This window comes from Macrobrachium rosenbergii, chromosome 12, assembly GCF_040412425.1.
Source record: "Macrobrachium rosenbergii isolate ZJJX-2024 chromosome 12, ASM4041242v1, whole genome shotgun sequence".
Classification (NCBI taxonomy): Eukaryota; Metazoa; Arthropoda; class Malacostraca; order Decapoda; family Palaemonidae; genus Macrobrachium; species Macrobrachium rosenbergii.
This window is the reverse complement of record NC_089752.1, coordinates 95,958,275-96,030,363: the sequence shown is the minus strand read 5'-3', so window position 1 is coordinate 96,030,363 and position 72,089 is coordinate 95,958,275. Positions and strand designations below refer to the sequence as shown.

Below are 72,089 nucleotides of genomic sequence, written 5' to 3'. Positions count from 1 at the left end.
TGGCCAAGGCTCGCCTACTATATTAGTGGGTACCTTGTAGCAAGGATGATTCCAATTGCTGGCAAAGGCAATTATGTTACCCTTGCCCAGGGCACAGTACAGAAAATACAATAAAATAAACATCACCTAATACCATAGAAAGTTAAAACCATTGCCCAACCAAGAAGGACTGAAGGGCACTCAGGTACACTGTACCCCCAGGATCCCTTTAATCTCAATAACCTCAAATAAAGGAGAAGGAGGGAATGCTTCATGCACTTCTTCCCCCAACACCATGCCAGCCACCGAAAATGGACCCAGAGTACTGCAATTATCGTAAACTGTTTCAATTTCCTTCAAATAATGCGCTGCAAAGACTGACTTACATTTCCAGAAAGTCGCTTGCAATGTAGAAGAGAGGCAATAATGCTTGAACGTCAACGAAGTGGCTACAGCTCTAATTTCATGAGCCTTCACTTTACACAATGGAAAAACCTCATCTTCAATCGAAGAATGTGGTTCCGAAATGAGGTCTCTAAGGAAGAATGCCAGGCCATTCTTTGAAAGTGGTCGAGAAGGATTCTTAACAAAACACCATAAAGCATTTGAAGGACCACAGATTTGTTGTGAAGATAAAACCATAGAGCTCTCACAGGACTTGACAATACTCTCTCTTCCTCATTTGGGCCTACAATTTCAGACAAAGTTATTGCAAAGGAATGAGACCACGGTTTGGAAATGGACTCGTTCTTGGCTAGAAAATCCCAAAGAGACGGTGGGAGAAGCCCACTCTTTTGTCTGTTGCATGGACCTCACTGATTCGTTTTGCAGTCGCTAAAGCAACTAGAAAAAGGGTCTTTCTAGTTAGATCTCTTGGGGAAATGGAATGCATAGGCTCAAATCAGGCCCAGACAACCATTTAAGAACCATGTCCACCTCTTCTGTCTCATGGTGTCAAACAATCAAATTAGATCTGATAACTCCTGGATAGAGGAAAGGTCCACTCCCCTATGTCTGAAGACAGAGCTTAACAAGGCCCTATAACTATCAGTCTTAAGGTATAGCAGAAAGTCTGCCATTTCAGCTATAGATGCCCGAGAAGATGACACTGTGCTTTCTGCACCAGTCTCTAAAAATTGTCCACTTAGCCTGATATACTCTATCAGAGGAGGGTCACCTGCATTTGGCAATAGCTTGTGAAGCCAATCTTGACAACCCCTTCTTTCCAAGAAGTTTCCTGATAGTTTGTAGCCTGTCAGGGCCAGATCAGACAGCCCCTGATGAGAGAGCCAGAAGTGAGGTCGTTTTAGCAGATGAGGTTTTTAAGGTAGCAGCCTCAAAAAGTCTCCAAGGTGGTTGAGAAGGTCAAGGAACCATTCCTTTGTTGGCCAAAAAGGAGCAACTAGGATTACTGACAGGTTTTGATGAGTCTGGAATTTGCTGATCACCTGTCTTACCATACTGAAAGGGGGAAAACAAAAGGTGAATGTTTGACCAGTCCTGAAGCATGACATCGGTTGCCCATGCTAAAGGATCTGGGACTGGCAAGCAAAACGAGGAGATGATGGTTCCTGGAAGTCGCGAACAGGTCTATGAACAAAGTCCCCACAACTTCCATAGGTCCCAGTAAACCTGAGGATCCAGAGTCCATTTCATGCATAACCCTTGTTTCTGGCAGCTTAATTGTCCACCAGAACGTTGAGCTTCCCTTGAATGAAGTGCATAAGATGCTTGACCCAAAATTGTTCTGAACAAAGCAGAATATATCTTGCCGTCTCATAAAGGGAGAAAGAGTATGTTCCCCCTTGGTTTTTGATATATGACAGGGCAGTCGTACTGTCGGAAGTGCACTGTGACCATTTTGTTGCATACTTCCTTGAAAAATTGTAACCTCAGATGAACTTCCTTTAGTTCCTTGACATTTATATGTCAATCTCTTTGTTCTGGAGACCAGGTCCCTGAAATTTCCTTGCTCCCCAACCTAGGTTCAATGCATCTGAGAAGTAGTCTAGGTTGGGGTTCAACAGGAGGAATTTCCCTTGCCACAACCTTCCTTCTAAGCTCCAACACAGGTCCTCTTTATCTCGGGAGTCATTCGGAACACGAACAAGTCTGGATATTTTTTCCTGTTCCAGATGATTACGAAAAATTGGAGCGGTCTCATATGAAGCCTGCCCAGAAAGATGAACTGTCCTATGGATGATAATGTCCCAAGAAGGCTCATCCATTCATTGGTGGAGCATTGATCCAGAAAAAGAAATCTGCTTACTGTCTTGAGGCAAGACTCTCATTCTTTTCGGGAAGGGAGAAACCTGAAAACTCCAAGTCTATTATCATCCCCAAAGAATCCATTGTGACAGAATTAACTGGGACTTCTAGAAGTTGATCATCAATCCCAGCTACTGGGCTAGGAGAAGAGTCTTTTGAAGGTCCTCTGAACATTTTTCCTTCGACTGGGCCCAAGTAGCCAATCGCCCAAATAACTCTGGTAAACACTTGTGGTGCCGTCGACAACCCGAAACAGAGAGTGGAACTGGAACGCTTTGTTCCCAAACACGAACCTCAGAAACCTCCTTGATTCCCAATGTACTGGGATGTGGAAGTAAGTGTCCTGCATATCTATTGATGTCAGCTCAGTCCCCCAGCGAATGGATGACATGACCGTTCGATCTGTCTCCATCCTGAATTTTTGCCTTTTGTATGAAGACATTTAATGCGCTGACGTCCAGGACGGGCCTCCAGCCCCCTGAAGCTTTGGGCACCACAAAAAGACAACTGCAGAACCCCAAGGAGTTCATGTTCTCTACTAACTCCATTGCCCCCTTCTTGAGAGGGGACGACACTTCCTCTGAGAGGAACAAAGACTTCTTTGAGCCTTTGGAGTAAGCTGACAAGGGTATTGGATAGCTGACTAAAGGTGGCTTTTCTTTGAAGGGGATGGTATAACATTCCCTCAGTACATTGACAATCCAGGGGTGTCCCCCTCTCTCTCCAATTCTCCCAAAAGAGAGGGAGCCCGGATCCTATAGACATTCGGAAGAAATTCTCACTTGCAAGAGACAGAACAGGCTGAGGATCTCTTAATGGCTCTGGAGACGAAGCCTGCCAGAAGAGCGGGATCTAGAGAAAGATCTCTGTCTGCTGCCACGAAAAGGCAGAGTCTGCAGTGGGGAGACTGTCCTGGAGGTATGAGCAGGCATCTCTTTAGGCCGCCTAGAGGATTGGGCAAGAAGATCTTGCGTAATCTTCTTCTGAAGGTCTGAAGAGATCTCCAGAACTGTAGCCTGCGGGAACAGGTGGATGGATGGATGTATGATATTTAGGGCAAAAGCCCAGGCACTGGGGCCAAGAAGGCCATTCAACAGGTGATGAATATCCAGCGGGGAAAACAGAAGGGCCAACTTCTGTGAGGGAGCCACTCTCTTGGAGGTGTAGGAACACCAGAGTTCTTTCTTTTTAAGGACTACCATCATGTACAGGGAAGCTAACTCCTGGGAACCATCCCTGATCCCTTTATTGATACATGAGAGGACCCCCAGCCAATCAGAGGCACTATCTTCAGGAATAACAGTGCAGTCCTTAAGCTTACGGGCTAGACAGCCCACTGCCCCATCAAGAAAACTAAAAGCTTCAAATACCTTGAACAAGTTTTTGAAAAGATGTGAGAATTCCATCAAACTGTACATAATCTTTGCTGACACAAAGGCAGATCTATATGATGAATCTATCAGCCCGGAAAGTGGCCCCTGGGAGGAGGCAGAAACTCCCAGAGAAGGAGCTTCCCTGGTGGCATAAAAGAGCTGTCTCCTCTTAGACAATGTCACTGAAGGCTTTCTTAACAGAAGAAGAAAGCACTAACTTGGGCAATCTTGAAGAATCGGAAGGCTGTGACTCCATAAGAAAAGCAGTCGCGGGTAAAGACGGAGCTGCAGGCAAAAAGAAACTCAGGAAGATAGTAGAAGATACCTTAGCAGTGATGCATAAGCTGAAGGACGTGCGTTTCGATTAATAACCTCTCCTTCCTTGTCCGAGCATACGGGAGACAAAGCTTAGTCCGTAGGTTGAGGGGTCAATGGAGCCTTCTTTAACAGGCTCAAAATACTGTCGAGCTTGCTCTGAAACAAGTCTACCACAGAGGACACCTGCTTGCTGGAAAAGGGTAAAGCCTGAACTGCAGGAGACTGAGGCACAGAAGAATGTCCAACAGCTTGAGAAACACTAACAGCAGTAGGAGCCAAAGCAACGGCGGCGAATGGAGGAGAGAGGGCGCTCCGGCACCAATGGAAGTTCAGGTGCCAAAGGGAGCTTGGGTGCCAGTAGGAGCTTCGTCTTAGCTAGAGATACATGAATCACTGGGTGGACAGGCAAAGGCTGGCGCTCGGGCGCTCTATGACACTTGAGAGAAGGTGGGCGCTCTGACACCGCAGAACGAGATGGAGCCAGAGAGTATTGAGATGATTTCGGGCGCTCGGATCAAACCAGGTGTTTGGCAGTCAAGGGAGGTTCCAACACTGCAGGCGCTCATGAGCCAGAGTAGTCTCAGGTGCATGAGGATGCTTAGAAGATGACATTTTAGACTAAGAGAGCTTGGAAGCTGCACTCTTGACTCTCTACCAAAGGAGGAACAGAAGAAAAATGCTCTGGACTATCCCAATGACTGCAAAACAGAAGAGGACTGCGAACAGGCTCTGAATTTCTTGCACGGCACTGGAGGAGAAAACGCAACACATCACAGCACCCCTTTTCAAAGGGCTTGATTCATCTGCAAAATGCCATTGCCGCCTGGGAGAAGAATCATCAGAGCTAGATGAAAGACGATGCACATCCAAGGATATGCCTTTCCAGTGGCATTTGGCTGCAACTTGGGATTCAACAACAGGTCCAACCAAGGGGGCAACTACCCATGGGCAGACCCCACCGACCTCCCTTAGGCTACTGGTTTGACTCCTCCCAGGTTTGGGGGATTATGACATTGACCTTTGCCTAGGAGAATCAGCGGGATGGGTAACCACCTCCTCCACCAACATATCACTAACACTAGGTGCAATCAGGGCACTCCAATGACACTGCACTGGCACTACTGGGCACTCCAAATCACTCTTATTGTCCTTAAGAATAGATTCTAAAATCAATTCGAACTTTTATTAATCTTACACTCGAGGCTGGCAATGGAGTTGGGTTCAGAAGTGAGAGAGCTGGGTAAAGGAGCAAGCTGCACAGAAGGAGAACTGGGTATGGGATCAACAGCAATAATAGGAACGTCAGTCTCGACGTTAGCATTATCAATATCATGATCAACAGGAGATTCCCAACTACCTACAAACCTACTAATTCATCTAGCTGTCGCTTTCCACTTTTTATCTCCAGCAAGTTTATTTAAATGAGATCTTAAAGTCTTCCACTTCTTACTGCCCCAGCCTATACATTCACTACACCTTAAATCTACTGAACAAACTTGTCCCCTACTATCTGTGCGGACAGAATGGGAATCATAAGATTCCTTGGTCAAACACGTATAGCTGCAATACCTAAAGCTAGTTGAACTTGAGTCTGACATTTGGCAAACAAGTCAACTAAAGTCAATCGGTAAACAAGGTATTAGTTGAATTAATCAAAGTCACAGTAAAGGAAAAAACTGAGTCTATCTAAAAATGCCGAAAGGCTATCAAAGCGAGAATACTTCACCAAACAAGATGAGAAGTCAATAGGAAAGACGAATTCCAAAATCAGAGCTGCTGCTAAAAGCTGGTGTACAGCCAATAGCCAGCAGAAACAAACCGAATCGTTTTGCTAGTTGTTCCTCTCTTAGCCAAACAAAATAGCACAAACTGCGAATTTCAAGATTTTTAGCTGCCGAGCGAGTGAAACTAGTAGCAATGTAATTACTTGGTAAGTTACTTATATAAAAATGTTCCTCACTAAATGGTCAAGATCGGTTGAGAACATGATTTTCGCCGACGAGAAAGCTGCCTGCGAGACAAATCTGTCAGGCCAAAGAAGTCCCCCTGGGAGGAGGCAGTGACTCCTAAAGAAGGAGCTTCTCCGGTGGAGTACAAGAGGTACCTCCTACATGAAAGTCGAGAGGGAAGAGAACAGAAGACCGCCTTGCCTTGCTCCCTCTTCTCCGAGAGCCAAATTCCAATCTCACTTAAGGCTTTCCTTGAAGAGGAGGAGAGAACCATCTTGGGAAGCCTGGAACCCTCTTCAGGCTGGTTCCTCATCATGAAAGTAGATGCAGAGGAGCTGGGGTAGCTGGAGTGAAGAAATTTGGAAAGCTGACCAAAAGATATTTGAGAGCTGCATAAGCTGTGGGAGAAGGTTCCTGGTCAAGAAATTCATCACCCGACGAAATCGGGAGAGGAGACAAGTCCAAAGCCTTTGTTACTGCAGGCGCCTTCTGTAAAAGCCACAAAATGTCATCGAGCTGGCGCTGGATGAACACTAGCAAAGGATCCTACGCCATGGGTGCAGGAGAACATGAAGCAGACTGCTGAGGAGGTGGTGCCGGGGGCTTGGCAGCTGGCGCTGAATGAACTGGAGATGGCACCGGGCACTCAGAGACTGGTGCTGAGCACTTGGGAGAAGCAGATGGGCGCTCTACATACAATGGGCGCTTAGAAGATGATGACTGGCGCCTGCTGTGGCTAGACAGGCGCTCTGGCGAAAAGCGTTTTGGACTGTCCCAGTGGCTACCGTATGTGAAGGCTGTGGGCTACGCTCAGGTTCCCTGAACTGCTTACAGGGAAACAGAGAAGAGTGATCCACAGCAGATAAGCTCCTCTTTAAAGGTCGAGACCCACCAGGAAAGTGCCACCGGCGCCTCCTGTCCAGAATGGAATCCGAAGCACCAGAGGATAACTGATGCACATCCTTTACCTGGACGCCTTTCCAGCAGCTGTCTGCTGAAGCCTGGGACCAGACAACAGGCTCGACTGGGGGGGCACCTACCTGTAAGCAAACCCCACCAACCTCCCTTTGATTTCCAGTATGCCTCCTCCCAGGTTTAGGGGAGTCTGACAAGGACCTTCGTCTAGGAGCATCAGTGGGACAAGTAGACACCTCCTCCACTAGCACTTCACTGTCACTTTTCTTACTCACTTTGTCCATCAGGACTCACGGACGCCCCTAACTGGGCCATAGTATTCACAATTAGACAGAATTTCTGGTCAAATCTGGCTTCAAGACTGGCAATGGCGTTGGGGTCGGCATGGGAGCCAGGTAAAGGAGTAGGTGGTATAGTTGGAGAGCTGGTGATGGGAGAAAAGGCAGTCACAGGAGAAGATAAAACAGGCAATTGGCTACACCCAATTTCGGTGTACACTCCACACTAACTAAAGACCTAGCTTCAGTTCTAGCAGATGCCTTTCTTTTCCAGTGTCTCTCAAGCTTGTCTAAATGAGTCTTTAATGCCTTCCACTTGAGGTGCGTTCACACGATCGAACATATGTTCGACGGATATAATTGTTACCAACTAGCGGTGGAAAGCGAAAAGGCTTGCTGATGACGTCAGAAGCGAGCACCAAATGGTGTACCGGACACTGTCTGTGTTCCCAGCATCGAAACGTCACACACTGAATTAAATGCCTGAGTTACCAACGGACATCACCTTCAAACATTGTCCACCGGTCTATGCCCTGTGAGCAGATTCGAAACGGTGGTAAACACCCTCATCTGGTACCACTGCTTGTTGCCAGATCCGCTTCCATCGCTTTCACCGCTTATGACGCCATCCTGCTTCTCCTGTGATATGGTAACGATTTTGTCCGTCGAACATAGTTCGATCGTGTAAACGCACCTTTACTCTCACCCCAGTCCCTAAATTCGATACAAGTCAATTCAATCGTACATACTCACCCCCTACAATTGACACAGATAGTATGCGAAACGTAAGAGGCCTTCGTTAGTCTTGTCTTACAGCCTTTCCTGCAAAAAATCAAATACTAGATGCACTAGAGTCAGACAGTCAGTGAAATATCTTAATCAGTGAAATACAGGTCTTAAAAAACCCTAAATTAACTATAAATAACGTGAAGGCTACCAAAAGCAAGAATACTTCACCAATATGAAGAACAATACAGCCATACAGCGATAGAAATTCCAAAATAATACTGCTCATACAACTGAAGTTCGGTCATTAACCGCCAGAAACAAATTTAATTCCTCAGCTGTGTTGTACCTATTCCTCCCCAGAAGTGGGTGGGCTAGTCACCTACACTAAATCAACAGAAGTGCTACAGCAAATTTCAAAATTTAAGCTGCCACACGAGTTGAAACTATAGCTATGTAATTACCTGGTACGTTACTTATATGAAACTTAATTTTGCAAGTTATACACAGATACAGTGGAAAACTCCTATACAGCATGAAATTTGCTGCAGAGGCTACAGTGCCCTATGCCAGAGAACTTTCAAAGATATCTTGTCGTTACTGTGTCTGTATGGGAAGAACTGTTAAAGGAGTAGAGGATGTTGCCTCTTTACACTAAAGCCCTAGATAGGAGACTCTATCATATAACTGAGCATGAGAAGCAGACACAACTGATTATTATAAAAGATAAAAACAGAGGGTCCTCCAACACTAGGGCCCACACCAATAATGCAGGAAGGAACTGACATGCCAAAACTTACTATTTTATCTAATTAGAATAAAATGACACCTGATTCTGTAGGGGGTATGAGAACTTTCAAAGATATCTTGTCGTTACTGTGTCTGTATGGGAAGAACTGTTAAAGGAGTAGAGGATGTTGCCTCTTTACACTAAAGCCCTAGATAGGAGACTCTATCATATAACTGAGCATGAGAAGCAGACACAACTGATTATTATAAAAGATAAAAACAGAGGGTCCTCCAACACTAGGGCCCACACCAATAATGCAGGAAGGAACTGACATGCCAAAACTTACTATTTTATCTAATTAGAATAAAATGACACCTGATTCTGTAGGAGGTATGCCTGACCACTGCATATTTTTAACTGAATATTCAAGATGTATCTTGCTAACACGAATTTTTGTACGCATGCACATACCCTGCTTTATCCTCCTATCGGTTCATCAGGTACTGACGCAAGAAAGGCGGAAACAAGCACTTGAAGATTGAAGTCTAAAGATAAGTTAGATAAAGAGTGAGTATCCATTCATGTTCTCTTTCTTCCACCCTACTTTCCACCCTCTCCTAACAATTGTTTCAACATTTTCAGAGCTGAATGACTTTGTAGATACCAGTAGCTGACCTTTAGCCTAAATTTTATATTCCAATTTCAAACTGGAGGAGATCATCAGGGTATTGTGGGACAGGAGGATTAGTATGAAAGTTTTACAAAAGTGTAGTCATACCAGTGATGGTTTACAGAGCCAAGACACAGCCAGTAAAGAAGGCTCAAGACCGGAAAATTGATGTGGCAGAGATGAGGATGCTGAAATAGATGTGTAGAGTCACAAGGATTTATCAGAGGAACAATTAAGGTGGAGGAAGTATCAAACAGCCCTCAGAAAAGAAGACTATAATGGCTTGGTCATGTTATGCAAAGAGAACAAGATTATTTGTGTAAAAGGGTTATGAGCATGGAGGTGGAAGGCAAAGAATGGGAAGGCCAAAGTTCAGATGGAAGTCAGGATGAACTGGACAAAGGAAGGTGGAGAAGGCTGACAGGAAACAGCAACTCCATATAAAAATGAAATGGGTAATGCTGACGACAAAGATGGTGATTTGGTAAATTTCTACATTAAACCAAAATTGCACTCCAGAGTTGAAAATATAATTTTCCTGTCTTAATGTGCTCTGAATATTTCTAACCCTAACCTAACCTAGCTTAGTCTGGGCAAGTGGTTCTTACCTATGCCCCAGCTAATGACAGGGGTTACTATGTCTTTCACATTACATGATGTCACTTTGAAAACTTTCAATAAACCTTACCTAATTCACCATTAGAACTTCCAAAAGGATATATGAGAATGTTAGAATACATCATTGCATATGTATTATCTCCTACCCAAAAACTGTGGTTTCCAACAGCAGTCTCCATGTCCCCACAATATTCTAAAAGAGTTCCAGTATCTCTAAAAAAAGTCTAGCCTTCTAATTTGGTATAGAAATTAACTACAGAAATTTTGAAAACACACACTAAAATACTGGTAAATCATATTTTCAAATCCAGGACATGATTATGATTTACATTAAATTCTCACCAAACAACCAAATGTTTAATAAACCTTATCTTAAGCGGAATCAAAACTTGCAGAAGTAGGTAATCATACGATGTTAGAATACATCTTTGTCATATCAGTTCTTCTCACTGTGGCCCCCATAACTGTAAGATCCCAGGAGTTCTTGCATCTTTAAACCACTAATGTGTTACCAAAATGAATGACAATGTTCACTCTCTTAAAAAAAAAAATTTCAAATCAGCCAAATTACAAGAATTACACCTCTGACCCAAAGGAACCATGACCACGAACTGACACCAATTTGGTAATCCTAAGTAAGAGCTCTGTATAGAGATATCATTCATTAATAAAATTTTCTGACTGAACAATGCAGAAAATGATGTGCATAATGCGGCAATGGTGAGATAATTTGAGAAATTTACATTCTTTTGTTTGATTTTACACTCATCGCCATAGGGTTCGTATTAAACATGGCACCCCATGGAGCTTTCAGACACAAAAATATAAGCAAAAGGCTGCAAATTTCTCAAATTACCTCACTTGCACTGCATCATACAGCATAAACCCCCTTTCTATACTGTTCAGTTGAAAAATTTCTTTACTCAACAAAATCTCAGTGCCAAGCTCTTCCTTAGAATTACCACAAGTTTCTACTGTCACCATCTGAATAACTATATCCCTCTTGGTTAAATTTAAAACAAAGCCAAATAAACTTAAAACAAAGAACCATTGTAACTTAAAACAAAGAACAAAAGAAACTTGAAACAAAGAACCAATGACACTTAAAACAAGAATTGTAACCAAAAACAAAGAACCAATGAAACATAAAACAAAGAACCAATCAGGTTCCACAATGTTGAAAGACCACCATTTCCTCGTGAAAATGACAAAACATTCCAATTACACTAGCCTTCCTTACCCACAATTCACTGTTGAGATATGAACAAATCACGGTAACATTAAATCTCCAATGGATTTTTGTTGCCAATTATTTCATATGAAGCATGTTGCGGAGACCTACAAATATACAAAAAAACTCAAATATCAAATGCTAGTATTAAATTAAAATGGTAAAACTGAAGACCACTGCTGCACCCCTCTGGTTCAGTAATTACCAGTTTATGCGCAAAATGGTTCGCAGTGTTTAATACCAGCCCTTTGGGAGCGAATATAAAAAAAACAGGCTAAATAAAAGATGGTGAATACCATAACATAAACGAAAGACGAACATGCATACAAACAGCCTGTGAACAAAGGGCAGTAAATTTTTATGGTAGGGGACTGGTTGGAACCAGACCATGGTAGTAGTCTTCAGTTTTACCACTAGGCTAGCCTAAAATATAAAATTTTCAACCTCATTACATAAAGCAGTGTGCTCTGTCAGGTAAAGTTTGGGAAGTGGAGCCTTATGACTCACCTCTGTATTTTACCCTTTACTTTATGGCACCTTTAAGTCAGGTTAGGTGGTAAGTCCAGATAGGAACTGTTATTCTAGGTTAGGTTAGGATGCAATCCTGGTCTTTGTGCTCTAATTCAAAGAATTCTCGGTGGCATTAGGTAGGAGGGTGGTCCCCAGCACCCAAAATTAAGCAAGAATGTCCCTGCAACTGCCCTGCTACTCTACCATGTAAATACTTTTCTGACCGATTATTAATATTGCATGGACTTCCTTCCTTTCACTGGGTATGTAACTTGTTCAGTTCCTACCAGCTCTTTCCGCCATGTAGGCTACAGCGTCCATTTCCATTTTCGTCCTCCCCCACCCGAAAATTCGAGCCAAGAGCCCTGGGCTTCCTATGGTTAAGGGCATAAAAAACAGAACAACCATAAAAAGCAGGCCATTATCATTCGGGTATCTACCTAGGAAACACCGTAATTTCAATCCCCAAATTGTTAACAGGGTAATAGTGGCTACCTTTGACTAGCCTACCACAGGCTGACTGGCCAGTCAGTCAACCAGCACCGTAGACGAACCAGGATTCACAAGGGGCGACTACGTTATAGGCCCACCCTAAATTTCAGTGTCTGCCATAAAGGCAAGGCGCAGTTCGCCATGAAAACCGACAAAAGAAAGGCTCGGCCCATTTTCTTACCAGGAGCAGACGACAGAATTTGGACAGACTGCCGAGTCCAGACTAAAGACTGACTGACTGACTAAGGGTGCGGAGGACAGGAGGCTTCTGCTGCTGATTTTGCCGGTTTGTTTTTGTATACAACGACAGACAGGACGACTGTCAGTTGGTCCCGGATTCCACTGTAAACAGAAGCAACGCCCTCACAATTCCTCCATTAGATTTTCTTACCTAACGTGTGTCTATAAACTTCTAGTACAATTCAAAATTGACAATCATTTATGCGGAGGATGCGTCAAAACACAAATCCAGAGTCCACTTCAGCGCGTGGTGCCTCCCTATTGGCTGACGAGCACAGGTCACAGCTGCAAAGTGGATTTTCATTGGCTTATAAAAGTCTTAGCCATTTCAAGCTTGCTGATTGGCTAGCAGACGACAGCTGATTAGGAGATCCGTTTTCTTGACTAACATAGAAAACGAAAGTGTGCTACTCTGATGCTGAAACTACGTTGATTTTATTTATTCGTTGTCTTTCCATTTTGGTTTATAGCCAGTTATGCCCGATATATTCAGAGCAGCTAATGCAGATTATTAGTCGTGCAGCTTTCTCTCTATATGTGGTCATTTAAAATTCTTTGATATGATGTGATGAGGTGAGATAAATGTATTGAAAATGAATAGGATCTTTTTCTCCAAATTTTCTGCGGTGTTTGATGTAAATTTTAATTACAAAAATAGTAGAGTTCCCGGGTTAATACCAAGAACAGACGGGTAAATGCTCTGGCTATTTTGTTAAGTATACGTTGAAAGTTTTTCATAGACGTCTACCGAAGCTCCAAATTTGAAATTGTTTATTGCTTGTTGTAAAATAAAAACGGGTGTTCATCATAAAATACTAATGTTTGTTATAACTTACTTGGGGGAAAATAATCACAGTAAATTATTGAAGTAAATATACTTAATTTCTTTTATTGAAAAGAAACAATTACTCAGGAACAGTTGCTAAGCAATCTGGGTAAACAAAGAAGGCTGACGCAATTCTAAAAGCCGTTACGAGAGAATTCTATTGCTTTGGTCATGTGGTAGTCACTGAAAGGCCGCGTCGACGCGAGACACCAAAAAAACAGGATTGTTGGATCAATAAAATTTATTGACAATTACAGCTAAAACTGTTAAACGATCATATCTGGTGACAGCTTTGCATGTAACCGACAACGCTATACACCGTCAAAAGACAAGTGTTGATCATTTACACAAGTGACTAGTGAGTAACACATAATAGTCTAAGGTTCGGACGAACCAAACTGCAACACTCTTATGGCCTCTTAGGGACCCGTGTCATTAACGTACAAAATGTTTCCAGTGACATTATTTCCATGTCGCATACTGAAGCCTCGACGAACGAGAGAGTCACAGGGTAACACGGAGAAGAATCAAGAAGTTATATTCTTACTTAGTTTTATATTTTGCACATTTGATTATGATGTAAAGCTAGAGCGTTTGATCTCAGCGCACAGTCAAGCAAGCATAAATAAAATAATAATCATAAACAAAACAACCCAAATGACGAAAATACGACGCAGAATGAAGTAAAGGAAAGAGATGATAGTGTATTGCTAAAACAGCCAACAAGAATTCAGTCCGTCAGAAGAAAGAATGAGGCCTACTTGAGAACTGTAGATCAGAAGAAAAACATCGGCCCTTACCTGAAGAACAGAATTTTCTTAGAAACTTCTCTCATTGTGTCATCCACCCTGACGTTGTGACTTCTTGCTAAATTTTGTATGAAAAAAAAGTATACCTTAGTTTAACCAAACCACTGAGCTGATTAACAGCTCTTCTAGGGCTGGCCCGAAGGGTTAGACTTATTTTACGAGACTGCATAAAGTTTTTATTCAGGTAGAAGCAAGACAAGTCGCCAGTAGTTCTTTAAGCGATATAAGAGGTGTAAAAGACCACTAAACAACACAAAACAAGACGTAGATACTGTACTGTGCTAAGAATCCATAGTACAAGAATAAAACAAAATTGGCATTTCTATAAAAATCAAGAAAATCCACTAGTGTGGCTATAAACCATGAATTTACCCTAACATACTCTGCTGTGCTGACCATCAAGATGAGGGAATAAAGTGTTTCTCCCTAGAAATAAATGATAAAAGATTTTTTTTTTTTTTTAATAACAAACGGAGCGGATGGGTTCTCGGCGTTAACAGTTAAATACTTTTGAAATGGTGATTATTTTATTCACCACGGATGCTAAAAACCAAATTACCCTTTAAGATCATAATGCAGTACTCAAAAGTCTCGGGCTCTCAAGCTAAATAAATTGAACGTGTGTCAACATCGCTGAAAAATAGAAGACAAAATTCTGCTCAACCCGAGACCGTTAGTTCAAATTTACAAGTATTATGAGACTACAGTAGTCATGGCATGAGCAGCTGTGACGAAATCCGGGATTTAAAGAATTTCAAAATCATCTTAAGTATATAATATGCATCTACATATTATATTTCACTCAGGAATCCTCAAAAGTGCCTGAGAATCTCGGAGCCGCAATACCCCTTAAGACTAGGGACGGTTAGTCTCTGTTTTGCATGAGTTTACATAGAAATACACACTCATATAATATGTATGTATATATACATATATATATTTATATATGCATGATCAGCATAATTACTTATATCCTATTAAAATGTTGCAAAACGTCTCGGGCTTCATCTCAAGGATTTGCTAACCTTTCGTTCATTTGATACCATTTTCTTTTTTAATACAAAAATTATCATGTTTTATACTATTTTCTTCTTAAAAACAAAAGAGACCTTTTATCCCGACTTATGCAATTTCATAAGATGAAATCTTAAAGAAATAAATCATTCAGGAGACTTACCCTTTTAATTTCTAGTAGTGGCAAACAGAGTTTTACTAACACGACGTTCTGCTAACAGCTGAGAAACTGCTAATAAAAAAAAAAAGCAATCGTGACGTTTAGTTTTATCCTTTTAATGCATTGCTTCTGACAGTACCTCTCGTAACTAAAAATGTTAAAGCTGTTAATCCCAGGAACCTAGTGGTTCCATACTTTTTTTTTTTTTGTAAAATACAGAGGAAATAATCTTATTTACATGCCTCTTCCATTCCGGATGCTGGAAGCGTCACGGATACCGCTGCAGAAATGGAAGTTGTAGATAATGTACTTGATGTGATTATTAAGCATAAAGGCAACAATGAGAGAGACAGAGAGAGAGAGAGAGAGAATTATACAATGTGTGCTAACCGCAAGATAAGGATGTTATGACGCATGATTGTGAAAAATCTAATTCACATCACGTTGTAGTTCCCTTGGCTCTTCCTCTAAATATGACGTAGTTTTTCTGGTTTAAAACTTTTCTCTTGGCTCTTTAAGGTAAAAGCTTCCTAAAACTATATTACGCAAGAGAGAAGTCATAATTTTTAGAGAGCGAAAAGAAGAGAAAAAGAGCATTTTGCTTCTTCTTCTTACTGTTTTTTTCTATCATTCGTTGGATCATAACGCAGGATTTCCTGAAGCAGATTCATTGAACCTAGAAAAAGAGTTAAAAAAAAAGGGGGAGCGGGCGAAAGAGTGGGCCTAAGCTCCATGCAAATACGCAGATCCGTTTCTTAGCCGTCGGGGACTACAGAAAATAGAAGAGAATTCCCGAGTTTCGCTGTGGAGGGAACAGCTGATTACCGAATGGAGCAATCATTATTCCTTATATCAGAATTTAATGTATTTATTCTGTTTAACAAGTGAAAAGGCTTCCCTTTTTATAAAATTGGATGTTCAGTTTACAAATGATGCTTGACTTAAAGGTACTGCGATTACCGCAAGACAAATTTAAAAATACTGGTATGTAGAGTATGAATCGATAATGACAGAACTTTTAAGAGATGTCATTAACGAAGAGCAAAAATAAGTGCTTAACGATAAAAAGCCAGTCAATATATCTGATATAAATCCCCTACAAAGATCAACGATGCGAGTGCGATGGCAAAGCGCTCCTAATTCTCGATAAATTCGTAATACTGACAGATTGTAAGGAAGTACTTGTAGTTATGCCAAAGGCTGGTTTGCGTCATTAGATTTCCCATTCTGGACACGCTGTCCACCACAGCATTCGACAAAAAAAAAAGAAAAAAAAAAACTTATCGATCCACAGGGAAGTCAGCCATGTAATAAAAGATTCAATTGGGTAGTTCATATACGTCAGCCATTGAAAAGTACAGAGGAACTGGCTATAATAAGACTTCAAGAAAGCTGTGATTGTAAGTCTTCGTCACGAGCTGACAGTATAATGTTAGCTCCAGCAACATGAGCGTCACCTGTCGACTTAGAATGTTCATTTACAATGTCATATTCGCTTATGAAGCATTTGGCATGCACAGACACGGTCTGGCGTGACCAAACACCCGTAAACAAGTGGATGGATAGATATCATATAGGGTACATTTATACCTGGAGTTGCAACCTCTATACCACTACTACGTAGTTCGGTGGTCTTCCACCAGGCCGGCGCTGCAGACAGGGCTCCCACTTTTAGGGAATTTTCCCTAGATTTGGGACTTTTGAGGAGCTTCGGGAATAATTTGGGGATTTCTGAAAATCTATGGAATTTTCGACTATCAGCCACAATTATAAACTTTTTAAATTCCAAATAAAAACTCATGGTTATTATTATTATTATTATTATTATTATTATTATTATTATTATTATTATTTTATTATTATTTTGTCACTGATATCCGACTTGAATTTTTATGAATGGTACCACTACCAGTGGTGAGACGGTAGCACTGTCATGAATGATTGCAAGACTATTCAGTGCTGCAAATCGTATAAAAATTAGTACAGAAACAGTCTCAAACGAGAAAGCCTTGTAGCTCTACTTCATGCAAAAGAAGGACTAGCTACCACTGGAAAAAATGCCCACCAACTGAACTTGAGTGACTTTCCCGAATTATTGAAATTAGTTCGAAGTGTAAAGAACAACGCCACTTATACTGAAGCACATGAAATCATAAAAAGACATATGGATAATTAAGACAGAGATTAGTTTAATTCATACCGAAGTGGTTATTTTTTTTTTTTTTTTTTTTTAAGAAGTCCACTTTAAGTTGTTTATACCGGAGTGGTTATTATGTATATGATTGTTTGTGTGTTTTTTTTTCATGTTCAAACAGCATAACTTTCACTTAATTGGTAACTGTCAAGATACCAGACTCATTTCGTTTTCTTCACGTACGCAATTGCTCCAACACTGTGTAAGTATATTAAAAAAATCTACTTTTGCTTTTTTAAGTCCTTTTAAGAGTAAACATATTTGTGGATTAGAATTTAGTATATTTGTTGATTTTTATTAATGTTATTCATTGGATATTAACATAGAAAGTTATTTCGGGAATTTTGAACTTTTTTAGGGAATTTTGAACAGCTGTCTAGGGAAATACTGTTGAAGCTAGTGGGAGCCCTGGCTGCAGAGCCTTGCGATCATATTTAAAGGTCTGGTAACCCGCAAATTGAACGGGAGTTTAGTGCGATTGTTAATTTTTTTATCGTTATTGTTTAATGAGTAAGCGTTTAGCGAATGTTTATGTTTTAGTGAGTAAGTGTTTAGTGAATGTTTAGTGTGTAAGTATTCAGTGAACGTTTTGTTAAGTGGATGTTTTGTGAACGTAAGTGAATGTTTAGTGTGCAAGTATTCAGTGAATGTTTAGTGTGTAAGTATTCTGTGAATGTTTAGTGAGTGTTTAGTGAACGTCTTGTGAATGTTAGTGTTTAGTGATTGTTTAGTGTGTAAGTATTCAGTGAGTGTTTAGGTTTAGTGAATGTTTAGTGTGTAAGTGTTTAGTGAGTGTTTAGGGTTTAGTGAAGGTTTAGTGCATGTTAGTGTTTAGTGAATGTTTAGTGTGTAAGTATTCAGTGAATGTTTAGTGAGAGTTCAGGGTTTAGTGAATAGTGTGTGCTTAGTGTTTAGTGAATGTTGGTATTTAGTGTGTAAGTATTCAGTGAATGTTTAGTGTACATATTCAGGGAATGTATAGTGAGTGTTTAGGGTTTAGTGAATGTTTAGTAAGTATTCAGTGAATGTTTAGTGAGTGTTTGGTGAATGGCTTGTGAAAATTAGTGTTTAGTAACTGTTTAGAGTGTAAGTGTTTAGCAAGTGTTTAATGAGTGATTAGTGAATGTTCATTGAATGTTTAGTGTTTAATGAGTGTTTAGGGATTTAATGAGCATTTAGGGTTTGGTGAGTATTTAGTGTTTAATGAGTGAAAGTTAAGTATATCTTAGTTTAACCAGACCACTGAGCTGATTAACAGCTCTCCTACGGCTGGCCCGAAGGATTAGATTTATTTTACGTGGCTAAGAACCAACTGGTTGCCTAGCAATGGGACCTACAGCTTATTGTGGAATCCGAACCACATCATGACAAGAAATGAATTTCTATCACCAGAAGTAAATTCCTCTAATTCTTCAGTGTTCAGGGTTTGGTGAGTATTTAGTGTATAGTAAGTGCTTAGTGAATGTTTAGTGTATAGTGAGTACTTAGGGAATGTTTAGTGTATAGTGAGTGTTTAGTGTTTAATGAATGTTTAGGACTGAGTGAGTGTTTAGTGAACGTTTACTGAGTGTTTGGGGTATAATGAGTATTTAGTGAGTGTTTAGTGTTTTATGAGTGTTTGTTGAGCGTTTAGTGTATAGTGAGTGTTGAGTATTCAGTGAGTGTTTAGTGTTACCGAGCGTGAGTGTATAGTAAGTGTGAGTGCATAGTAAGTGTGTGTGTTTAGTGAGTGTGAGTGTATAGTAAGTGTGAGTGTTTAGTGAATGTAAGTGTATTGTGAATGTTAGTGTTTAGTGACTACATTACTGTTTAGTTAGTGTTTAGCAACTGCATGCATAGAAAGTCATGTAGTTTACAGGAACCATTGATGCTAAACACTGCTTAGATCCAAGAGCAGATGCTTAGGCCTTAATCACAATGGTTGGAGTGCTTAGGCCAACCTGTTTTTGTAAGGTAATTTTTCTCTGAAATTGGGTCAAGTAATAATAATAATATTAATAGCAACACCAACAATAATAATAACAAATGTAAAAATAAAATAATATTAATAGTAATAATAATAAGATAATAATAATAGTAAAATAATAATAATAATAATAAAGTATAGTACTGTGAGCTGGACCGAGACCTTTCAATATGGCAGCCCGAGAGAGATTTTCGATTGAGAGAGAGAGAAGAATATTACAGAAAAATTAAAGGAAATTATAAAATTCATCAGATGAAAACTGAAATAGTTCAAGACTGCATCAAAATAAAGAGAGAGAGAGATCAAAGAAAAATTAAAAGAAGTAATGAAATTCATCTGATAAAAATTGAAATAGTTTGAGGTTGCATCAAATTAGAAGAAAAATATAATGAGTGGGAAAGAGAAATTACAGAAAAATTAAAGGAAATGATAAAATTCGCCTGATAAAAACCGAAATAGTATCAGGCTGCGTCAAAAGAGAGAGAAAGAGAGAGAGATTACAGAAAAATTAAAGGAAATTAAAAAATCCATTAAATCAAAACTGAAATAGTTCAGGATTCCATCAAACGAATGAGATAGAGAGAGAAATTAAAGGAAATAATACAATTCATCTGATAAAAAATTGAATAGTTCCCGACTACATCAAAAGAGAGAGAGAGAAAGAGATTACAGAAAAATTGAAGGAAATGATAAAATTCATCTGATAAAAACTGAAATATGCCCTGATTGCATTAAAGTAGAGAGAGAGAGAGAAGGAAATGATAAAATTTCATCTAATAAAAACTATTATAGTTACAGATTGCATTAAAAGAGAGAGAGAGAGACGTTCTTGACATCGAGGGAAAAGACTAAACGAAGAGCATCAAAGGCTTTCGAGGAAATGTTTTCGATGAATGGAGGAAGAAGGGAAAGGAAATGTCTGGGGCTTCACCAGAAAGGAGGAAGCGACAGAGTAGTCTCCTGAAGGAGAGAATTATTGTCCTCGTGAGAGAATTGTTTCTTGGGTACCCAGTGAACTATACAGAACGCCTGAACAACAGCACTCATTAGTACTAGGCTTGAACATTGGGGTAAGCACAATCTGAACTATACCAATATATATATATATATATATATATATATATATATATATATATATATATATATATATATATATATATATATATATATATATATATATATATATATATATATATATATATATATATATATATATATATATATATATATATATATATATATATATATATATATAAATACTTAACACACACACACACACACACACACACACATACATATATATATATATATATATATATATATATATATATATATATATATATATATATATATATATATATATACAGAGTGTTTCAAAATTAGAACCCCCCTCTACAGCATAAACTAAAATTGATATGGACAAAAACAAAAGTAATTCAGGACAGGTATTTATTTAAGTTTCTCTCCGAGTATTTGATATTTTGTGTGACCTCCATCTGCTTGTACCACAACCTGCATTCTTGAGGGGTACGATTTCAGCAAATCGCAAAAAAGCTGAGACTCAAACTCCATTTCCCTGAGCACTTCGGTCACCTCTCTTCGCAGGTCGTCGAGGCTTGGTATACCATCATAGTTCACTGTGCGCGCTAACACGACCCTTTAAGATGCTACCAATGTTTTCACACATTAAGGTCAGGGAGCTACCTGAAATTCACTTGATGAGAAGAAATCGATAACACTGTTTCGAAGCAGCTCCTGTGTCTGAAGAGCCTTGAAACATGGTGCCTTATCATGCAAAAATGTGACTTCTTCAACAGATAACACATTTTCAGGATCTTTGAGGAAAGGAAATACTCCACCAGTAAGCACAGTTTCTCTGAAGTATTCGCCATTCCATGACTGTCCTTTTTTCTTTGATGATCCACATTAACTGTTTGACTGTGAAACAGAAAAATTCCCAAACATTCAGGAAATTTCACAATTTGGCAATAGCGCACGTCATCACTGATGTCATCCAACTTTGCAGCCCAAATGATGTCATTTTCATGATTTGGCTTCCTGACTGTGTAAATGAAGAATTCATCTGTTGTGACAACATGGAGAAAGTCAGCTTCATCCCAATCTTTAAGAAATGAACCACAAAACCATGCAAAGTCTTCTCTCTGTTGCTGAGTGATGTTGGGCTTGCTGATAACATGAAATGACTTGATACCAGATTTTTTCAACTCACAATATACAGCACTATAACTTCTCTTCTTTCCCCTTTTGTTTCTAGTTCAAGCGCCAGTTTACATAAAGACTTTCTTGGTCTACCCACTGCCTCAGCTATGATGTCTTTTGACTCCTGAGAAAGGACTTCAGGCCTTCCAAGATTCTCACTCTTTTCGCGATGACAATCATATGGATTTTTGTTCCAGTTTCTTTTAACAAAGGATTCATCTCTTTTAATGTATTTAGCCATCCATGAACGTGAAATGAAGGATGCCCCAGCATTCCTGGCCTCTCTGAAGGTTATAGCCCTGATTCGGTCAATCCATCTGATTTCCTCCGAGTTGTTAACCATGGCTGTATCTAATTCCTTCACTCAGTCTGAAAATACAAGAAATGTAAAATGAAAAATAGCTTAATAGAAACTTAAAATAATGTACTTGGAGATAGGCTATAGCAGAAAACTTCATAACTTACCATTTGTTCTGTGGAGGGGGCTCTAATCTAAATTTCGGAATATACTATATATATATATATATATATATATATATATATATATATATATATATATATATATATATATATATATATATATATATATATATATATATATATATATATATATAATTAGGCATACGTATATTATCATATCACACTTTATTATTGCTTCGGCATTAGCAATGTCAACATTTGCATCATCAAGGACAAAACTGAGCTAAAAAGAAGAGTGTCTTTTAGCTCAGTTTAACCTTGATGATGTAATGTGACATTGCTAAATAATAAACTGATATGATATACGTATGCCTTTTCCTAGATGCCTCTTGACTGCAACTAAGAAGCCTACAACTATATTATCTTTTTTACATACATACATACACACACAAACATACACACACCCATTTTGTGTGTGTGTGTGTGTATAAATGAATGAGCAATACGAGCGTTTATATAAGGTAAAATGCCGTTGCTTTATCAATTCCATTTTGTATGCATAGATATGAGGCTCTTAACGATTTTATTCAATGGTTTATAAAGCGGATTTAATGAAAGACACCAATGATTAAGCAATTTTTATGTCTGGTCAGTATTTTTAGAGTCTAGATTCCGAGTCCATTTCTAGAAAAGTACGAGACAAATTCTTTTCCTCTGGAATCTTATTTCGCCTGAACTGAAGACTTCAACACTTTTCTCAAAACATATTTTGGAAATTTGTCTTTTCCTCCCTTTTTTTTTTTTATCCCAGTTTCCGTTAGAATCATCTGTAAATAAAATTATATGCTTTGAAGATGTAGAAGGAAAGGTACCATGTTTCAGTATTGAAAAACGTTTGTGCGTAATTGTTGACCATGAATCTTTTTAGATCAATGTTACTGTTTATAAAGGGAGTTCAAAACTTTGGACATGATATTGTTAAAAATGTTTTTGGAGGACTAACTACTACGCATGGAAAGTTCCAATACGATTAAATCTGCTCTCAGGAACTGGAACAACCAGACTGAAACAGATGAACCATTCGGAAGGAAGAATTTCATATCCAAAAGAATGAGGATTTAGAAAAAGGAGTTAAGGAAAGAGTGGTCCTGTGTTGAAGGGCTTCGAAAAGCTTTTGTTGATGCTCAGGAAATGATAAGGAAAATTGAAAGCAAAAATAAGGACCTTTCCTCGAATAACGAATGCCTAAAGAAGAAAAATGAAGAATGGGAGGACTTCCTCGTTCGCCAAGAAACAGAACTTGAAAAGAACAAAGGAAAAATACTCAAACTGGAAGATGAAAAAAATGTGAATGAGGTCTACATCGCCTACCTAGAGGAAGAGGTGAAGTCCCATGAACCGGAGAGAAAGATGAGGAAAGAGCTGGAAGGACGCCCGCATGCCTCACACCAAGAAGCTCATGTTCCTCGAACAAGAAATGGCGCTCTTAACAACAGTCTTGGAAAAGAAGCCCAGAGAGATAATTTAGGTATCCAGTCGAAGGTCCAGAAGCCGGACGATCGAAATCAATCGCTCCAACGGGACTTGGCTGAGTAGGAACCGCAAATTGTCTCGCCGAAGGAAAAACTCAAAGACGGAAGAGGGAAAATTGGGTTTGTTCCAGAAGAGGCCCAAGAGAGTAAGAAGAACCGCTCTGCAGAATAGGGAAGTGCAACGAAAAAACAGAGGAAGTCCAGACGAAGAAGAAACAAAACAGGAGGAACAACCCCCACAAAGTTAGAAGGTAGAAGTCAGAAAAGGTAGAAGAGGCATAGAGAAAACTCTATGCAAATTAAATGAAGTAGACAGTTATTATATTCATCAGCACTACTCCTACAGAAGGGGTCTTATCTCATTATGATAATAGTAACAATAATAGTTACGGGGAATTTTGGGCCTCAGCCTCGAAGTTCTTGGGTCCTCTCCATGCCTGCTTCTCCCAGCCTGACAGGATACCTGCCTTCCTTCGAGGAAGCAGCCTCTGGGTCAGACACTTCCCTTCAAGGCTGCCCTCAAGAGACTGGCGAGCCTTGGGGGCTTTTGGGCCTCATCCTTGAAGATCTTGGGCCCTCTCCATGCCTGCTTCCCCAGCCTGGCAGGATACCTGCCTTCCTCCGAGGAAGCAGCCTATGGGTCGGACCCTTCCCTTCAAAGCCGCCCTCAAGAGACTGGCGAGCCTTGAGGGCTTTTGGGGCCCCATCCTTGAAGTTCTTGGGCCTTCTCCAGGCCTGCATCCCCAGCCTGGCAGGATACCTGCCTTCCTCCGAGAAAGCAGCCTCTGCGTCGGACCCTTTCCTTCAAAGCCGCCCTCAAAAGACTGGCGAGCCTTGAGGGCTTTTGGGGCCCCATCCTTGAGAGGCTTGGGCCCTTTCCATGCCTGCTTCCCCAGCCTGGCAGGATACCTGCCTTCCTCCGAGGAAGCAGCCTCTGGGTCGGACCCTTCCCTTCAAAGCTGCCCTCAAGAGACTGGCGAGCCTTGAGGGCTTTTGGGGCCCCATCCTTGAAGTTCTTGGGCCCTCTCCATGCCTGCTTCCCCAGCCTGGCAGGATACCTGCCTTCCTCCGAGAAAGCAGCCTCTGGGTCGGACCCTTTCCTTCAAAGCTGCCCTCAAAAGACTGGCGAGCCTTGAGAGCTTTTGGGGCCCCATCCTTGAGAGGCTTGGGCCCTCTCCAGGCCCGCTTCCCCAGCCTGGCAGGATACCTGCCTTCCTCCGAGGAAGCAGCCTCTGGGTCGGACCCTTCCCCAACTATACTCTTTGCTTTCTCTTACCCAGGTTTTCAAATATGGCACTTGCTCTCTCTGAGATTTCTAGACGATTTGAAGCATCTTGGAGATTGTTCCTGGAGACTCTGGAGTTCAGCGCATGCATGAATGGCATTTCTCTCGTTCTTCCAGGAACTGGAGACTGAAGGATTCCAATATGTCTTTAAGGAAAATCCTGAAGGTTTTAGATCATTTTAACATCGGGTTAACCATTACTTAGAGTTCTTTTTCTGACACATAACCAGTTTCTTTAGTTTAATGAGTCTTCTATAATCTTATGGGATCCCTCTTACTGATATATATAGATATCTCTCGACGACGAGAGAAGACATCTGGGTATTCTTGAAGATGTTTCACGACTCCAGGATCCTTTGAAGCAGTCTTCAGCTCCCGAGGAATTCCTCCAATGGGCTTTTCCAAAGGCTTCAGTGCCTGGAGATCGTCTTAAAGCCTTCAGATGCCCCAGAAGCCTCTGGAATTCATCTCCAAGAACGTAGGCTTATTCATCTCCAAAAACATGGGCTTCCCCCAAAGAAATCTTCGAAGGCTTTCGTCTCCGATTTCTTCTCCATAAAACTCTGTTCTTTAGTATTGTGCAAGAAATCCAAAGGCTACAGAGCCTGGAGATTGTCTTGAAGCCTTCGGAGGCCACAGAAGTCTCAAGAATTCCCAGAAATCAGAATTCCCAGATTCCCTACTGTCACCCCGGGGATGACAAAAATGATCCGGACAAGATCCACTTGGAACATAAAAGGTATATACCTGGAGTTGCAATCTCTATACCAGTACTACGTAGTTCAGTGGTCTTCCACCAGGGCGGTGCTGCAAAGCCTTGTGGACATCTTTAAAGGTCTGGTAACCTGCAAATTGAACAGGGGCTTAGTGCGATTGTGAATTTTTTTTATCATTAATGTTTAATGAGTAAGCATTTAGTGAATGTTTAGGGTTTAGTGAGTATGTGTTTAGTGAATGTTTATGTGTTTAGTGAATGTTTAGTTTAGGGTTTAGTGAATGTTTCGTGAATGTTAGTGAATGTTTAGTGTGTAAGTATTTGGTGAATGTTTAGTTTGTAAGTATTCAGTGAATGTTTAGTGAATGTCTTATGAATGTTAGTATTTAGTGAATGTTTAGTGCGTAAGTATTAAGTGAATGTTTAGTGAGTGTTTAGGGTGTAGTGAATGTTTAGTGTGTAAGTGTTTAGTGAGTGTTTAGGGTTTAGTGAAGGTTTAGTGCATGTTAGTGTTTAGTGAATGTTTAGTGTGTAAGTATTCAGTGAATGTTTGGTGTGTAAGTATTCAGTGAATGTTTGGTGTGTAAGTATTCAGTGAATGTTTAGTGAGTGTTTAGGGTTTAGTGAATGTTTCGAGAATGTTAGTGTTTAGTGAGTATGTAGTAAGTATTCAGTGAATGTTTAATGAGTGTTTAGTGAATGTCTTGTGAAAATTAGTGTTTAGTGAATGTTTATTGTGTAAGTTTTTAGTAAGTGTTTAATGAGTGATTAGTGGATGTTCATTGACTGTTTAGTGTTTAATGAGTGTTTAGGGATTTAATGAGCATTTAGGGTTTAGTGAGTATTTAGTGTTTAATGAGTGTTTAGGGTCTTTAGTGAGTGTTTAGTGTATAGTGAGTGCTTAGTGACTGCTTAGTGACTGCTTAGTGAGTGTTTAGTGTTTAATGAATGTTTAGGATTAAGTGAGTGTTTAGTGAATGTTTACTGAGTGTTTGGGGGTACAGTGAGTATTTAGTGAGTGTTTAGTGTTTCATGAGTGTTTAGTGTATAGTGAGTGCCTGGTGAGTGTTGAGCATTCAGTGAGTGTTTAGCGGTATTTAGTGTGTGTGTGTGTGTGAGTGTGTAAGTGTGGGTGTTTAATGAGTGTGAGTGTATAGTGTGAGTGTTTAGTGAGTGTAAGTGTATTGTGAATGTTAGTGTTTAGTGATTGTACATTACTGTGTAGTTAGTGTTTAGCGACTGTGTGCATAGAGAGCCCTGTAATTTACAGGAACCGTTGATGCTAAACACTGCTTAGATCCAAGAGCAGATGCTCAGGCCTTGACTAAAATGCTTGGAGTGCTTAGACCAACCTGTTTTTGTAAGGTAATTTTTCTCTGTGGAATTGGGTCAAGTAATAATAATAATAGTATAAAAGATAATAATAATAATCATCATCATCATCATAAAGTATAGTAGCCTACTATGAGCTGGACCGAGACCTTTCAATATGGCCGCAAGAGGTCACACGCTCGGTTGGGAGATCGCCACTCCAGTGACTGATGCTCTATGATAGATATAATCATATAGGTTTCACCTTTTACATTTATGTAGACGTTTCTCTCGATATTTTCATGAACCCTTTACCCGATGAACATTTTGCCAAACACGTATAAACAACGTCTTTGAGCGATATTTGTTGCCAGGATCACGTGAAAGTAAAAGTAATCTGTAGTTGGTCGGAAAACGTACCCAGAGTATTTGGGGAAAATAGTCAAGGGTTATCAGACTATCAGAGTTCGTCGCATGCAGTTGGTTTGCTAAGCCATTCCCATACCTGTCAGAAACATAATAACGTGAACAGGCAATGACTTGTTAATAAAGAGGACAGACATGTAAACATGCAATGGCTGTACAAACTTGCGCTGAGGAATTGTGGACAGGTGGTAGGCACTGATGCAAAGAAAGTTACCGAACTTTGCATAGTTTTGAATGTATGAAAATGAACACACAAGCGGGTTACTAGGCTGGTCAGCATTGAAATTACATGTATCTTGGTGTTTCTTAGTTTGTTTTGATTTTTCTTCTACTGAAGTCAAGCAGCTTTCTTACAGATCTACTTTTTCTTATATTATCGGCAGGCTACTTCGCAACGCATGTCCTTATCCCCAAGATCTCAAGAATATCTTGAGATCTCTTGCTTATCCTATAGGCTACCAGCCATGACAGACAGCTCACTGACTTGAAGAAATACATCTAGGCCTACCAACCTGTCTATTGTATATTAAATTTAAAAAGTGAATGAACCTCACAGTAATGAGGATACTGGCTATGGTAGTGTATCAAATCATGAATATTTTTCTCAAACATTAAATATCGTCAGTGTGAAAATATTCCGACAACTCACGAATAAGTTTTAAAATAACAGAAGCTGTAAATACTGTTGATTTAACACATACTGTACACACTTACGCGCGCGCGCACACGCACACGCATGTACACAATTATCCATACATACATACATACATACATATATATATATATATATATATATATATATATATATATATATATATATATATATATGTGTGTGTATGTATATATATGTGTGTGTGTAACGTGCGTGTGTTTTAAATGAACTTGGTTTATGGCTTTTATTATTCCTATTGCAGTTGCTATAGAAAAATGGTTTAAAACGTTTGAAATAGTAGCTTCACTAGATAATTTAATTTCAGCGATATTTTCTTCTTATTCCTTTTTATCAGCATCCATTACCATCGAACTGCTTTTCATCTGAAAATTATGTTTGTAATTTATGTTACTGTTTCGTGTAAAATTCTCGCAGGCGTATTGCAGCTTTTCAGACCTCTTAAATCTGCGTTTACCCAAAGCATCCCTGAATCGTTTAAAAATCACACATATTACTTTGCTCGCCTGTTTCTGTGGATCTTATATTATTTTATTTAACATTTCTCGAACAACCGGGAGGATAAATTATCACCCATTATCAAAAATAGAGTTTACACAACAAAAAGTTCGCCCAAAGCGAGTGGCTGAATCTCAAACACTTGACACCAAACGATGTAAAAATGAATGTTATCGTACATACCTTTTGTATTGCCTTTGCACATCACCACTGCACAGATAGGTGAATTTGAATGCAATTTTCAGCTGCTGGGCTCAGGCCTATAATAATGGCAGTGTGAATTTCCTCTCAGTAGCCAGTTCGATTACTGGTAACTCTTCTAACGCTAATCTGCACCAGTTGCACTGAATTTACAACCACTCTGACTCAATATCCATGTCAGTTCCGTTTCTGATCCTTTCGATCTCCTCTAATGTTTTACAACATACCTCATTCGCTTCAAGCTTAAGAAAACATGATAAAATTTATGCATTTTTATAACGGAAGAAATACGGTCCCTTGTTCTGTGATTTGCTGCACATTTGCTGCAGCATGGCTCATCACATCTCTCTTTGGCAGGGCATTTCTGTTCAATGCAGCCAGACCTTTGACAGCGGAAACACGCGGTGACGTGATATCTGTCTCTTACACAATTTGTCCCCAACTCCAGTTTTATCTTATCACGATTCTTATGAATTAAGTCTCTAACTACTTGATTACATCTCATCGTGAAGCTTAGTATTCCCAGCGGCCAGCTTATCAAAAATACTTGACCTCTTGTCCTCAATATTATTGGCATTCTTCAACTTAATTATATCTTAAAGTTGGGTTTCTTATAAGATCTTCCTGTACTTCTTCACTCAATACATTACATGACATAATTTTAAATGAAATCCTCACGTTTTTCATATTTACGTTATGAAAATCTTCAAACTTGCTGACAATATCATCTCGCATTCCCCCAACACCCCCGTTTCAAAATTCATAACTATTTCCTCCTCTGTAAATCTGCTGTCAGCGACTTGAAATTCTCCTAAACCCTCAACCACGTCGTTCTTTTTCCTTTAGCACTTGGGACTCAGTAGTCCGAAGTTCTTAGCGCTCTACTTCCCGTTCTTGTCCGCATCAGCATACCAGAGAGCATACGAAGAATTCGAAGCGTCAGCAGTGAATGGGAATACCTTATTACCTCTCCTCTCTCACGATGACCTCATCTTTCAGTGCATTCACTTTTACCTGCCCTTTAATGTGTCCCTCTCACTTCTCAAATGATCTCTCATCAATTTCCAAAAACCAGCTCACATTGCAGAACCAATTTACTTTCGTAGGGTTTTACTTTTCGCTCGTCAAGACCGGGCTATTTCTTGTATGCCCATGTGTACTACAAAATGTAAACGGTACAGCACTGTCTCTCGTCCCCTGCCTGTACTGGAAAGAATAGCAATCGCTTATCGTTAGGTTAGCCCGCTCTTCCTAGACCGTGGGTTAGCCCACCATTAAGTCACCGTATAGTTTCCTAACAAGCACAAAGCTCCGTTTGTTAAACGCTATTTGCAAGCGCGAAAGGCACACACGTCCGATCGCCACCACTGCGCACTACTCTGTATCTATTCTGGTATAAGTGTAATTGTTTTTATTCTTCTCATTTCCCTATTTTCTGACGCTGGACTACTAAAAAAAAATAAATAAAAAAATCCGGAGAAACCTTCGCGTAGTATTTGTAAGGAAAATGAAACTTCTGCTTAATGGATAATCCAGGACAAACTTAATGCCCTTTTATTTGAAGCATGTCAAGCAATTTCTCCTGTCGGGCCCTAAGCGTATGAGTACACAGCTATCCCAGAAAAATTTACCCTCTCAGAGGCAGACTTCCGAGGAGGCAATTAAAAGTCAAACGTTCATGAAACTGAAGGTGAACGCTGAGGAGGAAAAGTGCGTCAACAAAGTGATGTGATATATATTTTGTATCCGCAACAAAGGAGCCAGTCCAGAGCCGACAGAAAGTAAGAAAAGAATCATTGTGGGTATTCCTGATCACATTTTCATTGATTCTGTAAAACTGTAAAAGGGAAGATTGAACGGTGATGATGAATTTGGGAAGCTGTTTCTCATGAACCCATTTCCTGATGATCAGTCATCGACGGAAGTTCACATAAAAATTCGGTTAAACTCCCAACAGGATACACGAATCCTCCCCACAGTAATCTCATCTGCAAATCCTTTCCTCACATACTGAATGCGCCTTCTCCAATGAAGGTCCCTGCAGCACAGTAAACGTACTTCACAACAGTCCTCATACATATAGTACTAATGGCAACTAACATTAGGCATGACAGCAAGAACATTCCTGTCCCGTCGGACTTCACATAAGTTTAAACTCTTCAGGAAAACTGAATGAATATGCCCTGTATAGGAAACTACGAGCGAAATTCGTAATATAAAATGTATACCACACAAAAAGGTGTGGTTTTATGTGTGGAAGAAATCTGGCAAACTTTTGGTGAGTCTGAGACGCGCGATAAGGGAATTAATTAGAAATCTCTAAGAGTGTATGGTCTCAGAAAGAGATAATGTAATGATACTCTCCTGTTTACGACGACTGGGTCATTGCTTGTCATATCTAATATTAACAATACTCTGTTCAAGTGGCAGTAGCCCATCCCACTACAAGGACAACTGCGATAATGATAACTTAATTAAAGCAAGAGTAAGACAAAGATCATCGTATCCCAATTCACCTGACATCACTTCACATATCAACGGTTTCCCCTCACCAGCTGCCACATCTACCACCTCCAAGAACTGGTTTACCATTACAACGAGGCCATTCTCTAAGGATGGGGAACTACCTCAAAGTAGGAGTTTCAAGAGTTGATACATTCTTGACATACGAAACACGAATGGCTCTTATTATATGAGAAGATTACATTTACATTGAATATTTCCAGCATTGATTTCATGGACTCAAAGTCGATGCAATGAAGCAAAGGATACTCCCAGGTAATTATTTATTCCTGTTCCTTTTATTGTAAAACATCCTAACACTTTATTACAGGAAGTACCCAAAATGTGAGCTGGTAAACTTAAGTCCCTACCTGTTTTTATAACGTTCTGTGGTTCGACATCAAAGAATTCAGGAGAGACAATACGCAATGCTTGCAGGAATATTGAAGAGAATACAGGAATTTCCATATTTGTATGATGTCCTGAAAAATAATGTACACAAGTTAAACTATGTTACGCTTCTGTATACTGTACTAGTATATTAAATTTATGTAACCAGGGCAAGGAAACATCTTCAATTTCTAGCGTAAATTTGACAGGCAGAGCTTGTTCATTCAATTTTTCCAAGAGGTCATCTCCGTCTTTAAATTTGAGATCATATCATTGGTGACAGAGGGTTACCCATTACTAAATGAAACGTTTGTTTATAGATTTTTTTCCGTTAAAAAAAACTTAGAGTCACAAATGCACAGGTTAATTCCAAAACCTGACTGACTGATAATGGTGAACCCAATCCGCTTGACTCGTTTGTGTGATACTCTAATACTGTACTGGACAAAACCTTCTAACCGGGAACTGGGAGTGATCGTGGTGCCTTTTCATTTTTGGTGGGTAAGGCGTAAGCAGAAGAGGATCTGTATTAGCAGACCCTCACTTATGTATAGGACAAGTAGTATTTTTAAGATGTTATGTTTTTCAGCAGGTATTGTTTTATAAATAACATATACTGCAGTACCACGGTGCAGGTACAGTGTGCATTCTTTCTTTCTCTCTTTATACCCTACATCTTTAGTAATGTACCGCACAGTAAGAACAAAAGTGTATTGTATTGTACTATACTGTACTGCTTATAATTTGACATATAAGCCAACTGTTTATGTAAAATTAATATCGGTAAGGTTTATGGGCGACAATGAACTGGACAGTGATACGAATAAAGGTTTGGCTAGTCAAGAGTTAGCACCGATTTTCAGTTTTGAAGGGGAGCTGGCACCAGCAAAATTCTAGTGCCAACTGTACAAAACACTGCTGCATAACTGTCATGGAAACATTGATGCTGCAATCCTCAAAATCAAATAAACTGCAGGAAGTGTGGAAAACAGAGCTAAAGTTGCTTAACACTTTACCGCCCTGTTTAACGTCAAAACTTAGTGTGTAATCAACGTTCCTCAAAATTCAGAGGAAATGTCAGCAAGTAATTTGTTCTGCTGTTCTGCAAATTAGACTGTTGCACTTAAATGCATGGTGTGTTTCTTTATGAGTAATTTTTATAATACCTCAATGCATAACATCAAAGCCATCCAATTTAATGTATTCAAGTACCAAAATAACTATTTTAAAACACATTCAAACACTTTGGTAACCCATTATTACTTTGATAGCTTGGAATGTCAGGTAGGGATAATTAAAATATATTTGAAAAGAAGCTTTACTGTTAATTATGTATCAACATATATAAAACTTAAACGTTGTGATTACCATATACTGGGCTGTCAGGTTGAAGCATTTCAGTAATTGCACATCTAATCAAGTACTAGCACATCAGAGTTTTTTTTTAAATTCACTGGACTTTCTGGTTTAGTTAGACTTCATTCTTCTCCCATTGCAAAAACATCAATTTTCAGTTATTTTAATTACCACTAACACCAATTTGCTGATTGACATAATAGGCATTAGCTCTCTTCACTGTCTTTTTTTGTACGGTACAGACTTAAAAGCAAGGACATTTAAGATATCTATTCTCAAAGGACTTTCTTGTTGCAGAAGCTGAACTAATGTAACGATGATGTAAAGAAAACTGCAAGAAACAAATACAGTACTGAAAGACAAGGATTTACTCATTCCACTTTACATTTCAGTGAAATGTAAAGGATCTGTTGTATAGTATTGATGTTAGGAGTGGTACTAAAAATTTGGTAACTCAAATGTGACTACCTGGTAATGTATCTGCACACGCAATTTTACAAATTAAACCATTATTCTGCTGCATAAAATCCAAGTGTTCACATTACAAGTTATTGTTTACCTCTACATTTTCAGAACATGATCTTTTAGAACAAAATTTCTCAGAAATTGCATAAACAGGATCTCAGATATGAAAGCCGAAAGTTTCAACTAATGCTGTATAAGGACTGTTTTATCTAAAATAATCTCTGTACTTGATTGTTCTTCACTGCAAGCTTGAAAAAATTTGAAAACCTGTAAGAAAATGGTAACAGCTTTGCTTGCTCTAGTAGTCTATTATCTTTATTTTTAGTAACATCATTTAATGAATAAAATCATTAACCTGTCATACTTCTCAGGTCTCATTACTTTACTTGCATGAAATTAGTACAATAATAACTGAGGATAAGCAATTACACATTTAAATAAAAAGTCTGTCAGTACATATGTTAGTCAGCAGACTACTGACTTCACCTTAATTAACAGAAATGTTTCAACCAACAATTGCACAGAACGACTTTCTATCAAGGTTGAGCATATGTGTAAGAAACAGGTTTTTATGTACTGCAACAGTGAACATAAACTGAAATAATCTCTTCATCTCAACTAAACTCACAAATAAACAAATACAGCAAGACCTCACAAATAAGATTTTAAAATACTAATATAAAAATCTTTTGCCATAGTTTTACAGGGCCCTTTGTAGCTGTTGCAAGCTGGAAATGAGGCCTGAACATGTGAGAATCCCATTCCATATTTCAACTTCAGAATGATGCCTTAGAGCTGCAGATTACCCGTACATCACAGAAAAGGTTAAAATGACAAAGATACATTTCCTTACCTTTTTCTACCATCTAAGGGTCAACTGTAAATAGCTTTGACCGAAAGTTATCTTGAGTTTAGAAAATGAGGTACTCATAAATATGGGTACTGTACTACACCTCATCATCTGAAATCCCAGAATTTTTATATATACTCATGAAGATGATGGGTTTTTAATGTATTGAACAAAAGTCCCAGATCTGAAAATGACGAATACAATCATCAAGAAGTCTGATCATCTGCAGTTTTTTGAGATGTTAACTGTAGTAAGCAGTGAAATTCAGTCCTCATGAGCAAAAATCTGTTTCAGTTTAAAAGAAATGGCAGGTTGGAAAACTGCTAACACAAGATCAAGAGGAGACATACGAATCTGTTGTTGTTATTATTATTCAAAATATTCCTTTACTAACCAATGATCCTGAAAGACCATAAACTTGAAACCAAAATTTCCAGAGGTCCATGTCTATATGAGATAAACAGAAAATTATATGGATAAATCAATGAACAGATAAAGCCTTGTCTCTCGAAAGTAATATCATGTGACCAAACAATCATTTAAGTCTCATTTAGAAGGGCAGCACCGATGAGCCAACTACCCTTGACAAATGATCTTGATGGCTTCGTTTGTGTCCCCAGAAATCTTCACAAGAGTTGCAGTTGGAATCAGACAAAACAAGCTCATCTCATAATGCAGAAAAATATTATATAATTAAAACATTGATTTGACACGGCTAAAAAGCTCAAAAATAAAAATACCAATATCTTTTTTTACTTGCTGAAAAAATAGGCATGCCATAGTGGGTCTAAAGATTAGCAACTGTAAAATCACAAAAAATACTCTTTGTGAGGTAATAATTAACCCTCCCTACAAATTTCAAAATCCACACACAAGATGAAAAAGACATAGAAAGAAGGAAAAGAATCCAGGGACCTGCCAGCATGCTTAATAACTCACTATGCAGGCACTGATGCTGAATAGATAGCACCAACTGACAACCTAAATGGAATTTTCACCTTTAGAGAGCTCATCCCTAGTGTATAAAAAAAACCAGAGGTTTTGCAAATACGTCTACAAACATAAGAACAGACACTAAATAACAATGAAGAGGAAACACACAGTAAAGAATAGAGAATTTTAAATTTTAAGAATCTGTAAGCATATAAAGGAACAAAATAGACTTTACACATCTGTAAACTGTACTGTAGTCTTGGCACATAAGGCAATGGACATTCATGTACAGTATTTGATAGCTAATTTCAGAATACATTGCAAAATAATTGGGAACAACAATCTTCCAAATACAACTACTAAAACATTTATTACACAGTATATTAACACTAATAAGACTGTTGACAATTCAGTAGATGACTCTTGAAATGTGACCTTTTGACAAACACTCTCCAACAAAACGAACAAGGGAAAGCTGGCTTGCACGGGTGAGAGACCAACAGATGACGCATCATTGCTACTCCCTCAAATTTCTGATTAACATGTGGGCAGTAAGGACATCTGTGAATAACAAAACAGTGATTAGGAACTTTATATGAATGAATCATTATATGATACTATATGTATACTAAATAAATAATGCGGATTCGAAACACCTTTTGGTAGCAATATAATGATTAAAAACTGTTCTTTAGAGAAAAATAAATATGAGAACAAAATACTAATCAACTAACCTTCCAGGTAAAGAGATATTATTTGCTTCACTGTCGAGTGTCTTATCATGATCTGCTAACTGTTGACATTCAGGTTTTGGTGGTTGTGAAAACACTTCATCTTCTACTTCAGAAATTTTTTGAACACCTGCTATGGCTGCAAAGCCACCTATGGATTCTGATGAACCTCTTCTCCTTCTAGTTTTAGCAACTTCTCGGCCAGGTTTGTCTATTTCAGAAGTAAAGGACTCTTGAGAAGCTACAGGACCTGAGGAGGATTTTTCATTCACTGATTGATCACCTTGTGATGTGGAAGGAGGTTCATTGTCTGGGTCTTCTTTCATTAACACTAGAGGAACCGATGAAATAGCAGTAGGCTCTGCTGAGGGAGATCGTGAGGATGAATTTTCACCTGAGAACAACAATAATGAAACTTCATTACAATTATCAAAAGGTTTTTTGTATTATCAATATCACTGTAGTGTAGTTCAACAAGAACACAGTCAAAATTCTAGTCTCATACAGCCAGTCTGAAGAATTTACTCTTAAATGAGGTGGAACAAGAAAATGTTACTTAGATGTCAGACAGACAAACATGAAATGAGCAAAAGAAATTAAATGATGGAAAGTAAAGTGACAAATCAACATAAGAAAGGGCCAGAGGGATCAGCGGAGCCTTTATTCTTGCTAGCAGAGGACAGAATACCTCTATAAGATTGTGTCTCCTATTACAAAGTGCTTCTGCAGGTTGTAGCAAGTAAAATGTACCCTATATTTGAACTGTTATAATTTTTCTTATCTGAATGACTTGTTATCCAGGACACTCCAACACACGGTCCTCTCTCTTTTTAGTAGCAAGAGCATTCTCCAGTAATTCAGATATCAATTAATTGTCTTTTCTCTACAATGTGGCACACCAGTGCAGCAAAATCTTTAATGTATATAACATTAAAATCATACTTCTATTATAATCTATTAACCTGTAAAATACCCTAAAATAATTATAATCTTACAGTTAACTGCAATGCAAGTTCACAAATTTCCATTATTTCCAACTCATGTCATTTCTGCTTTACCCTTCCCCTTTCTCTTGCTCTTCCAGGCTGTGATGATTGGTTGATAATGTTTCACAATTTGGCATAGACCTTATTAATCCAACTTTATAACCCTCTGCAAATATGGTGAAAAGTTTCTGTGATTAGTTTCAGTGTTACGTATACTGTACATCATCACCACCGTCATCATGAAGCTGCAGTAACTAACACTAAGAAACAACACCAAGCCAATTTAGTTTTTTTGCAAAGGGGGATGACCGAATCTGAGACAAAGGCAAAAGGTGGAAAGGCAATATAAAATCATTTAAATGAAGCAAAATACATCAAGCTTAAAAATATGCAAACTATAGAAATTGGGAAAGCATAAACAGAAATGGATTCCACAGTTTGATGGTAAAGAGGAGACAATGAACTCTAAGGTTGGTTATCATTACCCAGTCAATGTGAAATGTGATGTTCTACCAGAAACCAAGAAAGAAAACAATCACAGTATCCAAAATAAATATATTGTTATGTGATCATTCTACAAATGGATGAATAAGGCCATGAGAATACACAGATATAAGAGATGAAAATGTCAGTTGAAAGGTTTATAGATTATTGGGAATTCTGTCTTCTTTTCCAAGTCTGTTGTACCACAGGTGTCTGAACTGAAGAGGTTTTTGGGATGAATTTTAAACCTTCTGCAGCACTGAAGTCGGATCTTGTGATTTTTTAGTTAAATACCAACCATCTAGAGTTAGTAATATCCAATTTTTTTATGGCCTGAAGGCCTACGTGAGATTTTATAAATACTGCTCTCAAGCCAGTGCTAAGTGCCATGCCAAACCAACAATCAGCAATTTCTGGTATTAAGGTTTTCGAAATATAGTGTTAACAAATAAATGTAATGTTATCATTGTCATGTTAAACTGAAAGAGACAGTGAATTATTGTTGAGTGAAGTCTAATTAAAAGTGGAAATTGTTTCAATATTTTACTTTGAATTGTCAAGGTTATAGACTAAGTTTAGTAATAAGTTAGTTTTTAAGCACCTGTATGTGAATGGTTGTGATATATATATATATATATATATATATATATATATATATATATATATATATATGTATATATATATATATATATATATATGTATCTATATACATACTGTATGTATATATATATGTATATATATATACAGTATATATATATATATATATATATATATATATATATATATATATATATATATATATATATATATATATATACACACACAGTATGTACATATATAATTTGTAAATAAAAATGAAGTCTATAACATTCCAGTCTGTTGGTTGTCTCATAATAACTGACAGAGACGGGTATTTATAAGAAGGGTATGTTTACTATACATACCGGTTTGTTCAGAGATATAAGGCAGTACAGTATTACTCCCTAGATACACCATTACCTGAAACTTTTTGTGACTTTCTTGGAGGTGACTGTGCTTCCCTGTTTGGCCTCTTTGCTCCTACAAAGCGCTCAAAATCACCTATACTGAAACCAGAAGCAGCTCCAACTTGAGAAGGGCCACGACTTGAAATGTACTTCTGTCCTTCACTGAGAGAATTAATCTCTAGCATTTCTGCTGTCCTCAAAAAGGATTCTAGATCTGTTGCATCTACAGTTGCTTCTCCTCTGTCGAAAAAGTGTTTTCATTTACAAACAGACAAAATATGTACCATACTAGATTTTAATTATAAATGAGAGGAATAATGCAAGAGAATTTACAGCCACCTATAAGCACAGGAATTTATTCAAAAAGTAATTTTCCATATAACTCTATACTGAGTACCATGCAATACGTTGCTTGAAAAAAGGTAAAAATTAATTTCTCAAACTATTTCAAGTGTTAAGAAAACAACTTTGCCTATTACGTCATACCTGAGAGAAAAATTAAGTAAAAAAAGTGTAATATACTCCTGCTTAATGATGGATTACTTTCACCATAAACATACACCCACCCCTCATTTCATGACTTAGGTTCTAGACAGGTCGCTGAATGAAAATCGTCGTTGTGCAATTAAATGGGTAACTTCTTAAGTAAATTTCTCCCCACCAACATAAATTCAGATTTATTTTCAATCTGTCTCAGCTGCATGTACTGTAATATGATCATTACACATTGAGAGAACGTTATTTAAATTCCTTACACACTGGGAAGAATAATGTTTAATTTCTCATTTGCACCTTCAATATCAGCTTTGGTCAAAGAAAATTGGGTGTCCTCCACAAATAGTTTGAAATTAACCTCATGTCTCTTTGGTACATTTGTCAATTCTGTCATATATATACAAAATACAGTAGGACTGAACCTAACACACTCTCTTTGGGGTAGTCATCCCCTCAATGTTTCATAAGATGAATATGAGTTTCCATTTTATACACAGTACTTTTGGTTATGCAGGTAGGTCTGCAAATACTCACAGACTTCATCAACAGTTCTAATGGATTGTAAATCCATTCATGTAAACATGCAGAGTAAAATTTCATCTATTCCTAAAACTTGTTTTCTTTGTCACATTATTTTTAAATGCCAATATTTTAAAGGTTATTACCAGTATTTTAAAGGTTATAAGCTTATGCACTGGATATATAATGCACTTCTCAACACTAATACCTGTTACACTGTCCTTTATCAAGTCACTTAAAAGAAAACCAAGATATGTCCAGTCAAAGTTGTTGCACAATCAACATTGTTAATCAATCAATGGGATTTTTACAGCCCATTAAAGGTTACTACATTATGATTTCCCAGGTCATCCATGCACAGGTTAAAGTCCTCAGAGACAGAAAGTTTCATTGGTGAAATATGAATCAGTTCCAGAAGTACTGTTACTAAAGTAGCCTATAGCTTTAACAACCAGCGCTTCCCAGGCCAACAAAATTCTTAACCCTCCCTGCTGGTATTATGTATTCTCCAAGTGTTTCTTAGGAGATTTTAGGGTTTCCTAGGTTATGCCCTGGTCCTTTATTTTTATGAGTTCCTTGCATGAAATTAAATGTCCAATATTGTGTTCTCCAACTCTTCTAAGTTCCTTTTAATTCCCTCATTATTTTTCATCTTTATTTCCTTTTAAGTGTTTTTGTCTTTTTTCATATTCTATAAACTTTTTTTTATCTCTATATCGTATTTATTGCTATTGTTACGAAGCTTTTTGTCCCCAGGATGGTCTTAGCTGATGCTCTACTGCTTCTTTTATTGGTATTTTCTCCTCGTAGTTTATAACGATATGGAACAAAACATGAGTTTTTGATACTCTTTAACCCACAAAGCAGATTCTATATAAGCCTTCAATACAGTGTGTGCATTGCTTGCACATACTTTCCTATTAGAGTTCTATATTGTGTCGTCTATGGTTCTTTCAGGTGTTTTTCAGTAGTGTTACTCCATTTTCTATGTTGGCACATAATGTTGGGATTATAAGCTTCCCAGTTCCGCTGCCGAACCCAGGTTTAGCAGCCAGGTTTGTCAGCCTCTCACAGCCACGTCCCCATATGTCACTCACGGTCTTTGACCCACGTGGGTAACATCATCTGTAACTACTGTTAACCTAAATCAAACGGTCGCAGTAAACTGTGAATTTAACTAACTCATCCACTCTCGTGTATGAGTTCCCTCACAGGACCAGAAGTGATCCATAGAACTTATGCCTCACTTCTGGTGGCATCTCTCCTACTTTCTTTACGTTCCTGTACTTTCTGGTTTCTCGTAACATGTACTCTTCCTTACACCCATTTCCTTAGATCCATATTCCGTTCACCATTTTCCTATTCTTTTATAGTGCTTACTGGGCTGGTTTTCCCTTCAGTACTCTTTATTCCTTGTCAAATATGAATACTGGTGACTTATTGCCTAATATTAAATATAAATTTCTTGAGTTGTTCAAAGCTGAAGCAACTGCCGATTGCAGTTTCTGCTTCTTTTCTGCTTCATGTCATCCACAAAAATCAGGGACTATTTTCATAACCTCTATTGTTGTTACTTTTTTCTGTATATTTCATTCATTTTGTCTGTTACTATATCGCTTAACTTTGGACCATATATTGTCCTTTGCACTGCAGCCTTTGTTATTTCAGTGATTTCTGTCTGCATGCTGGACACCTTATCACTGCCTTGCAGTCTTCATTCATCTTCTGTATAAGCCACGCCTAATTCCCCCCCAACCCACCGCTTATCATTTTTCCCATTTCTTTGGTGCCATTTTTCAGGTCTAGTTTACCGAAGCATTTATATGCGACAACAAATCACATATATGCTGGAGCTTCGAAGACGGTATGATAATCAATTACAGTAGTTCTTCCTTCCAATCTACCACATCGGAATCTGGTTATTTTTCCTTCTGTTTCTTCTTGGTTCTTTCCATAATCACTTTTCAATTAACTTATTTACATTGTCAACTATGAACATTCCTCTTCTGTGTTCAATGTCTAATTTACTGCCTTTTTTATGCAGACGGGATTTTCATCTGCTCCCATTCCTCCGCCATGTTTTGCTCATCTTTAATTCCACCAATAAGAATCAACACATTCAACTATTTCTTCACCCATGCTCTTCATATTACGTTAATTTACCCTTTGTCTGTCAATAGTGTGTCTTTTCTACGTCATGAATGCTGGATTGTTGGATGTTTTCTTCATTCTCTTTCTCATTTAGTATTACCATCTGTTTTTAGCGCAGGATTTTAGTTTCATCTTACCCTTCCCCCTCTTCCTCTTCTGTCCAGTGTCTCTTCCACTTTTTCTTTCAGTCCTCACAGTAGAAGCAAGCATATTCTGTTTGATGAGCTGGGGTTCCTCTTTATCTTTGACAATGGGATAAGGTTTGACGTTGCTGCTTGGAGGAATATCCAGGCAGCAACGCCAAACCTTATCTCATTGTCAAAGATAAAGAGGAACCGCAACTCATCAAGCAGAATATGCTTGCTTCTACTGTGAGGACTGAAAGAAAAAGTGGAAGAGACACTGGACAGAAGAGGAAGAGGGGGAAGGGTATGATGAAACTAACGTCCTGCACTAAAAACACTTCTAATCTCCTATTTGAATTTCCTCTTTGACCCCATCGGAATATTTAAGGCAGAACCAGTTCATCCCTTTCTCCTTTTCAGTTATTTTAATCTACTTCATATGGGTCTTTGTATTTTGGAGTGAATATAAAGCTGTCTCCTACATTTGTCATTCCGTAATATCGTCTTCTGGATCTGACTGAGCTTGGCATTGTTCAATCTTCGTCCCCAAACCCATCTTATTTCCTCAGGGAAGACATAAGTAGGATACTGGCCTGCTTATGTCTTCCCTGAGGTCTATCTTTGAAACACCTCTTTTATCTATCAATGAAACGTCACTACTGCCGAGATCTTTATTCAGAACATCATTTTCGTTTACCTTTTCTGAGAGTTTGATCCGTCTTCCTTTCGAGGTATTTCTAACTCCAATCTTTGTAATTACATTTGAAGAGGAAAGTCAGAAAGAGGAAATACAAATAAGGATAATGTTGCATTAGAGGTTGAGGCATTAACATGACCAGGTAAAAATGGCAGACAGTGGTTAACAATGTCTGCCATTTTTACCTGACCATGCTGCTGTCTCAACCACTAACACAATACTTTGACTTTTATTTCCTCTTTCTGACTTATCTCTTCAAATGTAATCAACATAACTGCATTTCAGTCAATATAGTGCCTTACACATTTACCCAAGGTTTCAACCAGTGACATATGATACCCTAAGCTCAAGTAGTTTACGACATCTTTCGGACAGTAAAAGGACTTTGTAAATTTTTTCTAAATCTCATTCTAAAGCTTGGTTAACTGTTCCATCTAAAAATCTTGGTTAACTATTCAATCTAAATTTTGGCTAACTGGTCTATCTAAATCTTGGTTAACTGTTCTATCTACATCTTGGTCAATTGCTCTATCTAAATCTTGGTCAACTTTTCTATTTAAATCTTGGTTTGTTGTTAACTGTTCTATAGGTGCCCTCTACACAAAATTAAGCAGTTGTGGAATGCAGCACAGTTTTAGAACTCCTTTATCCTGGTCATCACTGCAAAACGTCATTGAAAGAGATAATCACTAAGCAACGAGTGATTGTATACAGTACACATTTATACTTACATATCTCATTAAATGTGTATACAGTAATGTGTTTCTAAGTTTAGTCTTCAGCTCAGTATCAAAGAACACTTCCAAGCATGATTCCCAGCAAATGGTCTAAAGTATAATTTTTAGTGAAATGACCAAATTACAAGCCATACGTTGTAAAAGTCCTAAAATATACAAAAAACACAGTTAAATTGTATTCTGTTTAGAAAAACACTTACGTGTAAATAAAATGGATGATGTTACGAAGTTCTGCAAACTTGACATCACGAAGAAGCACTACACTCTGCACATTCTGTTCACGACTCAGGACTTGACGAAAATAAGAACTTGCTAAACAAAGAACAATCTGGAAAAAGATGAAATATGAATATGCAAATACCGTAGGCTGAAGATGAAAGATGAATATGCAAATACCGTAGGCTGATTTCATCAACTTAAAATATAGAGCAATGCCGACATTTTTCCACCTGAATACACACGCGTGAAGTGACTTTCCATTTAGGAGCTGTAACAGCATTGACTACGAAATTGAAATGCTATACTTCTCTAAATAACAGGAACTTGAAGTTAGCATCACACATGATGCAAGGTGTACAATAGCATGAAAAATGTATAAATCTTAATCAAAGCGAAGAAAAATTCCGTCTCTCTACTGTAAGCTTATCCTTAAACTGACTGCTAATAACATGTGACCCATCTTAATGCTTTTTCATAAAGACTGACAAAAGAGAAAGCCAAACATCTACAGCGACCAACTTGGTAAAAGTGCCAGCAGACATAAATCTGTGGACTATAATCTTCACACAGAAAGCATACATGATATTTAGCATAGGAATGGTCTGATGTCAACTACCTCCCTTGAAATCTATATATTTTACTCATTTCTCTGATATTACTGAATCGAGTTCATGTATGGGACAATACATTTTAGTAACGGGAACTCCCAGAGTTCCACAATGGCACAGAAGACATCTTTTAAACTAGATTTCATAATCTCGTACGTCCTTATCATTTCAAGTATCCGAATACTTACCCTGTGAGCTCGTAAACTCTGCCCCTCTGCCGTGAGAGTGACGTCAGTGAACGTGTCGTCTCGGAGAAGTTGGTCTAATACCGTGGTGCTGTGTGCTTCTTTTTTCAGTAAATATGGCCCCGTTAAACCTGAAAAGATGTGGAATGCTTTATTCTTATATTTAATAATGCTAGATACGTTAGTAAACTACCTCACCAATCATCTAACATTAAAAACTAATAAGAGCTCTCAATACATTTGTGATGCCCTTAAACTGTCAGCCATGGATGCTGTTAGAGCATTCTCATTTAAGAAATACTGAGGCGATAATTAGCAGTATTCTGGAAAGCAACGAAAGAGAGCTCATCTTCTCATTTTGTCTTTTGAAGGGTCACGCTGAATCAATAGGACTGATCAGATCAGCAGTCCATGTAAAATAACTGGCTGCCAGAGACACAAAATTCACAGTTTTTTCAACTTCTCTTACTATTCTTTAATGAGAAAATCCCATATTTTTCAAGATATTTGTCTGCTGAAGGTAGGCGCTGTTTTTTCCTCTTTTATCTGTCCAAGGTTCCCCTTGGGTCCACCGCCTACAGCATGCCTTGTACGACATCATCTAGTTTGTGTAGCTCCACCGCTAATTGTCTGTTACTCTTTGTTCGTCTCTTTCGCCTCCCTATTAAGCTCTCCATCTCCATAATTTTGCAGTCCCGGTGTTGGACCCTTCTTTAGGAATGAATCCTCTATGAGATCCTCATGAGCCTTTAATCAGCTCAGTGGTCTGGTTAAACAGATATCAACAAACAGTTCTTCTTTCTCTGTGAGGCCAGCCAACACCTTCGCTCTCGTCCCACTGTCAACTGCCTCCCTTCAAGTCCATACATTTTGCATATTTCTTTTGAAGTTAATGGATCGAGTATGTATACATGCCTTGGCTGATATTCATATTCTTACAAACGCTTTCTTTTATAAAACTAGATTAGACAGTTTTCTTTCCGGCCTATCATTGGAATAAACTACTTTTTTAGCCCCTGCCTCGTTGACTGCATGAATGTTTTCATTAACATATACGCAAATTCCACTGTTCACCTGTGCAGATCTCATACATTTTATGTTGTTTTAGTCTGTTTTCCAGGAATTTTTCCAGTTTGACCAATTTCAACTTTGTCACAGAATTTACATATCCTTTACAATTGTTGGGGAAGTTCTTTAAAGGTGCTTATTTCACTGTATTATTGTTCAAGTTAGTGAAGACCATCATGCAATTAATTGGGAAGAGGCAATGAAGAGATTTTTTCCAATAATACACTGGAAACAAACATCATCAAGCCCAGTTTTATAAAAGAAAACTGTTGTAAGAATATAAATGTCAGTCACGGCATGTATAAACTTGATTCATTAATTTCAAAAGAAATAGGTAAAATGTATAGATTTTACGGGAGGTAGTTTGACATAGAACTAAAGCAAAGATGTAAGCTTGCCAGCATAATTAAACAAGATTTGTCAACAGAGTACTGACCTCAGATGCTAACAATTTTACAACTCCTTCCTCTTTTTTCCATCTTCCAAGTTGTGACTATTCGGCTGCCAACCACCTGTGTGTCCGTTGGTACTGCCACTCTAGCATATATATATATATATATATATATATATTATAAATATATATATATACTTATAAATTTCTCCAACTATATTATAGTCCTCCTGAAGACAACATATAAAACGAAATTGATCAGGATTCATACCCAATGTTTCAATTTGCGTCTGATGCATTTTCATGTATATATATATATATATATATATATATATATATATATATATATATATATATATATATATATATATAATCCGTTCTAGAAGGAATGTGTATTTTGTCGAATTCGAATCAATTTCGACCATAAGAAATAACTGATGGATTAATCCGTTCTGACCATACTTAACCTTGTCTTTTATAAGATACTTAAATTAAATAAGTTCAGAGTTAAATAACCTTCTTGACAAATACATACTGTATCAAAAAAATTGGCCTACCAGTAGTAGACCGAGTGCTGCAGGCTGTCCCATATGAGATGTCTTGTGTTGTTAAGGCATTATATTAAATTAATAAAACAATATTAAAAATAAGCATCTGGGGAAAATAAAATGTAAAATAAAAAACAAACCAGCTAAATTTACACAAACATTGAAGCGATCAGGATTGAACTAAACAGTTATAAGTCCTCTTCAAAATTAATAACACAAGTAAGTCATGGACTGAGTTTTCTCCTTTCAGTTTGTTGTTCGGGAGTTAATTAAATCCGATTTTGTCGTAGAATATTTTGTATACTCTGATAAAATACTTAAATTAATTCTCAAGAACTCTACTTCAATCATCCACTTTTGCACTGTCAGCCTTAATAAATCTAGGAACGAGCAACTAAACGATGCAGTCCTTTTTCAAAATTAATAACACAAGTAAAGTCATGGACTGTTAATTAAGAGGTGAATATTTAATTATTATGAAATTCCTCAAGAACTCTTCTTCAATCATTTCTAGATATCAAAATATATCAATACTGGAAGTATTGATATCTAGAAATAACTTTAGCTGGAAAAATGAATGCTACAGAAAAGCAGTCCGTATGGTAAAAGAATGACATTACTAACGAATAAACTTTATGTGAGAAATAAGAAAGAAAAACATATACGAGTCATGTGAGCCTCCTCAGAAAGAAAAAGAAAACTATTTGCATTCTATCCGAACTTCTGTAGGTCGACTGATTAACTACAAGATCAGGAAGACCGTTCCATATTTTGGTCACTGCTGGAACGCAGCTTCTGGAGAACTATGTAGTACTGAACCTCACAAAAGAAAAGGCAAGTATGTTTTAACTACCAGTACATCTGGTACTAAGTGGTGGATGTATAGCCTGTGAAGAAATGGCATTATCAGTAGACCTAGTGCTAAGTGGCGGATGGTATAGCCAGGGAAGATCTCAATGGAATTACCAGTAATACCTGGCACTAAACGGTGGATGGTATATATATATATATATATATATATATATATATATATATATATATATATATATATATATAACTTTGAATGCCAATTGGATCACTATGTATCCTGAGAGAAAGAGAGTATTTCACATTTCGGTTCCTTTACATCCTTATATATTAAGGTATGAACATTAACTGCTTTCCACTCAAAGTTTAAAACATTTATCTCCTGAAAATGACTAATAAAAAACTGTAATAAATGTTAACGTATGAACGGCATGTCATTAGGAAATAGTCACAAAACTTCAAACAGCACGTAAGTGAATAGATGTATTATAAATGCCATTAAAACAGTCCACGCCCTAACACTAATAATCCGAAGTCAGACGACAGAGCGTCTTCCCCGAGAGAGAGAGAGAGAACTGCATCTTTCTGCTCTTTCCCGAGGAAAATGAAGAGATCTTCTCCAGCAGTTTTACCCACCCACGTAAATGACTGCCGGCGCGACGAAGGAGGCCTGAGGAGGAGGAGCTGCAGTAGCCGAGGAGGGGGAGGTGGAGGAGGAGGAGGAGGAGGCGGGCTGGAAGTCGAGGAGGCCGATCTTACTCAGCAGACGCTGGTGCTTCCGGGATCTGGGTTCGGCAACACCATAGATATTATCATCACACCTGCTCTTTCCTAACTTCATTAACACCATGACCAATGTACTGAAGGGCAAAATCAACAATGGTTACATGGTCTGAATATATTCGGAGTTTTATAGAGCTCTGGAGCGATGTTTTATAAAACTCACTATAACAAGAGCATTGAAGCGACGGATAAAATCCACCACGTTACTGCACATGCTGTGCACTGCAAATTATCACAGAGCCCTCGAGAGTGTCAGCCTTCACTCTTCAAGAACCTCTGTAAACCTGAATTATTTTAGGGTATCAAAACCATTGCTGACTACACCTCACAACTGGTCTCGCCACTCACGTGACTTTTTACTGGCGTCAAAACAACAGAGATATCTACAAAACAATGACGTCACTCAGTAACTATCTGCTGTTATCATGAGTAAATTAATTACCTAATTCATATGCGTATTTTTCCCTAGCACACCACACTGTTGTTATACAAGATGACTTGGAGTAATATTTCAAATTACAAATGTAACCATTTATTGCTTATATAAAATCTTAAATGCAAGAATATATCACCACAGATTTTTTATTTCTAAGATTCAGGTTGAAATTGCAATGGCGATAAGGAGAGAGAGAGAGAGAGAGAGAGAGAGAGAGAGAGAGAGAGAGAGAGAGAGAGAATAACGACCGGTACGACCTGAGATGCTCGACGATGGTAGACCTGCGGGTGTGGTCGAGCCCGAGATTGCAAGCTCTGCAGAGGAGGCGCCCGTCCCTCTCTGCGAGGACACAGCCGAACTCCCAGATGCGATCCTCGGGCGTGATGTTCTTGGCCGTGTGTGACGGCGACCTTGGGCGGGAGGAGGTCTTCATCGCCCGGGTTTTCATACAGCCTCTAATGAACCCTCCAATTCACGACTGGATCTCAGTTCAATGCCAGTGATTGTTTTTGTTTCCAAATGGGCGTCACAACTGCTTAAAGGACGTTATTTGAGTTGTCTTCACTTTTCTAACTGCAAGTCATCGATAATCACGACCCAAGTTTCCATTTGACGATAGATATTACCCCCACGCACCAGAATATCGATTTCACATTGATTTGAAAACCTGCAATCAAATGCTTACGTTTCAGACGAAAGGCGCCAGATACTAGTTAACCACAGCAATAAAGTTTCAGAATGATCACTCTTCACTATCAAGGTACAGTTGTCAGTTTCGGTTATCGGTTTCCTTAGATTCGCCAACGAAATTGTTCTAGTCTAATCGGACCTAATCGGTCATGGGGAGGGGGTAGGGGGAGTTACTGACAAATACCCACAGGGCAACACCGGGCATCTACCGAATGGTAACCTCATCTTTCAGGACACAGACTCTCTTAATACAATTCATTAACAGTAAAAAGCAAAGAAAAATCGATTCAAGGTTTAGGATGTTTAACGTTCTGGAATATATGTATTGACAGAACAAAAATCACAATTAATCACCAGAATTTGATGACTACTTAGGATGGGCGAAGAAAACCTGTTTTTACTAAACAACAATATTTACGAGAAGATATATTTATCTGTTTATACTTTCTACCGTAAACCTATACTCAAATCATCAAACCACATTCGTCCATCCTCACTGATCTTCACCTCGACTCAAATCACATTCTTACATAACAAAAAGGTCAGCCACATGCAACACCTTCTTCCAGCATATTCCGACATTCTTGTTGAACTGTTACACTCCAGTAGTAACCATCCTTCCAAAATATTTTACTATTTTTTTATTTTTACTTTTTCCGTAGACACGTGTAAACTAACGTACTGACGTACTGTATAAAACAAGAGAGAGAGAGAGAGAGAGAGAGAGAGAGAGAGAGAGAGAGAGAGAGAGAGAGAGAGAGAAATGCACAGGTTCAAGCATCAGTGATGTTCTCAAAACCGGTGTTTGTTGCTCGGAACGGCGAATTCACAGCTTTAAAGGCATGAGTAATAATTAGACTCGACCTCACTTTTCACAGGGTGAAGATTACGTGATCCGCAGTTGAGTAAAAATTCAGTGTGGTTTCGCATTGCAATAAACTTATTCTCAGATATAAAAACAGGAAAATATGCATTTACAATAAACATGTCATTTAAGTGTAATTAAATACAAAACAGTGATCACCTTGAGGCTTGGAAATTTTTTGTACAGGAAGGGTTTGCCGTGGTAATTTCAGTGCTAAATTTTGTTATTATTCATAAATGGAGAAGTAAAGTTTGCTTATCATTGACACAATAGTTATCAGTATAGCCTGACTATTTCCAGTTCTTGAGAACGTTAAAATAATGCAATGTTCAGTGTGACCTTGATTACAGTACCAGGCAACGTGTGCATGTGTGTGTGTGTGTGTGTGTGAGAGAGAGAGAGAGAGAGAGTAAATCACGACGCTACATCCAAGTAAAAAAAAAATCACACGCACGTGTAAAACTAGATTACATAAATCCAGATGCACCGCGAATGTACAACGTACTGCATTATTCTTGCTTTGCTCCTGTCAAAAGTCAGCTTCTCACACCTATGATAATGTACATCGGTATCAATCTAAATTAATTCGTGACGGATGAAACGAAAACATGAAATTAACAAGGGGTCTTTTTTACTGATGGCAAAATCAAGGTGACGAACGTCCCTAAACTTTTCAGCATGAAGACGCTCATGCTTGACTACGCAACGGCACAACGTATCCTCATGAGAAATCGTCAGAAGCCAGGACGTTGTCATACTGCAATTCCTAATGTTAAAAAGCCCGTTCGTTCGTAGTTCCATCCGCCCTGTCATATCATGTATGCACTTAATGTTTACACCAGCGTTTCTCACTTCTACCTCTGCCTGGCGGAGGGCAATCTTTTATAAACTGTGTTGACTCAAAAGAATGGCGAAATAGCTGCTTATAGTCTGACGCTGAAAAGGGAAAATTCGGCACCGAACGATGATGTTAGAGTAAGGACTGGCCGCTAAGTCTGGAGGGATTTGTGTGTGGTAGAAGTGGCTGGCAACCACACTGCGCCAACCTGCTAGGGCGCAGCGGCTTCACGCACCACCCGCGGCCCGCAGCCACCCGCGCTCATTTGCCGTCGTTTTGCTCCTATGAAACTGGCCGCCTCGTGGTTGTCTCCGCGGGCGCCGGCACTCCAGAGTAGCTCATGCGTAGGTCCAGATAGGACTGTGCCATGGATGTAATGCCATTAGTAAATCGAGCGAATACGACATTCTCCCTACAAATAAGATCAATAATAATGCCAGAAATTTAAGAGCGCTTGGTCAGGTCGGTTTCACAAGGAGGCAACTCTATTTCTTTTATTATAATAATAATCTTTCTCCGTAGCTTATCAGTGGAAAATTAATGGCTGAAATGTTCTTTAAGTTTTTAATCAGACAAGCCGACCTTGGCGTATCTAGGAGGTAAGTCAGCCTAAGTAATTAAAACCTCAGAACTTACAATAACGATGAAAATTGTAGTAAAATTTCATTGCGAACAAAATAATATAACGTGATATATAAAAAAGGGAAAGTGTTATGCCGTTATCCACTCGAGAAGACTAATCAATTGCTATTTTGGAAAAAACAAGACTTTAAAAAGTCCACATCTGACTATAAAAAAATTAAATGTACAAAATGCTTGGCAGGCAACTATTATTTATTAAATTTGAAAACCCAAGAATGTCATCAGTCCTCCAACTTCATTTTTCACACTCGTAATTCTTGTAAATATCCTTATTCACATCATGGCATTTATTTATATTTCTTTTCAATTCAGTTGTCCTTTTCTGATTTGTCAGCTGCGTTGGTCTAGAGCCAATCATCTGTTATGTGCTGCTCTTAAATAAGTTTCACCATGTCATGAAAATGTCACTTGTAGACTTCTTGATTGATTATTCACGAACTAGCTTTTTTTCTCTGCAGTTTTCACACCACGAAAGGTTTCTTAATCTGGTTAAATATTATCCAATAAAAGAAGCTTTTACCTTTCGATCTCCTCCCGCCATTTGCTACTAGCTGTCATTTTTTTAACTTAAGAGGAAAACGAAACAGTCAAATCTTGCCTCATAATTCTGCCCGGCAATCAGATTTTGACTCTCTAGATTTCCTGAGAGTTACATTCATGAGGGTTCTTACGTATTTGTCAAGCGAGAAAACTGAACTTTAGTGTTAAATGCCAAGATTGATCGAAAGCTTTTTTGGTTTATAATTAATAAACGTGGCTTTTACATATATAAAAAAAACATACTCGCACATAAGATAAAAGTTCTTTAAATAACACTTCTACTACGCCTACGTTAATGTCAAAGCTATATTTCAATATTCCAATCCACATTTTTTTCTACACGCCCACATTTTAAACTTAAACCATGAAGTTATTTTCTGTTTATTACATATTATCATCTACCCAAATCATAATTAAGCCATCTTCACTGGATGCCACCGACTCCAACCAGAGACTGACAACGTTCCACCTCACAGAATGTTGTTGCCTTTTAAACGGAATCAGGATACGCAGACACGGCCACGCAACCATTCACTTACGGAGAAGGAATGGCACGTAGTACGGGCACTATAATCCACGGTCACAACAACGACGGAGAAAACACGATTCCGTCCTTCGTGGTTTTGCGCAGGAATCAATACTGAAAGCCCTAACTGTTACTGCGGCCTGCACCACGCTGGCCTGCGGGCCGCAGGCCCCCGCACTAACCCGAGTGACAGGCTCATTGGCACAGCCCCTCTGACACTACACAAGTGCCACGAAGAGCACTGCTGGAACGGTACCTTAATACACTCATCAGTTTCATACGGTGACGTAGACAAGCAGTCTGCAAGTTGGAAAAACGTTGAAACATTAAACCATTTCCTCGTCCACGTTGATGTACCTTAGACAGAGGATGCACAATTTGTATTCCCGCGCAGTCAGAAAGTCATGGACTAACGCAAATCAGTCGAGAGAGAATATGGTGACAACTGTGAAGAACTAGTGAATAAAAAACGAACTATGTGATGGCAATCACATTGGCATTAACTATGTTAGTTATAACTATTATTCTACATCCCGCGAGACCTAGGCAACAAAATACATAACGCCATCATTTTCCTTAAAATTAACAAAAGCATTTGCAGATTATATATAATTTATATTAAAAGCACTTGTATCTACATTTATTCCCTTAGAAACTTTTCTATATCTCTAAAATTCTGAATTACTTATTTTTAGTTTATTCTAAGCAATCTGATCGCCTTGTATTCTGGAGCCAGGTTTCCTCATCCCGAGAGTGACTTTTCCCTTCATTTTCAACGCAAAATGCTCCGAGATTATTGCCTTCTCCCTATACCCGCCGCCTCTGCATGCACGAGCGTAAACACCTCCTAGACTTAAAGAAAAGACAACCTCTTCTTGAGTTTTGCGGATTTTCTGCTCGCATACCCTGGTTTCGCTAAATTACTTCTCTAACTGTGATTGGAAGCCTTTTCACAGTGACTCTGAATTCTGGTTCCAACTTGTTTACATTAATCGGCGCCATTGCTGTAGGTATATCCAATTTATCCTGTTCACGCTTGGTCATTTATAACGAGGTCATTCTAAAGTCAGAAAGAACTAAAAAAATTTTAAAAAAATCAGACACACCTGAGGAATCTCTATTTCAAAAGGGTAGGAAATAATAGGCGTACAGTGGTTTGTTTCTGACAGTGGGAAGAAAAATTGCTGGGAACGTCTAATGGTTTAGCCTGAAGAGAAACCTAAGTCGTGTTCTAAAAGAACACTGATTCAGAAAGACGCACCTAAATAAGCTCAATCATAATTATATATCGACCCAGACCCTAAAAGGCTTCTATTTGTATGGAGATAAAGGGCCAATGTTACTACAAATGAACCCTTTCCGTCATGTGCCAAACCTTCCTTGCTTTGCCCATTCTTGTATAGTCATTTCGTGCCTTGGTCAAATCCCTGCCATCAGCAAATTCGATTTCGTCTATGTGAGACGCATAAGGAACAGCTGTCAGAATTATCTGAATCGCCTACTATGCAGGCAGTAATTGAGAAAACTTGGTTTTAGGATTTCGAGAATAAATACTGAACCAGACAAAGATATTCTTCATTCAAAATGTAGCTCCAACAACCCGGAGAGAAACTGAAAAATGTTCTTGCCAGTGTTAAGGAATGGGTGATATTTAAGCAACTAAAACTAAACGGATTGTATGTGGTCGGGGGAAAAAATCAGAAGCCTTCGTGACATTCAGGTGATTATGAAGAATAATCTAGTACAAATTACTGATGAGGTACGGAACTTACGTAAGTTACACGACTGTAATGTCTGCAATCAAATCATTAAAGTTGTAGGGTTACTGGATGTCACCTTCGAAAAAAAAAAAAAAAATCTGGATGATTTTCTGTTAAGAAACTTGTGATTTACTGCATAAATAAATTAGTGTGGATACAACTCAGGATGCTGTAAATATATTAAACAGAGCGGAAGAATGAATAAAGTGAAACACAATCTGTAAATATAATAGCTAATGAGGCAGGATTGATAAAGGGTGTTGAGCCTCGGTATAGGATCACCCCTGCACTGAGGTATACTAGCTGCCTATCACTATTAGGAGACATGCTGTTTTAAATGTGCTATGACTCATCAAATTGTCAATACTGGATGTCCAAAGTATTCAGGGGATTTGTTGTGCAAAATACAGCCAACGAATGGTGTTGACACAAAACTAGTTACAGAGCCAAGGTGCATTTCGGAAAGCGGTTTGAAAGCCTTCGTGTTTATAGCCCCAAGATTTTACAGCAAGCTCTCATTGATTTTAGGAGAACTGAAAATATCAAGTCTTCCAAGGAAAAGTGAAAGAGCTCCTTATTTTCTGAGAGAAGGGGAGTTGGGGATGGCCTGGACATGTCCTTCGCACAACCCCTGAGAGAATAGTACAGGACGAAAACTATGAAATCTGTTGAAGATAAAGGGCAGGAAAGACATGAGTGGCAGTATTTCAGAGGCTCTTTGCGTCACACAGTGGTCGAGGCGATGCTGAGGATGATAATGATGGTGAAGCACATTACAAAGAACGACGTAACATTGGACTCCACCTTGGAGTGTGTTGGCTAAACAAAACTCCAAAAATGTCACCTGTTAGGAGTGTTGTTAGGATAATTCAAGAAATGCTAGCAAATTGCAAAGCAGACAGACAGAAACTCCTGCTGATATATGATTTAAGGTGGAAGTGTGCGTTTGGTGAAGAAAGTAACAATTACTGGTATGAATTCCCGCGTGTTCATTATGCGATTCATCAAAACATGAAGTTTGAACTAGCCTAAGCTGCAAATAGGGTTAGGCTATGCTCAAAAGTCGTACTATTCGTGAGTTATATTAATTTCTCTTTTCAAACACTTCATTCACAATAAGTCAGATTTACTTACTTGTGATAGTATTTGCTGAATCATCATATTCAAGTACCGTTCTTATTATCATACAGAAATTAAAAACAAAAATTTTTTTGGTCCCAACAGCAGGAAAAAATTTTGAAAAATAATGATAAGCCTTATTTAAATAAATTTCCATTCCCAAAAAATACTCCATTACGGCAGCCATTGTGAATAATCCTAATGAAGTAATGTTCCCGTGCCCAAAATAAAAAAAAAAAGTCTAAGCCAGCCTTTCATGTCACTCATCTACAAGTAGGTATAATCACTAGTATTACTAGTTGAGCCATATAATCAAATGCTTTGTGTTTTTTATGCACTCACCTGTGTGTTACCACACGCTGAACATGAAGGGGGAAATTAATCAGGTTCGGATCAACGTTTTCCAACCGCCTGGAAAACCCGAGCGGTCGAATCGATGGCCCCGAAAGTGCATCTCGGGATTAACATTCCGAGCTAGGCTCCTCTGGAGTCACAAGTGTGACGTCGCGTCGTCCCCTTGACACTAGCCCCAGCGGGCAGCGCCAACACAATTAGTCTGGGACAAGATGGGCCAAACCTGTTTGGTAGGACTGAGGACATTATACGAGAGCAATCATTCTCACCTTAATTATACTGGAGGCAAACCGGATAAAATGCCCAGATTCCCTACCCCCGCCCCAAAACGAGCCCACCCCTGGAAGCCAGAGGCCAGCTCAAAGCCATGGTTTCGGCCTTGAGTTATCAATATGAATAGTCAGACTAATGTTTCCTGAGTATGAACATTTTCAGCCGGTTGGCAATTCCGGCACAGCTCTCAATGTAGGCTGAATATAAAACCCAGTCTCATCTGTGATACCTCCCCTGTTTGCAAAGGATAAGCCACACCACTTGAAGTACGTATGATCAAGAGGAGGTGGTTCCGTAAGTGCTTAGGGGAAACATAACTCTGTCCTTAAAAAAAAAAAAGAGAGCTTCACGAGCACAGGAGAATTTAGAAAAGATATTATTATTATTATTATTATTATTATTATTATTATTATTATTATTATTATTAAAACAGTTTAACCAGACCACTGAGCTGACTATCAGCTCTCACAGGGCTGGCCCGAAGGATTTGGATGAAATGACAGGTCTAGGTTAGAAGCCTAGCTCTGGGACCAAATAGGTCATTCAATATGGTGATGAATGAATGAAAATGAAATTAAAAACTGCACAAAGGCATACACTCTCATACTGGAACACACTCATGCAATAAATACATTTATACTCATGTTTCCATATACCCACTAAAAAGGTATATTAAAATTCAAAATAAAGTAAAATTTTAAAATTTTGTTGTTTTAAAATTCATTAGACGCCTAACGGTTTTCGTATTTCTGTTATTTACTTTTATATTTTATCAATTAAATCACAGCTCCTCATGAACATTAAAATTGGTATTACTGAAAATGTAGATTCTGACAAAATTTCCTTCGTTGATCTATTTCCAAAATTTGATAATCGCTGCAGGTTATGTTTTGGACATTCACACAATACATGCTTGACTGTTATCAACACTTTGCAATGTGGGCATTCGGGAGGAGGGCCATATGGACTGTTCATTAAGTGTCCATGTGTCAAACGAGTATGGCCTATTCGAAGACGCGTCAGAATTACTTGTGTGTGTGTCTCTCTCTGATATGACGAACTCCATTTTCCAACACTGGATTTTATCTGATTTAATTTATTATTTTCAGGTTCTTCATTCCATATAATTTGCCATTTACTTACAATGGTTGTTTTTATATATCTTTAGCTGCTTTATCAGCCTCTTCATTTCCTTTAATCCCTACATGGGCAGGCATCCAACATATTTCAATATTTTTTCCATTGTTATACAATTTATGAGTCAAAACTTAATTTGTTGTACGATATTATTTTTCTGATTATAGCTTTGAATGGTTTCTATAGCGCTTCAGGAGTCGCTATAATTCACAAAATTATTAAATGAGGCTTCTTTAATTATTTTGATGGCTGATGCTATTGCAATACTCAGCTGTAAATGCCGAGGCATTATCTGGTAGAGAGAACTGATGCATTTTGTCTAATTTCATGACTTATGACAAAAGGGAAAGCGTGATGGGTAAGTTTTAAATATATATCTGATTATCTAAGTAGGTCAACAAGTGCAGTGATAAGGCCGGTTATGAAGGAGCAGATATGGGTGTCAGTAACTCGAAGAAAAAAAAATTACGATACAAAATGTTTTTTGTTGTTGTTGTAATCTGTAGAGAAAAGAGTGGAGATTTCAGAGTGGCTAAACAATATGAAAGACACTGTAGACACTTGAAATTGGACGCAAGCGAGAAATTCACGGTGGCTGTGGGATAATTGTTCGTAGGAACATTGGAATGAAGTGGATGACTTAAGCTGAGAACAGGGATTAAATGCGACACATTCCGAGAGATTTCACGATTGGCTGAATCGTAAGAAAACAAAAAAGAAAAATGACTTCAGGAGCTCAGAAGAGTGAGAGTAAACGAGACGTTCCAATTCAGCCAAAAGTTAAAATGAATTACAATATTGGTTCGAAAAGCGTCATGCAGTGTTCCCTGAATATGCATAGGAAACAAACCTACAGAGTTGGCAGAGGTCAAAAGATCATCAAAGTACTCCTTTTTTAATAGAAAAGTGTTCAAAAGAAAGGGTCTTGATACTTAAGAAACCAAACATTTATTTGCACAAAGACTAAAAGTTAATATAGAATCCGAAAAGCAAATTTGCCAAGACAGCCTCATCCTCGATCCAGAATTAGATAAGGATTGATGATACTGCGCTATCTTCCTTTCAGTGAAACCTCCTTGTTTAGGAAATAATTTTTTTTTTACCATTGTGTTCATACAAATACTACAGGGCACACGAGTAGGACTACAGTGTTCACATACAGTATTATATATATATATATATATATATATATATATACATATATATACACTATATATATATGTATAAACATATATGTATAAATATGTATATATATACGTATATATATATATAGTATATATATATATATATATATATATATATATATATATATATATATATATATATATACATACATAAATATATATATATGTGTGTGCTGCAATCAATCACAAACTCCAAATAAAACAAGAAAAATAGAGGGAAATTACAGTTGTTTTTTCTGACAAAGGATAACGTCGTGAAAATTCCGAATTGCATTTTCCCAACGCCAAAGCAAGGAACATCAAACTTGAAAATCCTGATCTTTACAGTCTAATCGTGACAGTATTTATTTACCTTATATATATAAAAGTCACTGTAACGCGACCTCGCATCTGCTGAAAAATGCAATTTTGATGACAGGTAATAAATTTGCCTTGAATATTTCTAGGAAGGGTTCGAGCGTAATGAACTCTACGGGTTTTTGTCATCAAAGTTCGACCGTATTCATACAGTACATCTTAGATGCCATCAAGAACTTAAAAATAAAAAAAAATCAAGTCCGTGAGTTTAGTCAATCAGACGAGCCTGACCAACTTCAAAATAACAGTATTTGCATATATTTAAATAAAAAAGAACCCTAAGGGATTATTCTAGTTCCATGCAGCCCCATGACAGAGCCTGTGGAACGCAGATATTGAATTGAATGAACTACTTTGCTGGACTTCTGTGCAACATCAAACGCGCCTTCACCAAGACGCAACAGCAAACTTTTAAAACCATTTTAGGTTTACTCGTCTAATCAGCAGCATATCCGATGAATGCATTTATGTTTTTACTTTTCAAGGCTGTCGAATGCCACAAATGAATTATATATGTGAAAACCAAATGTATTGAAGCAAATATGAGAACCGCTTTGGAGATAACGAAGATGCAAGGAGGACAACGAAAGCATGAATTAGGAATCATCAGGAGCTGACTGGGTGAGAAAAATAATCATCCCTTTCGTAAAATGATCAAGGTAACAAGGACATACAAAGTACGGTAAAAATGCTAGGGATACTAATATAGAGTGTATCCAATCATGGCGACTCGGCAGGAGACTGCCAGTGTGCATCAATCCTTATGATAAAAGCATTGTTTGTGCACCAGTATTCACAGGAATATCCAGTTTGGTGTGATAGCAGGCATCAGACAAGGGACCACCGTAACTGCAACAGCCAGTATTCATACGAGATGATGAGAGATGTCACGGGAAAAACACATCAAGTCCTAAGATTGAGGGATAAGTGAAGGAGTCGCGAATGACTCGCAACTGCAGACGATAGAGCTTATAGCGCTGATTGGCGCCGTAGAAGCTGGCGAGTTTTCGTTGAGGAGAGTCAAGGATGAATGTCAACAAAAGTAAGTTTTTAGGATAAACGAGATATGAAGAACTGGATGATAGTCCTGAGAGAGGACTTCTTTATGACTAGATTTCACGGGTGATGGTAAAACGAGACAAGGTGCGTACAATACCGGTATGTCTCAGCAGACCACGCAAGGAGAGAGGCGACCTGGTACTCACCATCATCCTGCTGTGCCTGGGGCGCCGAGGGATGACGGCGTCTCGCGAACACGCCGGAGGAAGACGATGACGGCTTGTCGTGGGGGGAGGCGCTCCCCTGCTGGTACTCTATGTCCATGGACGATGGACCACTCCCTTCCACCACGCCGCTCTCGGCGTTATCTTCTTCGGCTTCGCCTGCGCTGCCGTCTGCCCCTTCTCCGCTGGATACTTCTTCGCTCCCCGTACCTCCTTCGATGCGCTCCATCAGGTCGGGCACTGTCCGAAGTAGAGAAAATCATTCATTATTCCGTTAACCCAGTGAATGAAGCTATGCTTTCTGACAACGGCATTGACCAAAAAAAAAAAAAATAAAATAAAAAATAAATACATTTTTACTATCAATACCCAAGGACTTATTGCAAAGCACGAGAGGAAGAGACTATAAAAATAGCACTGACCACTTGAGTACTGAGAGCGAAAATGATATGTTTCAGTCAAACCATTTTCTGAAATTTTTTTTTAAAATCCGATAACATCTTCAGTAACAGATCTCTGATCTGATAATGAATGTAAGTCAGGCTAATCTCACTTTGGAATAACCCTTCACATTCACATTCACCAAATGTTACAGAAGATTGTTAATAAAATGATGCACGGAACAGGCAGGTAAATAAATTATACATAAAAAAATATAACAGTAAAGGCCTGATGCCTACAGTTGTGAGTATATCAGTACACCAACTAAATCTAGATACTGCGAAACTGTAGAGCCACAAACACCCAAATGTAGGGGGGCCATTTTTCGGAAGTACTCGATGCACTGAAATGCTGATTCTAAAGATAAATTTGACAATACAGTAACGTATCATAAATCTAAGGGGTTCCTAGAGAGAGAGAGAGAGAGAGAGAGAGAGAGAGAGAGAGAGAGAGAGGAATTCTGTCTGCCTGCGAAGTGGGCATGAGAGGCTCACCACCGATTCATAATCGACCACGACTCTTCTCGTCGCATGAGGACCTCACAGTTCAAACGAGGGATCTTTATATCCAAAGGTATGTCCAACGCTGTTATGACAAATAAAATATATTTTACGGCCTTTACTACTAAACTAGGCGAATAAATTAAATATATCATTACTGTAGCAAATATATAGTTGATGGAATGGAATGGAATATAGAATTTAGGTCAAAGGCCAAGCTCTGGGACCTATGAGGTCATTCAGCGCAGAAACTGAAATTGAGAGAAAAGAAGGTCTGAAAGGTGTAACAGGAAGAAAACCTCGTAGTTGCACTATGAAACAATTGTTAGGAGAGGGCGGAAAGTCAGATGGAAGAAAGAGATTATAAACGGAGGTAGAGTAAAAGGAATGAAAGGGGTTTAAGCTAAGGGCCGAAGGGACCCTGCAAAGAACCTTTAGGAATGCCATTACATTTGAAGTTAAGTATACCTTAGTTTAACCAGACCACTGAGCTGATTAACAGCTCTCCTAGGGCTGGCCCGAAGGATTAGACTTATTTTACGTGGCTAAGAACCAACTGGTTACTTAGCAACGGGACCTACAGCTTATTGTGGAATCCGAACCACATTATACCGAGAAATGAATTTCTATCACCAGAAATCAATTCCTCTAATTCTCCATTGGCCGGCCGAGACTCGAACCCGGGCCTAGCAGAGAACTCTACCGACTCTCCAACGAGGAACTCCATTACATTTGAGGCAGGTGCTCCTTTCGCAAGGAACACCTGTCCAGGATTACTCAGGTACTTGACGAAACAAGCAGAGGTCAGTGACATTAACGAGGCTTACCGAGATTCATTAGTTTCAATTTTAAAACTGCCTCGAACGTCTTGTGCAGAATGGGGTCGAGATTGTGCGGACCTCTCTAGACCTTGCGGATCTGGGCTTAAATCAGTTTAATTTTCATTTGTTAGTTGTACTAATACAGATTCTATAAGATTTATTTAAACAATAATCCTTAAATCTTGTTAGGATGCATCGGGACCAATCAATCCTGTGGTGCACTAGCTGACTGTAGGGCTATTTCTGATGTAAAATCTTTAAATAATCGTTTCGTATGGCTATTGGTAATCGTCTATCACCAGCTCTCCCAAATTTATATATGGAGTTTTTAATTTTATTCCCAAGATAATCCGAATATCTGCATCATGGTTTTGGTATGAAGATGATATTTTAGCTATTACACCTATGCACATGGATTTAAATCTCTTGGGGACACTGAGTGAATAAGTACCGTCTATCACATTCCAGCTTGGAATACAAAAAGATGGTTGCTTGCCCTTTTTAGACATTATTACCAGTTGTAATTTTTAGTGTAAACTCGTACATATTGTTTCACTGGAAATCATGTTGTCCGCAGACATTTCATACCGTAATTGGATAATAAACTACAGAGCATTAGAATAGGTGGGGACTTGTGTTATCCAACTCATACTTTGGGTCAGATATGTAAGGAATCAAATGTCAAGAGCAAATCAACATAAACATTCAGTTAGAACTGGTCAAAAGAATAATGCATTTTTTGCGCACCTAAAACCAAAAATCACATAAGATTGACTGGTCCCGCAGTGGTATAATAAAACGTTAAAATCCTGTTTACAGGATTCCTTTAATGCAGCTAACAAAGGAAAAATAATAATATTGTTAATCTAAGCTCAGGACTATACACTCTTGACCCCATTCTGCACAAGATGTTCGAAGGATTTCAAAGTGAAACGACGAATCTCAGATTTCCTTGGGTTTGGGATATGAAATTTAGACCAATGGCCAAGCGCTGAGACCTAAGAGATCATTCGGCGCTGAAAGAGAAATTGAGAGTAGGTAGGTTTGAAAGATGTAACAGGAGGACAACCTCGAGTTGCACTATGAAACAATTGTCAGAGAGGGTGAACAGTCAAATGGAAGAAAGGTATGAACGAGGGTACAGTAAAAGGAATGAGAGGTTGCAGCTGGGGGTCGGAGCCACGCTGCAAAAACTTTACGTAATGCCTATAGTACACCACGAGAGGTGCACTGACGGTAATACCCCCCTACGGGGAATTATCCTTGGTAGTATCCTTTGCTTCTCCTTTATTCAGTTCCCGAGTAGGTCTTAAGAAGCTGCTCCTTGCCTGAAGTGATGCTAAGACGGTTACATACCCTCTTTAATCTTCTTTGTGCGTACAACTGGGTGTTCTTTGTAATCTTTTGTTCCTCTAAATGCAGTTTGCTTGGATATTCCAAAGTATAAAGGCTTAGGTCTTGCATGCCATAGTTTCATTTATATTATAATATACTATATGTGTGTATATATATATATAGATGTATGTATATATATATATATATATATATATATATATATATATATATATATATATATATATATATATATATATATAATATATATAAATCATGAAGCTACAAATGTCGTTTAATATCAAATTCACGCTACTCGAGAGTATCTCCGATGGAGAATTATCACCGAAGGGGAATTTATATAAGTGATAAATGAACAGGTACCACTGGGACGCGAACCCTTGAAGTGGACCCATTCAACGACTCCAGTAGACGTTACCACCGGAATTTATATAAGTGATAAATGAACAGGTACCACTGGGATGCACCCTTGACATGGACCCATTCAACGACTCCAGTAGACGTTACCACCGCGCCATCAAGAGAGGCGCGGTGGTAACGTCTACTGGAGTCGTTGAATGGGTCCATGTCAAGGGTCGCCCCAGTGGTACCTATTCATTTATCACTTATATAAATCAACGGTGATAATTCTCCATCGGAGATACTCTAGGTAGCGTGAATTTGATATTAAACGACATTTGTAGCTTCATGATTGTATATAAATCACGGTGTGATAAAAATTTCATATATATATATATATATATATATATATATATATATATATATATATATATATATATATATATATATATATATTAGAAATAATCAACACAATCACGTGTGGGACAGAAATAAATTTCTGACTCATATCAGGATCGAACAGAAGCCAAACCAATCACAAAAGAAACTGGAACCTAAGTACCACTGTATCCAAGGCTTTACCTGGGCAGCCTAACTGTTTCGCATACCAGCGTGTTTTCCCCAACTTCCCGACTCAGCAGTGACCCAATTGACAGCATTTCATTCGAATTATCCCTTCAGAGTAAATATGATAGAAATAATCAACACACAATCACGTGTGGAACAGAAATAAATTTCTGACTCAGGATCGAACCTGGGTCTTTTAATTGAAAGGCAAGGATTGAGTATTTATGATTTCTATCATATTCACTCTGAAGGGATAATTCGAATGAAAGGCTGTCAATCGGGTTACTGCCGAGTCGGGAAGTTGGATGAAAACACACTGGTATGCAAGGCAGTTAGCCTGCCCAGGTAAAGCCTTAGGCAGACTGCCTTTCAAATGAAAGACTTGGGTTCGATCCTGATGTGAGACAGATATTATATATATATATATATATATATATATATATATATATATATATATATATATATATATATATATATATATATTACATATACATATACAAACATATACTATATATATTACACATACATAGGTGTATATAAAACTATTTGGCCTCCAGTAAAGATAAGCATAAGATACTGTATGCAGTAAAAATTTAATCAAATACTGCTCGTTAGGCTTAACAGGAAAAAACTGTCAAAGAATTCATGGAGTGCATTATTAAAAATAATATGCCTATTATACACAAGGCTTGAATATACTTCAGGCATTTTCAAAAGGACGAGCCAGGTGTTCATCAAAGCCCTCGATTTATTATTATTATTATAATTATTATTATTATTATTATATTATTCGGAAGATGAACCCTATTCATGTGGAGGAAGCTCACTGGAGCCATTGACTTGAAATTCAATCTTCCAAAGAATATGGTGTTTATTTGAAAGGAGGAACAGAAGGTAATATGTAATACGGAAAGAAGAGATCAGCTATTAAAAAAATAAACGAACAAATTAATAAATGAATGGATTTTATAACTATCATTCTGGTGAACCCTATTCATATGAAAGAAGGCCAAACGGGCCGTTGACTTGGAATTCAAGCTTCCAGAGAATATGGTGATAGGAAATACAGGAAGAAGAGTTGTTATCAAAAATAAAAATAAAAGAACACAATAAATAAATAAATATTATTACTATCATTATTCAGAAGATGAACCTTATTCATAAGAAACAAGCCCACTGGGACCTTTGGCTTGAAATTTAAACTTCCAAAGAATATAGTGTTCATTTGAAAAAAGTAATAGAAGGTAATAGGAAATACAGGAAGAGATCAGTCATTAAAAAAGAAAAATAAATAAACAAATTAATAAATAAATAGATATTATTACTATTATTATTCAAAAGATGAACCCTATTTATATGGAACAAAACCACAGGGGCCATTGACTTTAAATTCCAGCTTCCAAACAATCTGGTGTTCATCTGAAATAAGTAACAGAAAGTAATAAGCAATACAGAAAGATGAGATCACTTATTAAAAATGAAAAATAAATTAACAAATTGATAAATAAAGGTATTATTATTGTTATTATCCTTCAGAAGATGAACCCTAATCATATCCAGATTAGCCACCAGTACTGCTGAGATTATGTGTTGCATGTCAAGACGACTTGATAGGTGTTTTCTTCTACTCGTTATCTTGTTATTGAAAACCAGCAGTAGTCTGAATAACATTAATTCGTGGTTCCTTATGCTTGATTCTGCGCGGAGATTCCTTATTCACTGAGCACTAGGGTTTATTTATTTATTTATTTTTTTTTACAAATTTTCAGGTCGAGACTTTTTAATTATATATGTACACAATATATATATGCATAAATATACGAATATAATTATATATATATTTATATATATATAAATATATATAATTATATATATATTTATATACATAAATGTATGTTTATATATATATATATATATATATATATATATATATATATATATATATATATATATATATATATATATATAAATTTCGTAAGAACCACAATGCCTTCTTAACTTCCTGATTTCTTCACACTTTTTGGATGCGCTTGTCCTGCTACGGACATCAGAATTTCTTCATGTGTATCTTGAGGCTTTGTAGGGACAAGCGTATCCCAAAACTGCGAAGAAATCGAAAAGTTAAGGGGGTATTGTGGTTACAAACACAAACGTATCCGGTAAAAGTGACCAGTATATTCTCTCTCTCTCTCTCTCTCTCTCTCTCTCTATATATATATATATATATATATATATATATATATATATATATATATATATATATATACATATATATACATATATATACATCTATATATACTGTAATATATTATATATATATATATATATATATATATATATATATATATATATATATATATTATATATCATACATATCATATATATAATATATGTATAAATTGGTTTGGTTACTCTTCTTGGCAGGTGAGGATGTTACTAATTACACCAACCAACAGGCTATGGAACAATAAGCAATGGACGCATACATTTCTGGAAAGCACAAAGTATTGCCGTTACCTGTTAAGGTCTTTCTTCGCTCAAACTATCCTAACACTGTCATATAAAGGAACGGGAGAGCATTAAGCTTTTGCTGTGGCCAATCTGTGTCGACACTATAGTAGGCAATGGGGATAGTTTGTTTAGTTTAAAAGGAATAGAATGGAACATAGAATTTAGGTCGAAGGCCAAGTGCTGGGACCTATGAGGTCATTCAGCACTGAAAGGGGAATTCAGATAAGAAGCTTTGAAGGGTGTAACGGGGGAAAACACCCCAGTTGCACTATGAAACAATTGTTGGGAGAGAGAGGATAGGAAGACGGAAGAGAATATGAATGGATGTGCAGTAAAAGGAACGAGAGGGCGTGAGGCGCACTGACGGCACTAATCCCCTACGGAGAAAAGGTGCAGTGTTGATTATGACTGGATCGTAGGTTATGGGAGTAATTTGTTAAAATAAGGGTCGTGTGTTAGCCTGGTGCAATGTGTTTATTGGGTATAAAAGCAGTGATAAGCTTAATGTCATTTTGTAAATCTGTTGTGTGAAACGTATATAATGAATGCAATGTGGGTAATGGGCGAAATGAGTGCGTTGAGTAAACTTCATTTGGATGGATGTATGATATTTAGGGCAAAAGCCCAGGTACTGGGGCAAAGAAGGCTATTCAGCGCCGTAATGGAGAGAAAATAAATTATGTTAAAGTTATGAATTCATGAAGGAAATGATTAATAAATAAAATGAAGTGATGTGACCAATAAATAAGGGCATGAAGTTTAATGAATGATGTATATATACATAAATTTAATGTCATTAAAATTCTACGTGATGTAATAAATATATTAAATAAATTAAATATCGTTAAAAATTTTAACACAAAAAAAAAAAAAAAGAGATGATAGCAGAAATATCTGCTTCATCTCCCAAAATATCAGACAAGGATTTACCCTGAAAATATCATTCTCTTTGGTTAAAATATCTGGGGCAGACCACCAGAATGTGCTCCTTTGTTTTTCACATGGACAACGTGAGTGATGTGGATTTGTGATCTGGGTAACCAACATACGTTTCATGGGCACAATTAGTGAAAGTGGGATTAACCAGGATAACGAGAGTCACGCTCAGTGAATATAACACGGTCTATAAATGCATTTGTGAATTCAGGGAGCTGGAATCGAGTTCTTAAACTCACTGATATTTAGTGAAATAATAGATATAACATCCTTAAACTGAAGTCACTCAATGAAATGATAACTTTAAGCTAGCCAGCCTTAGGGGAGTGGTCCCACAGAACTAAATTTACTTGGTCAAAAAAATATGATTTACGCAAAAATGGGACAAAACCTGACCTTGTACTCCTTCATAAGACCCGATGTAATTTTCGAACAAGTTTTATTTTTAAAAACGTAAGGCAACGAAACGGAAACCTTATTCCAAATTCTTGCCCAGACCCGAACAGGAGGGTGAGGGGGCTTGGCCATGGAAAAGCAGCAACCCTTTCAGGTAACGAGCGCCTGAGATTGACAAACATACCGGTAATAATTTCCTCAGGTTGGGTGTCAATAACGGCGGGCGTAGGGCCAGTGAGTGAGGCCAAGAAGTGGGTGAAGGGCTGGTCCTGTGAGGGGGCCAGGGACTGGAGGGTGGGGGTGACGCTCGTGGGGGCCCGGCCGGTGGTGCCAACTCGCCTCCCTCCTTCCTCTCCCGCATACTTGACGTGGCGGAAGCGACGCCGGGTGAGGTTGTCCTGCGAGAGCAGAAATAGACTGAAGTATGAAAGGTAATCTATTTTTATATGGCCACTCAAATATACGAAAAGGTCTTACGGAATATGTGTAGTTTCGCAATGTTTGTTTATATTATGAACATTAATTATAAACTACAGTACATTTTGAAGAACAAAGAACGTATACACTACACACACACACACACATATATATATATATATATATATATATATATATATATATATATATATATATATATATATATGTATATGTATATATATATATATATATATATATATATATATATATATGAATATATATATATATATATATGTATGTATATATATATTATATATATATATATATATATATATATATATATATATATATATATATATATATATATATATATATATATATATAGGTAAAATTCACACTGAAAAGCTTTGAGATAAATTTGTTAAAAATAAAGCTTTCACGATCAACAGGTAGCAAAAATCACTTTAATATAGTTCTTATGCCAGTTTATATTACTGTGAATTTTTCCTGAGTGTGGGAACGAGAATTATATTTTCTGCTAACAACTTTTAGAAAGGGTAAAATTTTAACTCATTTCACGATGATGAGGAGGATAGTTTGAACTTCATCCACGAAGTCAAGTGAACCATAAACTCGTGATTTAAAAAATAATCAAAACTAACCATGTTTTATTTCAGGTTTAATAAAATATCGGCCTATTACCTGTTCAGCTCTAATTTTATGCTTTTGAAGGAGTATGCAGGCAAGAGTGGAGGGCGCAACGCCAAAGCGATCGGCCACTGTGCTCTTCCTCTGACCCGCCTCAACTGCCTCGATCATGGCCAATTTCTCGCCTGTTGTGTAAGACTTCCTTCTGCCTCTGTCGCGTGTGTGTTGGCGTGGGGGGGCCTGGAGGGTCGGGGTGAGGCTTCTCACAGCCACGGCAGTTGCTACGGCGGGGGCGGCAGCAGCACCAGCAGCAACAGAGGTTGCCCGGCCAACGACGGCAGCAGCTGCTGCCGTTGCTGCCGCAGGAGGAGAGACCCCAGTCGCCAGGCGCGGAGCCATACTCGCCGAGGTGGTATTGACGGTTGCGCAGGTTGTCTTTGTGGTGGCAGACGTCCCGGGCAAAATAACGTAGCGACCAGGTGGCAAACCAGCCGGGAAGAGAGGGATACCCGCGCTGCCGGCGGTCATACTCACAAGGAGAGGCATGTTCGTCCCCCTTACATTCCCGCTAAGTAAGCGAACCCCTCCTACCCCGCCAGTCAGAGAGGGCACCTTCGCTAGGGTAGCCATGGTTGTTTTTGGCTTCAACAGTTTCTCTTCCCTCGCGTTTTTCTTGGTCTCATCAGTCTTGGAAGTCTGAACTTCAGCTTTGGGTTCAGACTTTTTACCCGGGACTTGATGGCTATCGGCTTTCACTTCTCTTGTTTGTTTCTCGTCATCGCGTTTCTCTTCGTTTTCTTGCTGCGCTACGCTGTAAACTTGAGCTATTCTGAGAGTGGTCTGCCCAGCGGGGTCGTCTACATCACTGTCCTTTTCAGTGCCTAATACTTCGGCTTCTTGGGTCGTCTCGTCCATCTCTTCCACATCCACATTCATCTGTTCATCGTCCGGTGGCGAAGGATCGTCGTTATCAGTCTGATGCCGCAGCTGCTGAGCAACGTCCGTAGTATTAACAGGTGCAGCAGCTGTTTCCTCGTCGACATCTTTCTGCTCTAAAGCTTTGCTTGAATCTAGCGGGTCATTTTCTTCTTCTATCTTTATCTCGTCTGTCATGAGCTCGAATGCGGATACATCATCATCATCATCCATGTTATTTCTCTTGATTTTAACACTGGCACTGACCTTGACCTCACCGGTGACACTTTTGCCGCTACCTGACATAGTACTCGAGTGTGCTTTAGTTACAAGTGGTAAGATAAGTTATCTCTCACTACGATATCAATGTAGTAGTAATGTAAGCGTCCTCGTCGTTGCTAATCGATTGATGAGCACGTCGTGGTTGTTGTTGAGAAGATACGTACACCGAAAAACATCGCATCACAAATATGAAAAATAATAGTAACTCATTAATGGTTTTTTAGGAACTTATCAGCTATCAACAAAGGAAGGTACAAGGAGACTGGCTTTACTGTCGTCCGTTGTGTTATTCGCAGGTCCCCGTGCGCGATTCCGATTTGAAAGCCGCTTGCTGATTGGAGGACAGATCGAAGACTAGCGAATGTTACTCAGCGCTCCATTTCGTTATAGGCGCGACGAGCATGCGCAGTTGATGGTCCGCCATTCCCCATCAAAGCCACAGAAGCACAGTGCGCAAGTCTTGCTTCCTCTTTACTCTCCATTTACTTAGATTCAAGTGAGCGTCTCATTGGAATAGGTTTTAAGTTAATGACGCAAATTATAGATATCAGGTCAGAAAACAGAGTAGGAACAGCATGGGATACGATATTTGAAAAATCACTGCTTGCACGTGACTTATGCATCATGCCGTAGCATGAACGAAAAACCGGCAATCACTCGAACTCTAAAATCTTTCATTAACATCTGTCTTTAACACGACATTTCTATTTCTTCATTTTAATTCACACTGACACTCCCACTCACTATCCCCCCCATGTCATAATAAGTTCATTCATAGTGCGTAAAAGCTTAACGTTAGAAGGATTTGGGCCGCGAAGGGCGAATCGGTATGAGAAAGAACGAAACAAATGAGAAGTTTTAGAAAAGTCAGCGCCAGTGTGGCGAGCGCGGGAGTTGCTCAGGTGATGGTTGTACTACCGTCGACGGAGCGTATGTATATGCGCTGTCATTTCATTTAGAAGCTGAAGAGATTATCCCAATAACTGCAGACTGACATTATGTTGCCTTTTAATTGGTTAACGGGTATGGTATGTTAGCGGTCTCGACTGTTAAGAGTGGCGAGAAAAAAATCTCGTACATAATGAGATTAAAATTCCTTGTTGTTAACCGAGTCAACTGCCATACCAATTGAGTTAAAGACCCTATATAAAAACTCGCCAGTACAAGGAAATCAGTTTCCAATACCATTGAGCTCTTTTTTGATAAATCTCTTCTCGAACTTTGTAAACAATCACTTAATCCTTCATTTGAAAAACAGGGCTCGTGGTTTATTTTAAATCAATACGTAGCCCCGTCAGTCATAGTTCGATAACAGACAAGTGTGCAATACGAATTTACTTATGAAGTGTCCACTTGCAGTTTATGTAAGTGCCTTATTCAACATTTACACAAATGAAAATGCACTTGCAGACTTACAACTTATGATATATATATATATATATATATATATATATATATATATATACATATATATCATGTATATATATATCGTATATATATATATGTATATATATATGTATGTATAAATATATATATATATATATATATATATATATATATATATATATATATATATATATATATATATATATATATATATATCATAAGCTGTTAGTCTGCAAGTGCATTTTCATTTGTATAAATGTTGAATAAGGCACTTGCATAAACTGCAAGTGGACACCTCATAAGTAAATTCGTACTGCACATTTGTCTGCTTGTATATTTTACGAGCATTTTATTGATCATTTTGACGTGCACCAAATACAGCTTACATTCTTTGTTGAATTCTTTTGCGCCGAGGACTTCAGTCCACTCTCTCTCTCTCTCTCTCTCTCTCTCTCTCTCTCTCTCTCTCTATGTAATTATAGCACGTTCTCTGTATGTACCGTATTTTTGTTTTGTTGTGTTCCTTATCTCGCATACCAGTATGGGTTTAATTACGAGAAATGGTAAGTAAGTAGTCTGTTTGACTACGGAAAATAAGAAGAGAGTTGCTACAATAGTCAATTAAATTCTTACTAAGTTCATTTCACGGAAGACAAACAACTCGACGCCAAATGGGCTTACTGGTCAAAATGATCGCGTTTGCATCAGTGTTATTATACACTAATTGTCACCTGTATAGGCCTATTTACCTACTTAATTATCGAAGGTTAAATTCAAAAGTAAGTACTTATTTTATTAAAAAATTTTGAATGGTAGTGACGCAAAACGAATTTTAAATATCTACGAAATATGTAAATTACATACGCATCGGTTCGAATCATGCCGGGGACGAATCAGTTATTACCTTAGGGTGTAAATTATTCCTCAGGTAGAGTGAACCGGACGTGAAAGAGTATTTGTGGCTTAATAGTTGGGAATATAACAAAAGTCGTGAGAGCAAGCGACTACTAGTTTTCCAATCAGCTGTCATGGTGATGGGTTGATATCGACTGGAAGTACAGGACCTCAGTTCGA

At 38.2% G+C, this 72,089-nt stretch overlaps 2 protein-coding genes across 12 annotated transcripts in view; both read right to left on the bottom strand.

Moving 5' to 3' along the window:
- LOC136843763 (calnexin-like) overlaps positions 1–12,627 on the bottom strand; it is a 107,460-nt gene extending 94,833 nt beyond the window's left edge. For 2 of the 11 annotated variants that reach the window (XM_067112432.1, XM_067112437.1), the window contains exons 1-2: positions 12,449–12,529; positions 7,834–7,902 (exon numbers count right to left, since the gene is read on the bottom strand). The gene's annotated coding sequence lies outside the window, so the exon portion shown is untranslated. The other 9 variants (XM_067112436.1, XM_067112431.1, XM_067112435.1 and 6 more) reach the window with 9 other exon arrangements.
- Positions 12,628–32,740: 20,113 nt separating this feature from the next.
- LOC136843761 (uncharacterized) lies at positions 32,741–70,084 on the bottom strand. Its single transcript, XM_067112426.1, has 8 exons — positions 68,487–70,084; positions 67,552–67,765; positions 59,482–59,743; positions 43,966–44,134; positions 43,151–43,278; positions 38,240–38,466; positions 35,775–36,165; positions 32,741–35,601 (listed from the first exon to the last, which is right to left on the bottom strand). Exons 1-8 carry the CDS (start codon positions 69,651–69,653, stop codon positions 35,430–35,432), a joined length of 2,730 nt encoding a protein of 909 aa, XP_066968527.1. The 5' UTR covers positions 69,654–70,084; the 3' UTR covers positions 32,741–35,429.
- Between the last annotated feature and the right edge of the window lie 2,005 nt (positions 70,085–72,089).

Coding starts and splice junctions, on each gene's coding strand:
- LOC136843761 (XM_067112426.1), bottom strand. CDS start 69,653: ATGTCAGGTAGCGGCAAAAGTGTCACCGGTGAGGTCAAGGTCAGTGCC. Junction 59,744..67,551: donor ACCTGAGGAAATTATTACCG/GTATGTTTGTCA, acceptor TACTTCGGACAG/TGCCCGACCTGATGGAGCGC. Junction 44,135..59,481: donor GCACAGCAGGATGATGGTGA/GTACCAGGTCGC, acceptor TAACGTATCTAG/CATTATTAAATATAAGAATA.